At 36.5% G+C, this 72,089-nt stretch overlaps 4 protein-coding genes across 4 annotated transcripts; 1 reads left to right on the plus strand and 3 right to left on the minus strand.

Moving 5' to 3' along the window:
* Positions 1 to 604: 604 nt before the first annotated feature.
* LOC133334423 (protein I'm not dead yet-like) lies at positions 605 to 4,944 on the minus strand (the record flags this gene model as incomplete). The annotated part of the gene is made up of 8 exons (XM_061542719.1): positions 4,909 to 4,944; positions 4,696 to 4,844; positions 4,476 to 4,643; positions 2,620 to 2,751; positions 2,268 to 2,555; positions 1,233 to 1,327; positions 893 to 1,173; positions 605 to 733 (listed from the first exon to the last, which is right to left on the minus strand). Coding segments are annotated over exons 1-8 (1,278 nt in total), but the record flags the coding sequence as incomplete, so codon positions are not given.
* Positions 4,945 to 9,940: 4,996 nt separating this feature from the next.
* Positions 9,941 to 11,536, minus strand: LOC133334424 (odorant receptor 45a-like). The gene is made up of 5 exons (XM_061542720.1): positions 11,203 to 11,536; positions 10,940 to 11,120; positions 10,292 to 10,754; positions 10,060 to 10,215; positions 9,941 to 9,997 (listed from the first exon to the last, which is right to left on the minus strand). The coding sequence occupies exons 1-5, from the start codon at positions 11,534 to 11,536 to the stop codon at positions 9,941 to 9,943; spliced, it is 1,191 nt and encodes a 396-aa protein (XP_061398704.1).
* A 31,086-nt stretch (positions 11,537 to 42,622) lies between these two features.
* Positions 42,623 to 43,917, plus strand: LOC133334425 (odorant receptor 1a-like). The gene is made up of 4 exons (XM_061542721.1): positions 42,623 to 42,674; positions 43,315 to 43,562; positions 43,645 to 43,800; positions 43,861 to 43,917. Exons 1-4 carry the CDS (start codon positions 42,623 to 42,625, stop codon positions 43,915 to 43,917), a joined length of 513 nt encoding a protein of 170 aa, XP_061398705.1.
* A 9,236-nt stretch (positions 43,918 to 53,153) lies between these two features.
* LOC133334426 (centrosomal protein of 104 kDa-like) lies at positions 53,154 to 58,172 on the minus strand. Its single transcript, XM_061542722.1, has 5 exons — positions 57,975 to 58,172; positions 54,274 to 55,478; positions 54,058 to 54,203; positions 53,375 to 53,476; positions 53,154 to 53,302 (listed from the first exon to the last, which is right to left on the minus strand). Exons 1-5 carry the CDS (start codon positions 58,170 to 58,172, stop codon positions 53,154 to 53,156), a joined length of 1,800 nt encoding a protein of 599 aa, XP_061398706.1.
* Between the last annotated feature and the right edge of the window lie 13,917 nt (positions 58,173 to 72,089).

The following is a 72,089-nucleotide window of genomic DNA, read 5'->3' on the forward strand; positions in this document are numbered from 1 at the left end:
AGAGGGTTGCCAGTGCAAAGCAATTGTGGCACTAATCGATTTGTTATGTTATCGAAAAACTCATGAACAGAAATAGAGATGCCAGAAAATTAAAAAGAGGAACCAAAAAAATATTTTTTAATAAATCCACGCCTGGTGTAGAAGTCCAAAATTATTTTTTTATCCAAATTACGCCTTTACATTTAAAAAAAGCGACTGTGTCTTGCCTTTTCATCATTAATCGAATAGTTTGCCCACTAAAACTGTTATCGATAAATAATATGTTTGTAACAGGGTGATTCAGAGAAAACAAATTTAATTTAACAAAAATGAAAAACAGCAACGTTACGATTTGAATTTGCTGAATTTTTTGGTTTAATGCACTCCTTTCCCTTCTTGGGTTCCGCAAATTAAATATATTAAAAATTCGGAGGACCCACATATATTCCTTTCAATTTATTCGATTATTTTTTTTCAATTTGCTTGAAAATATTCCAGTAATTCTATAACACCAAAAGCCATTAAATAGCCGAATAATGTCGGACCCAGCCCAGCAAGGATCTGCAATTTATATTCATTCGGATTTTTTTTTAATAAATATTAAAAATTATACCCAAATATTTACCATATCTTTGGATCTCAAATTACCCCAACCGGCAGCAAAACAATTTGAAACACTGCTAATCGGCAGCACGAAGGCTAAATTGGATGCCAAACTCACTGCCAAGGCCAAATAGATATTTTCGGTATTGGGCTGTAAGGAAAATTTGGAAAAATAGGAAAACCTCAGCGGCAAATAGGAACGTGATGGAACTAGTATTCTGGTATTTGAGATCCTGTCGGGATGCAACATTTTCAATTTATTCCTTTGCACTCCGGCAAGTTACCCCCGTCGCCACCTTCTTCTACTCACCTGCCTGAGCATCACTTGCACCATCATGACCCTTGCCACCAAATGATTTGCCCCAAGCGTACTCAGAAGAATCGTTACAGCCATTAGGCCCATTAGATGTAAGGTAATATTATTATTTGTAGCCACCAAATGATCCATTAAATATCGCTGCAAACCAGATTTCTCAAGACCCATGCCATATGCCAAGCTGCTACCATATACCAAGAAATAATTCCAGGGCATTAATTTCGGTATTACCGACCAGGGTAATATGCTGGGTGACATTTTATACTGCTTGGGTTCTGTAATGGCGAAAATGGAAAATCGGATTACAAATATTCGGAAATAAAGTTTTTCTTACCACGGCAAAGGAAATAATTTAAATGCGAACAGGAGTTAGGGCAGATAAAGGCCAATAGGCATATCAGCATTACAATTGTGGAATATTTTATGAGACTGTGGAGAAGAAAAATGAGGTTAGGTTTATTTTTCCGGGAGAAAAGGTGGGTCTTTATAGATCAGCCGAACGGGAACGAAATTGTAAACCAAAAACCACCTTCATCTATAGGGGAGGACATCTTCAGCTGGCCTATGAATAGGACCACCTTCAGCTGGCCTATGAATAGGACCACCTTCAGCTGGCCTATGAATAGGACCACCTTCAGCTGGCCTATGAATAGGACCACCTTCAGCTGGCCTATGAATAGGACCACCTTCAGCTGGCTTATGTATAGGACCACCTTCAACTGGCCTATGAATAGGACCACCTTCAGCTGGCCTATGAATAGGACCACCTTCAGCTGGCCTATGAATAGGACCACCTTCAGCTGGCCTATGAATAGGACCACCTTCAGCTGGCCTATGAATAGGACCACCTTCAGCTGGCCTATGAATAGGACCACCTTCAGCTGGCCTATGAATAGGACCACCTTCAGCTGGCCTATGAATAGGACCACCTTCAGCTGGCCTATGAATAGGACCACCTTCAGCTGGCCTATGAATAGGACCACCTTCAGCTGGCTATGAATAGGACCACCTTCAGCTGGCCTATGAATAGGACCACCTTCAGCTGGCCTATGAATAGGACCACCTTCAGCTGGCCTATGAATAGGACCACCTTCAGCTGGCCTATGAATAGGACCACCTTCAGCTGGCCTATGAATAGGACCACCTTCAGCTGGCCTATGAATAGGATCACCTTCAGCTGGCCTATGAACAGGACCACCTTCAGCTGGTCTATGGAAGTGCTCTTTATGGGCCTTTAAAATTTCCTCCCAAAAAACCTGTTGAATATAGAACCTCTGTAGATTTTTTTTCAATCTAAAAAACCCGCTTTTCTGTTTACCGAGGACCTCTTGAGGATCCTCCCCTAGAAACTAAAATAAGGCCAACTCACACTCGATTCTCCATATACTGCAATTGTTCCAGAACATTGATCGCAATCAATACACAAATATAGATCAGCATCAGGAATCCCGTCATTACATTACCAGCTATTCCATCGTCCTTTTCCATTTGAATCATAACCTCCAAATCTGGCAAATGGCTAACATCGTTAAAGGTAATACGTTTTTCACGTTTCGAATGCCATAATTTCAGAAATATTACTTGCAGATAGAGGATCGTGAATATTAGCAGGAATATAGAAATCACAGCCGATACTGCTACCGATGTTAATATTTGACTAAAAAGAAAAAAGGTAACCTCAAATTCCGATTTTTTTGTGGTTTGATTTCTATTCAAATTACCTTTCTTTATATTTTTCCAGATATTCATATCCCGATTCCGAAGACCATGGAGTCAACATGCCACCAATATTGGCGGCAAAGCCAATTCCAATATAAAATGCATTTCCGACCTTGGAGGGATAGGTGGGAGCGCTGTGAGGAAAAGAATGAGGATGGATGGGTGTCTTGGAAATTAATTATAATAGAGGAGGTCAAGGAGATCGATTTGGAGGGCAGTAGGTTGGCGTCTCTTGATCAGCTGAAGGTGGTCCTGTACATAGGCCAGCTGAAGGTGGTCCTGTTCATAGGCGAGCTGAAGGTGGTTCTGTTCATAGGCCAGCTGAGGGAGGTTTTGTTCAAGACCAGCTGAAGGTGTTTCTGTTCATAGGCCAGCTGAAGGTGGTCTTGCTGATAGATCAGCTGAAGGTGGTCTTGTTCAAGACAAGCTGAAGGTGGTCCTATTCATAGGCCAGCTTGAGGTGATCGTATTCTTAGGCCAGCTAAAGGTGGTCCTATTCATAGGCCAGCTAAAGGTGGTCCCATTCATAGGCCAGCTAAAGGTGGTTCTATTCATAGGCCAGCTAAAGGTGGTTCTATTCATAGGCCACCTGAATGTGGTCCTATTCATAGGCCAGCTGAATGTGGTCTTGTACAGCTGGAGGTGGTCCTGGTCAGACGCCAGCTGAAGCTGGTCTTGTTCATATGCCAGCTAAAGGTGGTCCTATTCATAGGCCAGCTAAAGCTGGTCCTATTCAGCTAAAGGTGGTCCTATTCATAAGCCAGCTGAAGGTGGTCCTATTCATAGGCCAGCTGATGGTGGTCCTATTCATAGGCCAGCTGAAGGTGGTCCTATTCATAGGCCAGCTGAAGGTGGTCCTATTCATAGGCCAGCTGAAGGTGGTCCTATTCATAGGCCAGCTGAAGGTGGTCCTATTCATAGGCCAGCTGAAGGTGGTCCTATTCATAGGCCAACTGAAGGTGGTCCTATTCATAGGCCAGCTGAAGGTGGTCCTATTCATAGGCCAGCTGAAGGTGGTACTATTTATAGGCCAGCTGAAGGTGGTCCTGTTCATAGGCCAGCTGAAGGTGGTCCTGTTCATAGGCCAGCTGAAGGTGGTCCTATTCATAGGCCAGCTAAAGGTGGTCCTATTCATAGGCCAGCTAAAGGTGGTCCTATTCATAGGCCAGCTAAAGGTGGTCCTATTCACAGGCCAGCTGAAGGTGGTCCTATTCATAGGCCAGCTGAAGGTGGTCCTATTCATAGGCCAGCTGAAGGTGGTCCTATTCATAGGCCAGCTGAAGGTGGTCCTATTCATAGGCCAGCTGAAGGTGGTCCTATTCATAGGCCAGCTGAAGGTGGTCCTATTTATAGGCCAGCTGAAGGTGGTCCTATTCATAGGCCAGCTGAAGGTGGTCCTATTCATAGGCCAGCTGAAGGTGGTCCTATTCATAGGCCAGCTGAAGGTGGTCCTATTCATAGGCCAGCTGAAGGTGGTCCTATTCATAGGCCAGCTGAAGGTGGTCCTATTCATAGGTCAGCTGAAGGTGGTCCTATTCATAGGCCAGCTGAAGGTGGTCCTATTCATAGGCCAGCTGAAGGTGGTCCTATTCATAGGCCAGCTGAAGGTGGTCCTATTTATAGGCCAGCTGAAGGTGGTCCTATTCATAGGCCAGCTGAAGATGGTCTCTATTTTAGGCCAACTGAAGATGGTCTCTCTTTTAGCTTAGTTGAAGGTGGTCTCTGAAGTTGGACCAGGAACCACCTTCATATTGCAATAAACCACCTCCACCTAGCTAATAAACGAAACCACCTTCAGCTGGTGTTATAGGGCCTCATTCACCTAACGAAATCTCCCAGAGATTTTCGACATACTTACCCTTCATCCATTTCCTCCACATTGCTGTCCTCCACTACCTTACACACTCCCAGTTCATCGAAGATTGCTAATGAAGCTCGACCAATTGGTATCATTAGCGAGCAGGCACAAGCATTCGGTATCAGGGCGGACAAAATAAATGTAAGAATCATCAACAGGGTTAGAATCCTAAAAAGGGACACTTTTAGTCCGTGCGAAATTATATTTGAGAAGTTCATACCTCGCCGGATTCACCCCAAAAATTTTCAACAACCTTAGGGCAATACAACGATCCAATTTATTTGTGACCATTGCAATGGCCAGGAAGCAGGAGAGTACAAAAACCATTTGACTATCCTGGGTATAGGACATGCAGACCTCTGTGGAAGACTGCGGAGGAGGAGAGACATTTATGAAATTGAAATCCCAAGATACAAAATATCGATATTCCTACCATTACACCAAACAGTGGATACAAAATAAGCGGCATTACGGCTGTGACACCTGGCGGAATTATATCGACAGCATACCAGAGAATTGATAACAGCATAATATAGATGGTTCGATGTACCTAACCGAGGATACACTATGTTGTTTATGGGTCTCACAAGATGTTCGTAGATATATTCTTACCACTAACGGTTCCCTAAACACCAATGGAAGCAATACCAAGGGGGATAGGATATTGAAAAGGCCATTTTGATGAATCCGCCCACAGGCGTAAAGACGCTGTCCCAATTTTGGATTTCTAAAGAGGATGGTTTTTGTGAAGGACGTTCGGAAAAAACCTGCGAATACTTACTCCTCCATTTGGAAAGAAAAATAATTTCAAATGTTGATGGTACGGATATATTTTTTTTTTGAGGTTAGGGGGAACAAATATGACTTATTTTGGGAGACATATTTTTCAATGGGGACTGATTTGGGAAAAAAATATATGTTTTGTTCTGTTATGTCCGATATGTATTCCGCTTCAGTACTGCCCAACGCTGTCGTTGTTTGTTTCTTTGATTCCCACGATATTACGGATCTACCAAGATAAAACACAAATCCGTAGTAAGATTTCCGATCCGTAGCACATCCACCCCATCTGCATCTGCATATCCCATACTTTTTCCATTGCCAGTTCCAACATCTTTCTCTCAAACACCCCAAGAGCTGCCTCATCTGCTTGCGTAAGTACCCATGCTTCTGATCCATATAATAGCACGGGTAGTATCAGTGTCTTGTAAAGTGTGAGTTTGGTCTGGCGGGAGGTGGCCTTGTTTCTAAACTGCTTACTTAGACCATAGTAGCATCTGTTGGCCATCACAATCCTTCTCCGAATTTCAAAACTGATGTCATTCGTTTTATTTATGGCGGTACCAAGGTATATAAAATCTTTGACTACCTCGAAGCTGTAGTTCTCAAGTTCCACCGTTGGTCCGAGTCTACTGGACGTCTTGCGCGTTGATACCATCAGCTTGGTCTTCTCGCCGTTTACTGCCAAACCCACTTTGTCAGGCTCCTTTTCAATTTGTTCAAAGGTGGCTGTTACCGCTCTCAATGTTCGACCCATTATGTCGATGTGATCGGCTTAGGCGAGTAACTGGTGTTGTTTGGTATACAGAGTGCATTTTTCTGTTCACTTTTGCCTCTCGTATGACCTTTTCCAGCAGGATGTTAAAAAGGTCACACGACAAACTATCACCTTGTCTGAATCCTCGTTCGGTATTAAAGGTATCCGAAAGGTCCTTTCCGACTTTTAATGCTGATCTTATGCCTGTTAAAGCTATCCTGCATAGTCGAATTAGTTTTTCAAGAATGCCAAACGCAGACGTGGCTTTATACACCTCTGAACGGATAGGGCTGTCGAATGTGGCTTTATAGTCGACGAATAGGTGGAATGTGTCCATGTGTTTTTCGTGGGGGTTTTCCAGGATTTGGCGCAGAGCGAAAATCTGGTCAATAGTGGATTTGTCAGGTCTGAAGCCGCATTGGTATGGTACAATGATGTCAGTGACCATTGGCTTCAGTCGTTCACACAGTACGCTGGATATGCGATGGGAAGGAGACTTATTCCTCTATAGTTGGTACATATCGTCTTGTCCAATCATTGGGCATGCATTCTTCAAGTCAAATTGTACTAATCAGCTGGTGCATGCTCCTTACCAGCATCTGACCACCAGTCTTGAATAGTTCGGCTTGTAATCCATCGGCACCTGCTGCTTAATTATTCTTCAGTCGATTGATTGCTATTCCGACTTCATCTTGGCTAGGTGGTAAACATTCTATACCGTCATCTATTATTGGTTCTGGGGTATCCTCTTCAGCATCCTCAGCAAGCTGTCTGTATCTGTCACCAGGTTTCCTTCTTCATCTCTACAGGTGGATGTGCCTGTTTCCTTCTTCATCTCTACAGGAGGATGTGCCTGCACCAAAGCCTTCGGTTTGGTGTTTTACCCGTTGGTAAAATTTCCGGACTTCATTCTGACTCCTGTACGTCTCGATTTGCTCACGCTCACGTTTTTTCCTGTTCTTTCTTCTTTTTTCTGAAAACACGTTTCTCCTCTCCCCTTTTCTCCCGATAATTCTCCACCACGTTACGTGTTGCTACTGTCTGCAGGGTTGTCCTATATGCTGCGTTTTCCACGTCAGTAGCATTACGACACTCCTGATCGTACCACGGATTTCTTGATGGTGGTCTTTGGTACCCAAGTGTTGATTTTGCTGCAGTTTGTAGGGAGTGGGCAATTCTTTGCCATTGTGCTTCTATGCTATTATCGGAACAAGAAGTGCTTTCTTCAAGCAAGTGGGTAAGTTGAGTGGAGTAGGCCTCGGCTACCTGTTGTTTGCAGATTTTCGACGTCGAGTTTCCATGTTATGTTAGATCGCACCTTTGCTTGCTACATTAAGACGGGTACGTACCTCGGCTGCCACAAGGTAATGGTCTGAATCGATATTCGCATCTCGGTTCAATCGGACGTCTAAAACACTAGATGAATGCCTTCCGTCTATCACAACATGATCAATTTGATTTCTCGTTGCTTGATCAGGAGAGATCCAGGTGGCCTTGTGTATATCGAGATGCTTGAATCTGGTGCTGCTAACTACCATGCTTTTTGCTGCCGCGAAGTTAATCAACTTCATGCCGTTGTCGGATGTTTCTTCATGAAGGCTGAATTTTCCGACGGTGGGGTCAAATATATTTTCCCTTTCGATTTTTGCATTAAAATCTCCTAGCAGAATTTTAATGTCATGGCCAGGGCAACGGTCATACGCTGTTTCTAGACGCTCGTAAAATATGTCTTTGGTCTGTTCATCTTTATCTTCGATCGGAGCATGGGCACAAATGAGACTGATGTAGAAGAACTTCGCTTTTATACGGATTATAGCAATTCAGCAATATTCATCTACTGGAGTGAATCTGGAGACGAGGTCTTTTATTCTCCTGTTAATCATAAATCCGCAGCCAAATTCATGTCTCGTTTCATGGCAGCTATAATACAGTGTGTAATCATCTGATTTACTTACGCCAGTCCCTTTCCACCGCATTTCCTGTAAGGCATTAATATCAGCTTTGTACTACTTGAGTACATCCGCCAAAGCGAACACTGCGCCTGTTCTGTACAACGTGCCCACATTCCAAGTGCAAATTCGCAGATCGTGGTCCTTTATACGTTTGCGGGTGTCGTCAACATTAGGGAATTTTGGTTTTCTTTTTCTATGCTTTTTCGCAGGTGGTTGGGTTTTCCGAGAGTGGGTAACTAACCCGACGCCTCAACCCATTTTTTTATAGTTCTTATGGGTGAACTCGCGGCACATATTAGCTCACTATTTCATCGGGTGATGAAAATATCTCCCCATGTGGCACCGCGGGGAGGTCAGTGTCCACAATTGAGATGAAAGAGGGACCAAGATAGGCCTGGACTTCGCCATGTTAAAGCCAATCAGAGCCGTTGCTTGGTATCTATCATCCTCTACGCCACCCGTGCACAAAAAAGGAGACATGACGATATGTGCCAACTATAGAGGAATAAGTCTCCTTCCCATCGCATATAAAGTGCTATCCAGTGTGTTGTGTGAACGATTGAATCCAATGGTCAATGACATCATTGGACCATACCAATGCGGCTTCAGACCTGGCAAATCCACCATTGATCATATTTTCACTCTGCGCCAAATCCTGGAAAATACCCACGAAAAACACATCGATACATTCCACCTATTTGTCGACTATAAAGCCGCATTCGACAGCCTTATCCGTTCAGAGGTGCTTAAAGCCATGTCTACGTTCGGCATTCCTGCAAAATTAATACGGCTATGCAGTTTAACTTTAACAGGCACAAGATCAGCAGTTAAAGTCGGAAAGGACCTCTCGAAGCCCTTTAATACCGAACGAGGAATCAGACAAGGCGACAGTTTGTCTTGTGATCTTTTTAACATCCTGCTGGAAAAGGTCATAGGAGAGGCAAAAGTGAACAGAAATGACACTCTGTACACCAAACAATACATGTTACTCGCCTACGCCGATGACATCGATATAATGGGTCGAACATTGAGAGCGGTAACAGCCACCTTTTAACAAATTGAGAAGGAGTCTGCTAAAGTGGGTCTGGCAGTAAACGGCGAGAAGACCATGTTGATGGTATCATCGCGCAAGACGTCCAGTAGACTCGGACCAACTGTGGAACTACAACATCGAGGTAGTTAAAGATTTCATATACCTTGGTACCGCCATAAATAAAACGAATGACATCAGTTTTGAAATTCGGAGAAGAATAGTGATGGCCAACCGATGCTACTATGGTCTGAGCAAACAACTCAAATGCATGGCCACCTCCCGCCAGACCAAACTCACACTGTACAAGACGCTAATACTATCCCTGCTGTTATATGGATCTGAAGCATGGGTACTTACGCAAGCAGATGAGGCAGCTCTTGGTGTGTTTGAGAGAAAAAACCTCTGACATATCTATGGGCCGATCTGCGTGGACGGTGAACATCGCCATCGAAAGAACCATGAGTTGTACCAGCTATTCTCGCACATCGACATTGTTAGACGTATTGAGCTGCAGCGAATACGTTGGCAGGTCATGTTGTGAGAATGGATGAAGATGCCCCAGCCCAGAAGGCATATAAAAGCGAACCAGCTGATGGTTCATGCAGAAGGGAAAGGCCACGAATAAGATGGAAAAACCAACATTGCCGAATATGGTCTTTCAAATTGGAAAAACTGCGCAAACGACCGACGCGCCTGAAAATCTTCTCTATGCTCGGCTTATGGAACGAAAGTTCTGTCACAAGCCAGCTAAGCAAGTAAGTATGTTTACAAGACATTTTTTAAAGGTCCTTCCTTAGGTGCGGATTTTTTAAAAAATATTTCTGAAATAAAACACATTTGTATCCTGTGATCTATGGTGCATTCTATTATTTAAACCTCTACATCTACAAAGGTGCCCTAAGGTGGTGAATTCAAAATTGAAGGCTGCAGGTTAAGAATATCCTTATATTTCCTTGATGGCTCCAAGTAGCGTTATAAAAGAAAAGGCTGTCTTGAAAATCTGCAAGAGAATCAAAATAAAATTTTAGATACTTATTTTAAGGTGCTGATAAATGGACCCACAAAAACCAACAAATTTCGATTGATAATAAAATACAAGCCCGTCAACGAAGTCTCCTTTTGGGTCCTTAACAGTGGTAGCAGCATCAGCTTCTTTTCCGATGGATACATTTTCTCCCAGGGCATTGCCATATAGATGTCATCGCAAAGCATGTCGTTCTGCGGAATCGAATTAAACAGAAATTAAACTCAAAATTAATTTTCAGAACTTCGATTTTTGATCCTCCCTCCTCACCTCATTTTTCAATTTCTCCCCCCCAAAACAATAGATCATCAGCTGCATTGTTATGGCCGCCGAGGCAACAAAATGAAATGGTATATTGGCGAAGTTCTCATCATTCGCCAGCGAATAGAGTAGAAAACATATCTGCAGACAGCTCATCGATATTTCACCCCAAAGAATTTCACCATAGAGGCGATTTAAATCTTCAACAAATTTCAATGTACGATTGTGATAGCTAACGAAGGCGGCAACGTCTCGCACAAAATCCCTATGATTATCGTGGATATCGATTTTGGCAGCAGCCTCTTTGATTTTATTTCGCAATATACGAAAATGTCCCGATATGGCAAAAATATACCAACCGAATAGGGTATCAATGCCGACGGACATATTTAGCCAGGCATGGACCAGCAGTAGGGTACACATGTAATTTAGTATGGACATGAGCAAACCACCACCATGATCGAAGGGGAATCTGAAAAGGGGAGAGGGAAAAAATTAAAAAAAAATCGAACTGATTTTTTTAAACCCCCCACCTTAGGGTGGACCTAAAAAAATATTTTTAAAAAATCCTTACCATGCACCAAAAAAAAAAATATTTCTAAAAAATCCCAACCTGGGATGGTCCCAGGGTGGGATTTAAAAAAATTCCCAACTTACTCCACCTGAAATGGCAATCTTAGATTAACACCCATCCCCTGAAAATATTCATAGAGTAGAAAAATCCAGGGTATAACAGCAACACAGGTCACGGCAGCCCAACAGGCATAGAAATAGCCCAAGGCAATTAATCTACCATTCCGATTTTCCGATAGCCATTTTTCATATTCCATGGCATTGGCTGGAAGAAAACAGAAAACAACCACAAAATTTTTGGAAATAAAATATCCTCCGCCTCCCTCCCTTCATTCCGTCATACTCACCACCCCGGCTTAGAATATTCATATCCCATATTAATTTCAACATCTCTTCACCCTTTAGGATAATAAGCGAAACTTTAAAGGTCAACAAGATACCCTGATTAAACATGGACAACGAGGCTGTGATCGCATCAATATCCGTAATGCTATTTATGACGAAATTTCCGAATCCATATTGCATATAAAATGTACACAACATATTGAAGGCGAATTTCCAAACGGACTTCAGTAATCCCCGGCGTCGTCCCGTTGTTACACCAATATCCAAACCTAAGGCCATAAAGGCCCCATACTGCACACTTAAATATTCCAAATTTTGTCTATCCGCCATGGACATTTTTAGGTCACTTCAGTTGGGAATTTAAAATACAACTCAAATGCCTGCTTGGCATTCGTACGCATATTTATTTTCAGGATAATTTCGATTATTTAAGAATTCATATTCAAATTATTTGGATAATTGGTTTGTTGTTGTTGTTGCATTACCGATGTTACCTAATTTGCACCTGCAAAATTAATTGCTTTTCGCACATGGCGAAAATTATCGAGAAAATGGACAATTAAATTTTAAAAAAATTAAGGGTTGTTTAAAAATATTTATTCAGGGTCCATCAAATTTCAGGGTTTCCAGATTGAAGTTCTGAAAATGAATTTGAGTAGAGTAGATGACCCAAGGGTCCTTAACTGAGAAGTAAATTACCTCAGAGACCTCTACTGTAGAGTTACTAGATACGGAGGCCTCTAGTGTAGAGTAGCTGAAACCTACTTTACAGTAGTAAAAGGCTTCTACTCCAGAACAGCTAATGTCAGAGGCCCTCTAGTTTCCTGTAGCTGGCATCAGCGGCTTCTACGGTTGAGTAAATGGCACCAGAGTCCTTAATTGAGAAAATAAATTACCTCAGAGACCTCTACTGTAGAGTTACTAGATACGGAGGCCTCTAGTGTTGAGATGATGGCGTCTACTTTACCGTAGGCCCTCTACTTTCCTGTAGCTGGCATCAGAGGCTTCTACGGTTGAGTAAATGGCACCAGAGTCCTTAATTGAGAAAATAAATTACCTCAAAGACCTCTACTGTAGAGTTACTAGATACGGAGGCCTCTAGTGTTGAGATGATGGCGTCTACTTTACCGTAGGCCCTCTACTTTCCTGTAGCTGGCATCAGAAGCTTCTACGGTTGAGTAAATGGCACCAGAGGCATTAATTGAGAAAATAAATTACCTCAGAGACCTCTACTGTAGAGTTACTAGATACGGAGGCTTCTAGTGCAGAGTAGCTCAACCCTACTTTACAGTGGTCAAAGGCCTCTACTCTAGAACAGCTAATCTCAAAGGCCATCTAGTATCCTGTAGCTGGCATCAGAGGCTTCTACGGTTGAGTAAATTGCACCAGAGTCCTTAATTGAGAAGTAAATTACCTCAGGGACCTCTACTGTAGAGTTACTAGATACGGAGGTCTCCAGTGTAGAGTAGCTGAACCCTACTTTACAGTAGTCAAAGGTCGCTACTCTAGAACAGCTAATCTCAGAGGCCCTCTAGTTTCCTGTAGCTGACATCAGAGGCTTCTACGGTTGAGTAAATGGCACCAGAGTCCTTTATTGAGAAGTAAATTACCTCATAGGCCTTTACTGTAGAGTTACCAGATACGAAGACCTCTAGTGTAGAGTAGCTGAACCATACTTTACAGTAGTCAAAGGCCTCTACTCTGGAACAGCTAATCTCAGAGGCCCTCTACTTTCCTGTAGCTGACATCAGAGGCTTCTACGGTTGAGTAAATGGCACCAGAGGCATTAATTGAGAAAATAAATTACCTCAAAGACCTCTACTGTAGAGTTACTAGATACGGAGGCCTCTAGTGTTGAGATGATGGCGTCTATTTTACCGTAGGCCCTCTAGTTTCCTGTAGCTGGCATCAGCGGCTTCTACGGTTGAGTAAATGCCAGCAGAGTCCTTAATTGAGAAGTAAATTACCTCAAAGACCTCTACTGAAAAGGGGAGAGGAAAAAAACTTAAACAAAATCGAACTGATTTTTTTAAACTTCCCACCTTAGGGTGGACCTTAAAAAAATATTTTTAAAAAATCCTTACCATGGACCAAAAAAATATTTCTAAAAAAAGGTCTCTAGTGTTGAAATGATGGCGTCTACTTTACCGTAGTTGTCATCAGAGTCATGTACTGTAGAGTAGCTGGCCTCAAAGGTCTCTGCATAAGAGTAGCTGATCTTAGAGAGCAAATCATTTGATTTCTTGCCCTCTACATTACGGCAGCTTGAGGACTCTGTCTAAAGACCCGATTCTATGCCTGGCGACTCTGTGTCAAAGCCCGATTCTATGCCTAGCGACCTTCACCCAAGAAGACGATGACTTCAGGTCTGGCTGACCCATCTACCTCATATGCGGCTATCGCTGGACAACAAACGATGGAGAAAAAACCTAGTACAGAGATGGCATCAACCTCCTCTGGAAAAGCAAACTCCTAGGTTCGTAGCCAGAGACAGCGTAAGCAGACCGACCAAGGTAGCTGCTGACGAGTACCTTCAAGTGGCAATCATTGACCAATCTGATCCTCATGGCAGGATTGGTGATAGTCATTGGTTGCTCTTTGATGGAGCCCTTTGGTCGGCTATCGTCTGTGGGTCCAGGACCAGGGGAATCGTCTGTTTGGCAGTGCCTTCATGCAGAAGGGTGCCAAAATCATCAACTGATTGAACAGTAAATATAAAGTTTTCCTCGTGACAGCTGTTGGCGGCTTTGGTGCACTCTGGGAAGGAGCCAACCTTGCTGCGGTCTCCCTATACGAGATCCCAAACACACGGGTCCCCTCCTTCAGTGGACAAGGAACTGCTGCTGAAAATGTTGGCGCTGCAAAATCCCAGCCTCACTACATCGAGCTGGACTGTTGTCAGTCTAGCTCCTTGTAACGAGGATGGAGGGAGGGATGGTCGCAAGGGTAGCAGTTGAGCCACCGGGGGAGGCATATCTCAGGGAGCGTGAGGGAATATTGAACTTCGGTTCAGGATGGGTTCGGTTTCGACTGAACACATCCACCAAAACGCAATAGGAGTAGGAATGCGGCAAGGCTGCGCATTCTGCAGATTAATCTGCATTATTGCAAGGCCGCAGGCGCCGAACTTCTCCTGTCCCTCACTAACTCTGAAGTGGATATCGCCTTGGTTCAGGAACCATATATTTATAAAAAAATGTTTTTGGATTAAGGAATCCCAACTTCGACATATTCGCCGCGTCCATGGGGGACAAAGTAAGGACCTGTATAGTAGAGACCACAGATGTCGATAATGTAAACTAGTTGATCTCAGTAGCCGCGACTGTGGATAACATGGCCTTAGGGGTACTTATTGAAGTATACTTGAACTCAGAGCAGTAGATAACTTTGCTTTTACTTGACAGTAGATATCCACAAAGTCTTTTATTCGGGTGGTGCTTGTTTCAGGAGCCTTAGCATTACTGTAGATTGCATTAAAGGCTTCAGCGTTAGAGCACCATAGTCCATAATTGTAGACTAAATAAACTCAGAGGCCTCTAGTGTTGAGTTGTTGGCCTCTACTTTACAGTAATAGACTTCAAAGTCGCCTACTGTAAGGTAGCTGGCCTCTGCTCTTAGCTTCGCTGTTCTCAGAGCTCCCTTTTGTTGAATTGTAAAGTAAATTCACCTCAGAGGTCATGACTGTAGAGTAGATAGCCGTAGGAACAACTATTGAAGTGTCTAGTTCAGATGTAGATATTCCGGCTTTTACTCTGCAATAACTGGTCTGTACTCACCATGTCTCTACTGAAGCGTAGATGACCTTAGAGATCCCTATTCGAGTGTATTCGCGTGTATTCCCAATTGCATATTAACTATGCTCTACATTACAGTAATTATCTCCAGATGCAGCTACTCTAGAGTAGTTGGCCACAGATATTCTACTGTTGAGTTACTTGCCCTTACAGTAGAATAGCTAATCTGAAGGCTACTATTGGAGTGTATGTGCCCTCAACTATAGAATTGCTGGACTATACTTTACAGTAGCCAAGCTCAGAGGCCCCAGTTATAGTGTAGTTATCTTGAACACATGGTTCCTTTTGAGAATATGCATAGAATCACTTTCTAAGTCGATCTATGCATGTCCGTCCGACCGTACAAAGTACAGGTCTCATTTATAATCCAAATTGGATGAAATTTGGCACAGGTCACTTATTCGGCCCAAGGATGAACCCTATTGAAATTGGGAAAAAATCGTTTCAGATTTAGATATAGCTCCCATATATAGTTTCGTCCGATTTAAGGTAAAGGTGCACCAAAGTACCTAAATATCTTTCAATTTGCCCGAAATTTGGCATAGCGAACTGAATAAGGTCTAGAATGATGTGAGTTAAGTTTCGTGAAAATCGGTCCAGATTTCGATATAGCTCCCATATATATTTTCATCCGATTTAATGTAAATGGTGTACCAAAGTCCCTATATATCTTCCGATTTGCACGATATTTGGCATAGCGAACTGAATTAGGTCTAGAATGATGGGTGATAAGTTTCGGGAAAATCGGTTCAGATTTAGATATAGCTCCCATATATATTTTCGTCCGATTTTAGGTAAATAGTGCACCAAAGTCCCTATATATCGTTCGATTTGCACGAAATTTGGCATAGCGTACTGAATTGAGTCTAGAATGGTTTGTATTAAGTTTCGTGAAAATCGGTCCAGATTTCGATATAGCTCCCATATATATTTTCGTCCGACTTTAGGTAAATAGTGTACCAAAGTTCCTATATATCCATCGATTTGCACGAAACTTGGTGTAGCGTAATAAATTGAGTCTAGAATGATGTGTGCAAAGTTTCGTGGAAATCGGTTCAGATTTAGACATAGCTCCCATATATAGATTCGTCCGATTCGAGGTAAATGGTGCACCAAAGCCCCTATATATCCTTCGATTTACACGAAATTTGGCATATCGTACTGAATAAAGTCTAGAATGATGAGTGATAAGTTTCGTGGAAATCGGTTCAGATTTAGATATAGCTGTCATATATATTTTTGTCCGATTTTAGGTAAATAGTGCACCAAAGTCCCTATAAATCTCCCCTTAGCACGAAATTTGGCTTAGCGTACTGAATAAAGTCTAGAATGATGCTTGGTAAGTTTCGTGAAAAGCAGTTCAGATTTATATATAGTTTCGTCCGATTTGAGGTAAACAGTTCACCAAAGTCCCTATATATCCTTCGATTTGCACAAAATTTGGCATAGCGTACTGAATAAAGTCTAGAATGACGAGTGATAAGTTTCGTGGAAATCGGTTCAGATTTAGATATAGCTCCCATATATATTTTCGTCCGACTTTAGGTAAATAGTGTACCAAAGTCCCTATATGGATTTTTTAAATTATCTTTTCGAGGGCCTATATAAGGCGTGGATTTTTTTTAAACAAATTTTTTTGCGAATATTTTTTCTTATGAAACCAATATATTTTTATTTTTCAAATAAGATATCTCAAATTACATACAAACAAAACATTTAGATATTATATGCATTGGTTGGCGGAGCAGTGAATGTATTTAAAATAGCGCCAGTTAGAACACCTTCCAAGACGTTGGTCTAAATTAAAAAAAAAAAAAACAAAGTGAAAATATTGAAAAAATTGGCAAATTAAATTGAGAGCGGTAGTTCACTTACACCTCGAGTCAACACTTCACCCGGAATCTTTCGATGTCGAGAGCCACCAGAAGATCTGGCTTCAGTTCCAGCGAATACCAGGGCCAAAATAATGGCAATGTACAGGAAAATATTTGCAAATTTCATTATGAAGTCGGAAAAATGTTTTTCTACGATATTACTAGGTTGTGGGTTTGAGATGACTGGCTACTGTTTGATATCTCTTCCTCTATGGATGGAGGCTTTATATACTCTTTAGCGGATGGGGAATTCTAAAAATATCTTAAAACCCCAACAATCTGAATGTGGTGAATCGTTTATTCTTGTCGCTTAAAATCTGATGATTTCATGCTGGTAAAAATATATATCTTGCCGAATGACTATTGCGGGATATGACTAAGAGGGTTTGTGATAAAAAAAACATTTTTTATACCCTTCGCCACACTGTGGTACAGGGTATTATGTCTTTGTGCATATGTTTGTAACAGGCAAAAGGAAACGAAATAGACACATGGTTCCTTTTGGGAATATGCATAGAATCACTTTCTGAGTCGATTTACGAATGTCCGTCCGTCCGTCCTCGTATTTTTATGAACAAAGTACAGGTCGCATTTATTATCCGATTTCAATGAAATTTGGCATAGGTCACTTATTTGGCCCCAGGACGAACCCTATTGAAATTGAGAAAAATCGGTACAGATTTAGGTATAGCTTCCATATATATTTTCGTCCGATATAATGTAAATGGTGCACCAAAGTCCCTATATATCTTTCGATTAGCACGAAATTTAGCACATCGTAATGAATTAGGTCTAGAATGATGTGTGTTAAGTTTCCTGAAATCGGTTCAGATTTAGATAGCCCGCAAAAAAAACAAATGTACAAAATTGCATCTGGCAATGCCATACCAAGAAATTACAAAATTTGTAGCATACTTTTAGGCACGCGAATTTTTTTTCGCGGGTTTGGTGTTGCCAGACCAAGATTCTTTTCCAAATTCATTGGGAGCCATTATTGTGACATTGGGCGTTATTGTTACTAAGAAACTAATATTGTGAACCCCAACTAAGAGATTTGTTAGACGTCCATAAATAGACACACATTTTTATACCCTCCATCATAGTATGGAGGGTATATTAATTTTGTCATTCCGTTTGTAACTTATCGAAATATTAATTTCCGTTCTTATTGCAAATTCCTATCGAATGAGACCCCTAGAACCATGGAGAAATTGGTGGTCGGAATTGTAGACCATTCAACTTGCTCATCCAAAGGTATCCGCATTTCCGTCCACGATATAGTTGCTTAGCCTCTCGCATATATTTGGACCTGATGCCATACTCGTACACTCCTTCTCGAGGTGTTCCTGGTCTTCTTAACGGCTGAGTTTCACTGTTATTTGTATGTTGAACATTTTCCGCTGGATCACTTTGTTCCGGAGTAAATTCTTATTCCTCCACCTGAGATTCTTCATCTACCGTATTATCTTCTCCTTCTTGAGAATTATTTACTGGACCTTATTGCAGATTGCTATCGAATGTGACCCCTAGAACTTTGGGGTATTTGGTGGTCGGAATTGTGGACCAATCAACATGCAAATTCAAAGGAATCCGCATTTCTCGCCACGAGACAGTTGTTTAGCCTGTCGCATATATCATCAATTTTGGACCTGATGCCATACTCGTACAATCATTCACGCACCTAACGATCGTTATGCCATCCGGTAGGCTTGGAATTTCAGAAAGGTGGTTGAGGTTAAAAAGTTCCGGAGATATCAACCCTTCCTTGGAGAACTCCCTGATTAACTCTTCGGACCTTCGACTTTTTATTTCGGAATTTCACGTACAACTGATGTTCACACATATAATTTACGATCCATCGTTTCAAACTTGTCAAAGCTGTTCGTCGTCGTCCTCGAACAACTTGGCTTGACCGACTGTATAAAATGCCTTTGATAAGTCCAGTGTCACCTTAACTGGCCTGTTTGGGTTGAGTTCTTCGGTTTGATGATCAGCAACTGAGAAGAATTCAAGAATGCTAGGGCGTAGCAATGCCTGAAGAGTCCTAGGTACTGGCGACAAAAGTGAGATCGACCTGTATGATTCACCTTTGCTGGCATCCTTGCCCGGCTTCAGCAGTCGTACCGCCCTGTCCATTTTCCAGCCATCGGGTACTGTTAGGATAACTCACAACAAATTGAGGACTTTGCTTAAATACTCTAATACTGGCTCATCGAGTTTTTTCAACGTCACAATAGAGATTCCATCCATACCAAGCGCCTTGGATGATTTTGATCTTTCGATGACACACGATGGCTGGAAAATGGACAGGGCGGTACGACTGCTGAAGCCGGGCAAGGATGCCAGCAAAGGTGAATCATACAGGTCGATCTCACTTTTGTCGCCAGTACCTAGGACTCTTCAGGCATTGCTACGCCCTAGCATTCTTGAATTCTTCTCAGTTCCTGATCATCAACACCGAAGAACTCAACCCAAACAGGCCAGTTAAGGTGACACTGGACTTATCAAAGGCATTTTATACAGTCGGTCAAGCCAAGTTGTTCGAGGACGACAACGAACAGCTTTGACAAGTTTGAAACGATGGATCGTAAATTATATGTGTGAACATCAGTTGTACGTGAAATTCCGAAATAAAAAGTCGAAGGTCCGAAGAGTTAATCAGGGAGTTCTCCAAGGAAGGGTTGATATCTCCTGAACTTTTTAACCTCAACCACCTTTCTGAAATTCCAAGCCTACCGGATGGCATAACGATCGTTAGGTACGTGAATGATTGTACGAGTATGGCATCAGGTCCAAAATTGATGATATATGCGACAGGCTAAACAACTGTCTCGTGGCGAGAAATGCGGATTCCTTTGAATGTGCATGTTGATTGGTCCACAATTCCGACCACCAAATACCCCAAAGTTCTAGGGGTCACATTCGATAGCAATCTGCAATAAGGTCCAGTAAATAATTCTCAAGAAGGAGAAGATAATACGGTAGATGAAGAATCTCAGGTGGAGGAATAAGAATTTACTCCGGAACAAAGTGATCCAGCGGAAAATGTTCAACATACAAATAACAGTGAAACTCAGCCGTTAAGAAGACCAGGAACACCTCTAGAAGGAGTGTACGAGTATGGCATCAGGTCCAAATATATGCGAGAGGCTAAGCAACTATATCGTGGACGGAAATGCGGATACCTTTGGATGAGCAAGTTGATTGGTCTACAATTCCGACCACCAATTTCTCCATGGTTCTAGGGGTCTAATTCGATAGGAATTTGCAATAAGGACGGAGTTTTTTCAACGTCAGTTTTTTCAACGTCACAATAGAGATTCCATCCGTACCAAGCGCCTTGGATGATTTTGATCTTTCGATGACACTTTCAACTTCCTCCAAAGTAAATTGTGGTGGTTCCTTCTCCAATTGAAGATATCGTATACCGCACTGTCGCTGCAACTCTCGCACCTTTTCGGCCACTACAACGCTGTTAAACGAGACAGATCTGATTGTCCTTTCTTTCTGGGTTCGAGAGCGGCTTAACCGTTGCCCACAAGTTACTCAGTGCGGTACTGATGTTATAACCACTTTCTAGCCACTTTTTCCGCTTGTGCTCGCCGTTTAAACTGTTCACTTCCATTGCCAGTTCTCTTTTCCTAGGGTTAGTACGACGTACGAAGTCCTTCGCGCTCATTTGTTAGTCCCGCTGCTTTTGCTGGGAAGTTAGATTTAAATTCGGTTATACGACTCGTAGATATATAGTGAGTGATTGCAGTAGTGATGATGTACTGGAAATTCCTTTCTACTACCCGAGAATTAGAGATTGACAGTTCTCTGAAAATTTGTGAACTCTTGCCAATTGGTTTTCCCATGGTTAAAGGAAAGTATGGCGTTCACAAGTTACGAAATTGGACGGTCTATTGATGCATATGATAATAGAGAGTTAATCAGGCACCCAATAAAATGTCGGGTTGCCAAGCCACGGCATTTGTCAGGCCTGCAGACACAATGGATATGTCCGGGTAGCTTTGACAGTCTCCTCTTATCCTGTTGGGTATGTCCTCACTCACCGTCCAAAACCTCGGTCAGTGCCATGCCTCTTGGTCATCGTTACCTAGGACGGAATGTCATAATTAATGATGAGAATTGAAATCTCCTATCACCGGACGGTTGATTTCCAAAATACAATGTCTGGCAAGTAACGCGGGTCAAAGCGCTTCAACCTTGGCGGTAACACACTTGACCCCTACCCTCATACATGGAATGTATGGTCCACTAGAGTCATGCTCAAGCGATATATGTCTGTACTGAACAGAATGGAGCAATAACAATGCAAAAACTTCACCTCTCGCACGATTCCGCCCTATAACGTTGCTTTCTTACAGCTCTAAAGATTGTAGCTGATATTCAGCTTCGTTTCCTAGATCGCTGCGACCATTACACATTTGCCATTCATAATATCCAAGATTTCGTTAACTTTCCGTCGAAGTCTATCGCTGTTGAGTTGGTGAAATGAGACATTATAAAGAGTTGTGACAGCAATGTGTGGTGTTAGTGGCTGCAGCACAGCTTGTGGGGATGACGATGACGCTCTGTTGTGTCTCCATTGGACTATCTGAATTCAGAATATATCGCATGCCCGTGTTGTTTGGAGTGCACTGAAAAATGAAAACGACATTATTAGTACGGGTGTGCAAAGGTGGTCATTATAAGTATGTACTTAGGGAATATGAATTTTAGAAGCAACCTGATCCCAGCAATCCCAGCCAGACAAGTGTGATTAATTGAGCCAGTGCATCCATCTATCGGGGCAAGTAAATAACTACTTAAAGCAGTATGTGGATTAATCGGCAATACAATAGCATCCATCCATCCTAAAAGCAAATCATATGTGCTGTAGGCGTAAGAAAAAAATTCGTAGAGTTCCAAAAGGTAAAAGGAGTCAACCTAAAATAAATGTCTAATAGGAGAGAAAATAGTATTTAGTTTAGGATAAGTCAGTATTTGGCCTGTTCCCGTACTACGATAACACGTTTTTAAAAACAAAAATATTTGGCAATTTATATCTGGGTCCAAATAAGGTTATTAACTTTGAATGAGTGTCGTAGAATATTGCGGATTTTCTGACAGGATGACATCAGTCGGACTATGTGCTGGAGGTCTTCCTTCGGAGGTAAAATTGCTAATATACAAGCAAGAAATCCGGCTTGTCATCAGCTAGCTCAAATGAAAAGAACTAGAGCAGGTGAAAGAAGACTATTGGCATCGTGCGTTAGAATGAAGCCAACAAAAGACAACAACGGAATCTATAGACGCACGCCAAATCAAAACGTCTACAATGCCATCGATAGACATTAAAATACCACAGCTAGATTATCCTACTCAAATGGGGATCAACTTATCAAATGCTTTTACGATTTTCGTCTTATACTACAAATTTATTTATTTCTATTCCGATTTATATATAAAAACTATACTTACATTTTATTTCCGCACGGATTTTTTTTTTTTTTTTTTTTTTGAGGATTGGGCTGAATATTTCATATGGTTGGCAACGCACTTTAAGTGTAACAAACATTGTTCTCGCTATATATTGTTTTCTCTGTCGTTCATCGTTGGTAAGATAGGTGGAAGCAATCGCGTTGTGCCATTTTTTTTTCCTATTTTTTGCAGTGTCCATTTTTTAGTGCCTGAGTAGTTTTTTTCCTCTACATGTCAGTATAAAACAACTGTTGTTGTTATAAAGTCACCGATCGAGTTTCGAGCGGTTTCCGTTATTCGTTTTCATAACATTCACCAAATATCAACCAATACGAGGGACCAAACATGTCACAATTTTTGAAATTTACCTATGTAGTGTCGGCAAATGAAAAACTCCATGGATGGATAAAAATTTCTTCGACAAATTTAAAAGCCGCTCGCACAATACTCGAAACTTCTATATTTGAAGAATATAAACAAGAACGTTGTAAATTACGTTATTATTGGACGGGTAAGTGGTGTAATTTGTATAAGTGATCATATTTAATTTTATTTCTGTTTATTGCGTATAATATTCAAAAGATTTTAAAAACCAATCTTTGGAAAAATCACAAAAAAAAAAACCTAGAGAAATTCAATTTAATGTTAGGCGGTAAAATTATTATGATACTACGTCATTAATATGATCGTATTGAGATAGCCGACATTTTGTCTCTGAAATTATTCGCCAAAACCGTGACCAGTGCCCTCGGTGATCGCGTACATACTTATGGGACTGGCTGGCTCGAGACAGAACATTTGTTCCATAAACCGAAAGTAAAAAAAAACAGACTCGTCTTGCGTGCGTACCGATGTTTCAGAGCCATACACCACCCTCTGCAAGACGCGAGAGTTGAGTATAGGGAGATCGACAACAACTGCACAATGTTTCTATCCGGGACCAAACGATTAGGCGAGGGACAACAATAGCTCCCAAGCAGTTTATGGTGTAAATGGAGATACGCGCGTGTTGGTGTAAATATAGAAAGAGAAGAAATATAAGCAGAGGATCGTTGGGATCTCAATGATCTTCGTTATATACAGCTACAACTACATACAAATATTCCAGTGAGAAAGTGTCAAGCAAGGGAAGCAAACCAACAACGACCGTTGCCCTTTGGTATATACGCTCTGCGGATTGAAAGGATCCTATATTATATCATTGACCATTGGTTTCAGTTGTGCGCACAGCACGCTGGATAGCGCAATATATGCGATGTTAAGAATACTAATTCATCTACACTTTGGTACATATCTTCTCTTGTCTCCTTAACTGTGGTGATTCTCTGGCTAGTAGTCTTCTGGTGTATGGTCCCTGTGCCGGTTCATCGTTTGCTGGCAGTTGTGCGCCATTGGTGTGTGACTCCCTTCTGTGGAAGTCTTCGCATGGTGGCAAGTTTTCTGAAGGATCGAGTATTTCGTGTGAGAGTGGAAGATAAGATGTTTGAACAGCGGACCACAGGGATCACTGCTAGGACCAGTTATATACCTGTTCGTATGCGACATACCGGAGCCGCCTGAAAGAGGACTGCTATTGACGTACGCTGATAATGTGCTACTTGCGCTACGAGGCCGTTTTGGAAGCACTGTAGAAAGGAGATTGAATGTGTACATGGAAACACTTCACAACTACTTCAACAAATGGGGACTCAAACTCAATGCTGGGGAAGTGTGTAACTGTGGTTTTCAAGGGCAAACCCAAGTCCACGGCAAAGAGTTTCAGAAAATATATTCCAACTATAAAGGTTGGTAATGAATTCATTGGAGTGTCAGACAGGATGAAATATCTTGGATTCATCCTGCACGAAAGGTTCGACTTCTGTCGCCATGTGGATTATGTGCTTTCAAAGGCCAAAAAGATGAACTTTGCCTATCAAAGACTCTTTCGAATGAGAGGAGGACTTTCTTCGGAGGTAAAGTTGCTAATATACAAGCAAATGATTCGTCCCATCATCACCTACTCCTTTGCAGCATGGGCAGATATATCGTCTGCCCAGATGGAAAGGATTAGAATGTGGGAGAGAAATATATTGGCATCATGCGACCAACACTGGATAACAATGGGATATATAGACGTCCGGCTAATAGGAACATCTACAATGCAATCGACTTCAACCGAATCGATGTCTGCATGATGAAATATGCCCTCAACTTCTTGGAAAGGAGTCAGCTTGTGGAAAATGAAATAGTGGAGCGATACCTGGAGTGCAACGAGGAACTCCACTCCATACTTAGAAGGAAACACCTCCCTTCTGCAGCTTTGCTGATGCTGCGAGACGGAGGAATCCTCTACGACGAAGAAGGTCGTCTGATGTACTATCATCGGAGGTACCATAGATTTGACGCCGATATTGAGCCTGTATATAGCACAGCTCAATAAAAATAAATTATATAAAATTTTAGTTTTAAGTTAATTTAAGTTTGTTCATTTTTTGCTTTTTATCCCCTTTCAGCGATTGTTCCATTGTAGAGAGCATGCAAATATTAGTTATATTGGTAGTTGCTTTGGCTATGAAGCTGGGTAGAGGCTATAGTCTGTGGGTGACCAGACTTGAACTGTTTGGGGTTGTAATGTACCTGACTGAAGGTTTCAGTAGCACGGGTATCAGAGGGCCCCTAGGCCAGCGGATCTAGCCTTGCCTTGTATTGGCCGTTTGGGGAGCATCGTGCTGGAGGTGGTATCTGACCACTAGAAAAGGAGAACTTTTAGGTGGGCTCCGCTTATCATCCAAAGAGGTGGTCACGTCCAAATGTGTGTGATTGATTGGTTCCTGCACATTGGTGGACTATTTACATGAAATCGGACGAAACTATATATGGGAGCTATATAGAAATCTGGACCGATTTTCTCGAAACTTGGCAGACATCTCTCTAGTCTCATTTCAGTACGTTGTGTCAAATTTCGTGCAAATCGAAGGATATATAGGGACTTTGGTGCACCATTTACATGAAATCGGACGAAACTATATATGGGAGCTATATCTAAATCTTGGCCGATTTTCACTAAACTTGGCAGACATCATTCTAGACTCAATTCAGTACGTTATGCCAAATATCGTGCAAATCGCAAGATATATGTGGACTTTTGTGCACCATTTACATGAAATCGAACGAAACTATATATGGGAGCTCTATCTAAATCTGTACCGATTTTCACGAAACAAGGCAGACATCACTCTACGCTCAACTCAGTACGTTATGCCAAATTTCGTGCAAATCGAAAGATATATAGCGACTTTGGTGCACCATTTACATGAAATCGGACGAAACTATATATGGGAGCTATATCTAAATCTGGACCGATTTTCTCCAAACTTGGCAGACATCATTCTAGGCTAAATTCAGTACGTTATGCCAAATTTCGTGCAAATCGCAAGATATATGTGGACTTTTGTGCACCATTTACATGAAATCGGACGAAACTATATTTGGGAGGTATATCTAAATCTGAACCGATTTTCTCAAAACTTGGCAGACATCACTCTAGACTGAATTCAGTACGTTATGCCAAATTTCGTGCAAATCGAAGGATATATAATGAAATCGGACGAAACTATATATGGTAGCTATATCCAAATCTGGACCGATTTTCACGAAACTTGGCAGACATAATTCTAGACCTAAATGATTAGGCTGTACCAAATTTCGTGCAAATCGAAAGATATATAGGGACCGTTTACATTAAATCGGTTAAATATATATGGGAGCCGATTTTTCCCAATTTTTTGATCATATGGTGGTTGAGTTGCCAGATTGATCTCAAAAATGTTACGCGCTGTTTTTGACAAAAGGTGCCCTTTTTTATTTTCTTTAATTTTACTATAAAAACTAATGTAAATACTGTATTTTTTAAATAAATATTGTAAAACCACGTTAAATATTACTTCAGCGTTCTTTTTCAACTTGTACGTGCTAAGAAAAACACGTACGATCTCATTTCGTTTTCAATCTACAAGGCTATAAGTGCTCGAATTATATTCCCAATATTTTTTTGGGAATTCAAAATGGAGCTCAACAAATTTGGGAAAATGTTCCACATTCGAGCAAACTCGAAATGCAGCACATGGACGAATATCTGAAAAAGTCCTTAAACTACTAGAGGATCCAATGCTACCAAAAAATGCCACCTCTGTAAAAATCAGCTGGTGCATACTCCTGTTCAGCATTTGACCTTTGAATAGTTCGGTTGTTAGCCCATCGACACATGCTGCTTTACTATTCTTCAGCCGAATAATAGCTTTCTGCCGATGCCTAGGCAGCCAGTGAAAGTAGCTGTGGAGTAATCTGTGTAGACAAATGGGGTTGAAAAAATGTGCCCTAAGCTGGCAGCGAAATGAGTTATTCATCGCCGCAGTCAGGTTCAATTGGGCTTAAAAAAACAAGCCCTTGACTTTAATACGACAAATCGCGCTACGCTGTGTCTGCCGCGAATATCCGAGTGCCGTCACCGTACATCGGGTTTTCGTTGTGCCGTCACCAGTCATAGGGATGCCTCTGTACCATACTAACGTCACCGTTCCTCGAACTGGCTCAAACCTACGAGCTATCCACCTACATTTTATCTCCAATCTATTTCAAACATTTTTTCAAGAAGTGAGTTTTTTAAAAATATTTTTTTAAAGGTCCATCACGAGCGTTTATTTTATATTTTTTTCTATGTCCGCTAATTTTAATTATTTATTTTTCAAGATAATTATGGTGATAAAATCGAGATTGTCAATCAAAATCATTACGACATTTTTTTGGAAATATGTGCAGATCGTCATTTATTTGTGACCCCAAAATATCCAACATCGCAAGTTATAATTTCTAAGGATAAGCATGAACTTGATGTGGATACGTGTATGCAATGTCCCGACAATGATTCGTGTCACCATTGTGAAGCCAATAACGTTCATGATAATGATCTGGATGTTGATTCCGGTATCGATATGGATGTCGATTAGAAAACTTACGATCCTACGTTTTAATTGTAAAGCTACCAGTAAACTTTTCCAAAATCAAATTGTAAAATATACTAAATTTTTTCTAAATTTTAAAAATATATTGTTTTTAATGATTTTTGTTGTGGTTTCAATTTTTTATGATATGGAATGACGCCATCCTAATTGCCTTTACCATGGCGCATGAAGTCCTGACGGATGTGTCATGTAGTCAAATTGACCAGCCATCACTGTGTGATGGCGTAGACAACACATTAGGCTGACAGAATCCCGATCTCTCCATTGAGGTGATCGGCATTCGTCATGTGGACACACACGGTTGCAATTCCGAGTGCATTATTTTGTGTAGTTTGCAAGAATCTGTTTCGCTAAGTGAAAATATATATGGAACAAAATGAGAGATATGATACCGCTTTGCGGTACTTCCATTTTGATTTTACGATATTTGGATTTCTTGCTACGGAACTTCTCGAAATGATCGAACGCTTTGGACAAATCTAACACTGCTTCAATGGATCATTCAGGTGACAGTCGGTGATTTGGACAAATGAAAGACTGCTACAGGTGGACAGACCGACCACGGTAGGTAGAAGTCGGAAATTTAGACCAATCGCAATCTTGGAATTATTTTCTTGCAAAGCCGTTGGTGTGCTATATGGTTTCCTGAAACCATATTGGTGGTTTCGGAAGCGGAAGCAATAGGGACTCTAAAACTTTGACTATTGGTGAATGAAAATAGTCAAGGTTTCAGCGTTCAGGCCCGATATGGAAAGTTTGGTCATTAGAGGAATTCTTCCCGCAGGAACGAATCGTTTTGCCGAATTAGGAAAATTTCACAGAATATTTTCTCATCCTTTCTGGCACATACGGGTGGCGGAATAAGACTTAAGGAGTCAACATTGCATTTTGTAAAGTCGTGCCAGTTGGCTTTATTATAATCATCGTGACCGTTGTGACGATTTTTCATTTTGATACAATATGTGCCACCTTTTTAATTTTTGTGCAACTTGTTGTTGTTTTTAAAAAATAACATAAGCGATTTTTAATTAGGTTGCTTTTTTTAGCAGACGGAGCGATTTTTAATTAGGTTGCTTTTTTAACAGACGGAGCGTTTTTTAATTAGGTTTCATTTTGTTGTAGACGGAGCTATTTTTATTTGGTTGCATTCGCATCTGTGTGTGTGTTTTTCTATTTCTAGAATTTCGATTGCTAATTGTGAACATGAAGCCGGTATAAACAAATAATAAAACAATAAGAAGTTGCTAAATTACAGTTTTATGGATAGGTAAGTACAAAATAATGCAAACGATTGATTTTATGATAATTTGTAGTAAAAATTGGAAATAAGGATGATCATGAACAATCAGTCATATCGATCAATTGAAAGAATTGCCAAATTTAATTTCTCCATTTATCCAGATTCATCTATAGCAAAATCGGTTGGTATAAATTATATGAAAGCAAAGCAAATTGTTAAGTTCCTAGGAAACGAAGGTTTCAACAAATGATGACTAAAATGCAGCAACATTTTACAATTACTTTTAAAAGCGCAAAGATACGATCGGATTTTAAGGTAGAGCTGTAAAAACATCGATATTCCAAACATTAGATAGTTCCTATATTTCATTTCAAACTATCGATATTATCGGTTATGGCAAATATTTCAGACTTAAAAGCGCGCAAATTATATTGGCGTATTGACAAAACATAAGCTATGTAATTTTGTCCGATAATATCGATAGCCAAAACTATTAATCGTTATTCAAATTTAAAAAAAAGAATCGATACAATCGATATAGCCATCGATTTTTTTACAGCTCTAGTTTAGGGATCTGCAGAGCATTTTCGATGTGCCTGAGCTGTAAAAACATCGATATTCCAAACATTAGATAGTTCCTATATTTCATTTCAAACTATCGATATTATCGGTTATGGCAAATATTTCAGACTTAAAAGCGCGCAAATTATATTGGCGTATTGACAAAACATAAGCTATGTAATTTTGTCCGATAATATCGATAGCCAAAACTATTAATCGTTATTCAAATTTAAAAAAAAGAATCGATACAATCGATATAGCCATCGATTTTTTTACAGCTCTAGTTTAGGGATCTGCAGAGCATTTTCGATGTGCCTGAGTGACACCAGATGGGTTTCTTTTGAATCAGTATTGGAGCAGTGGTCTGTATTGCAACACTATTTTATAAGGGAACAGTTTGAAACAAAATGTACAAAATAAATTGAAGGAATATATTCTATTCAACCTGAATTATCAATAACTATATGCTAGTAAGATATATTTGTAGTTTCCATTCCCAACTAACAGCCAGTTGAACACCACATACAAAAAGATTGATGGGGGTTTTATAAAGTAGAAATGAACAGTGTCTTCTTGAAATTTCGTCACGATTTGTAAATCCACTTTTTTGTTATTAATTCATAGTCTTGAATTTTTAGCATTGACAGTATCCCTAAATGGAAACCATTGAAGAGGAGTGTGGGCTGGATCTATCCGCATCTGTCGATACATTTGGGTAATGTCACAATTAAAGTCGATTTTATAAAATCTCGATCGCAATATGAGGATGTTCCAGACGAGTTGTAAAGTCGGATCGAGGCTTTTTCCCGTTAGAGGTTTGGTGGATTATTTATCCCAGTTAATGTGGTGAGCGATGAGGCAGATAACAAACTGTAGAGTTTGTAGAGGAACTGTAGAATTTGTAGGAAACTTCTTGGAGATTTGAGTAGCTCGTCATAATTCCCAGTAGGGCATGATAGATATCAAGCAACGGCTCTGATTGGGTTTAACATAGCGAAGTCCAGGCTTATCTTGGTCCCTCTTTCATCTCAATTGTGGACACTGACCTTCCCGAGGTGTCACTTGGGGTAACTATTTTCATCATCCATTGAAATAGTGATCTTATATGTGCTGCGAGTTCACTCATAAAAACTATAAAAAAATGGGTTGAAGCGTCGGGTTAGTTGGCCACACTCAGCCCCTCTTACTATGAAAAAATAACGAAAAAGAAAAACAACCTACTACAAGTAAAGCTGATGGTTACGCCCTGTATTATAGCAGCCATGAAACGAGACGTGAATTTTGCTGCGGAATTTGAGACGTGAATTTTGATGTGGAGCACAAACACACGGCCAACTGGATTTTTCCTGATCAAGCAACGAAAAATCAAATTGATCATGTTGTGATAGACGGAAGGTACTCGCAGCAAGGTTCGATCTATTGTAACACGGAAACTCGACGTTGAAAAGCTGCAAACACAACAGATAGCAGAAGCATACTTCGCTCAACTTACCCACTTGCATGACGAAAACACTCCTTGTCCCGATAATAGTATAGAAACACAATGGCAAATAATTGCCCACTCCGTACAAACTGCAGCAAAAGCAACACTTGGTTACCAAAAACCACCATCAAGAAATCCATGGTACGATCAGGAATGTCGTAATGCTACTAATGTAAAAAAAAAAAAAACAGCATATAGGGCAACCATACAGACAGTAGCAACACGTAATGCGATGGAGAATTTTTGGGAGAAAAGGAGAGAGGAGAAATGTATTTTCAGAAAAATACGAAATATTCAAGACCGGTGGGCAGATGCTGGTCAGGAGCATACACCAGCTTGTTTGTAAAATTTGGCTAGAGGAATGCATGTCCAATGATTGGAACCTCAGCATCCTGTGTCCCGTGCTATAGAGGAATTAGTCTTGTTCCCATCGCACATAAAATGCTATCCAGTGTGTTGTGTGAATGATTGAAGCCCAAGGTCAATGACATTATTGGACCATACCAATGCGACTTCGGACCTGGCAAATCCACCATTGACCAGATTTTCACTCTACCCCAAATCCTGGAAAAGACCCACGAAAAACACATCGACACATTCCACCTATTCGTCGACTATAAAGTCGCATTCGACAGCCCTATCCGTTCAGAGGTGTTTAAAGCCATGTCTACGGTCAGCAGTTAAAGTCGGAAAGGACCTATCGGAGCCCTTCAATACCGAACGAGGATTCAGACAGGGTGACAGTTTGTCGTGTGACCTGCTCAACATCGTGCTGGAAAAGGTCATACGAGAAAATAATCCAGCTGTTGCTGATAAAGCAAAGGACCAGAATTTCTAAAATTATTGTTAAGGATCAGGATAATCAGGAACGTCCAAACGTTTTAGATGCCAATGGAATTTATAGCGATATTTATGTTAATCACAAGGTGGGTATGATTCTTGATTCTGATGATTTTTTGTGTGTTCAAAATCCAAGTTCTGGACTATTATTTTCACGTAATTTTGTCTTTCCGCGATCAACGATTTTTTGACGTTTCAGTTGGGAATTGAAAAAAACTACTGAAAGGCCTTTACATGTGTCAATTTCATTTCAGTATAATTTCGTTTTTTTTTATTATTATATCTGATGATTCGTTAACGTTACAGCTGAATTATAAATGTTGAAAAATGTCCACCTAGATAATGAAATAAATAAATAGACGAAATCAATACATAATATAAGTGCCACCTACTTCAATACAAAACAAATAAACAATTTTTTATATGGAAATCTTGAGTACTGTATAATTAGTTGTACTATCATTCCACCTGTATTCCTGCATCTTATATCAAGTTTATAAGTACTCTTCACACACATAAGTACTAATATCGGAAATACCTTTTTATACCCTCCACCATAGTATGGAGGGTATATTAATTTTGTCATTCCGTTTGTAACTCATCGAAATATTCATTTCCGACCCTATAAAGTATATATATATTTTTGATCAGGGTAAAATTCTAAGACGATCTAGTCATGCCCGTACAACAGCATCGGATGTTCCACAACCTGTTCGAAAACCAAACTGAAATTTATACTGGTTGTTTTCTAAAAAATGTTTGCAGCTTATTAAAGAAAAATTTTTCTATGATATTGTCGATTACCTTTTAAGTGATTATCTATACTCTTTCGAGTCGAGCTTGATGATCTAAATTTTGCAATGAAAAGGAAAGCCAGGAGAAGAACCTACGTACCCACCATCATGCGACGCGTTTCGCCGTTGGTTAAGCGGCTCATCAGGCATATTGGGCTATGTGGCTTTACAAAGGTCGTACGTTGATAACTTATATTTATTCCGCCCTGTTGCGAAACTTGCATATGCGAATTAAATTCAATTTTGTCAAAGTTCGACATTTTGTCTTCATTCTAGGAACAGTCCTTTTCAAAGCAGATTTTTGTTGTAGCGATGGATAATTAATCCACACACCTACAATTGCTTCCATGGTATACACATGTTTTTGCGCAACCGTTTTGGAAGTGTGTTGATGGCTCAGAACATTAAGTGGTCTTGACAACATTTGTGTTGCTCCGAGGACCTAGGTTCGAGCCCTAGTCGTGCTCGGCTGAAATTAATTTTTGTTATTTGAATTTTTGTGATCAATTTAAAGTGATTTTAAGTGATTATTTATACTCTTTCGAGTCGAAAGAGTATAAATGAAAAGGAAAGCCAGGAGAAGAACCTACGTACCCACCATTATGCGACGCGTTTCGCCGTTGGTTAAGCGGCTCATCAGGCATATTGGTAAAACTGCGACCGGTCAAAATGTTCCCCCAATGTGACACTTTTTATACCCTTCACCACACTGTGGTACAGGGTATTATGTCTTTGTGCATATGCTTGTAACAGGCAAAAGGAAACGAGAATCACTTTCTGAGTCGATTTATGCATGTATGTCCATCCGTCCGTCTGTAGATGTTAAATTGTAAATAAAGTACAGGTCGCATTTATGATCCGATTTGGATGAAACTTGGCTCAAGAACGAACCCTATTGAAATTGGGAAAAATCGGTTCAGATTTAAGGTAGATGGGGCACCAAAGACCTTCTATATTTTTCGATTTGCACGAAATTTGGCACAGAGTACTGAATAAGGTCCAGAATGATGTGTGCCATGTTTTGCTAAAATCGATGAAGATATAGCTCCCATATATATGTTCGTCCGATTTTATGTAAATGGTGCACCAATGCCCCTATATAATATTCAATTTGCACGAAATTTGACATAGAGTACTGAATTAGGTTCAGAATGATGTGTGCTAAGTTTCGTGAAAATCGGGTCAGATTTATATATAGCTCCCATATATATTTTCGTCCGATTTAATGTAAATTGGAAATTGGTTCAGATTTACATATAGCTCTTATATATACTTTCGTCCGATTTTAAGTAAATATGTATCTGTAAAGATACATATGTGCCCATGATTTTGAAAGTGGTATAAGTCAACAATTTTAGAAATCTACTTTATCAGTTTTTACTTGTCAAATCTTAATAAAATAATATAACCTGAAGATAGTGGCAGCATGCCATGCAAATTAAGTCATTAAAATGCATTTATTTTTTAGTTGTTAACTGAAATACAAATATTGTTGGTTTTGATAGTGGTATAAGTCAGTGTGTTCACAAAGTATTTTTGCCATGTCTTCAGATAGTGGTTCAGGTAGGATGAAGTAAAACTTTTAATGTGAAAACCTACTATTTAAAGTTAATTGTAGACATTTTACGGCGAATAAATGGATGTAGTGCTCCCAAGAAATGGAATCGAATAAGAATGATATTGTCTTCTGATGAATCAGATGCAGAACCCATACAAATGGAAGAGCGCAAAATTAAATCTAGAAAGAGGACACGCAATCCACAGAATTATGCACAAAATATAAGAAAAATGAAGAGAAATAGTGGAGAGGAATATGAAACAAAAAACTCTAAGCACGTGAGTGCTAAACTATTCGAAAACAAAGATTGTCTTTGTTCCAAAAAGTGTTTAAATGGAATCGGATACGAAGACAGGAAATCTAATTTTGACTATTTTTTGGAAATTAGCAAATTTCGAAAAACAGAATCTGTTTCTGTGTGGTTTGATTACAAAACAATCAATAAAACAAAAACGCTCCAGAAATCACAAAGGATATATGAGAAAATGGAGTCTTAAGTTTCATCTATATCTAAGTTTAAGTTCGGAAGTTTCTGTTTGCAAAACATTTTTTTTTTTGATACTTTCAAAATATCTAACGGAAGATTAAGCTAGTTCATCTAGAAAAACAGATGAAGAAAAACTTAAAGTAGTACGATATCATATTCGGAGTTTTCCAGCATGTGAGAGCCATTACACGAGATTATGCCACACTTCAGGTCGAAAGTATCTAAGTGCTGACTTAGATATTCGAAAAATGTATGATGGGCTATATGTGGAAACATGTGATGAAAATAATACATCATATGTGAAGGAGTGGACTTATAGAAAAATATTTAATACTGAGTTCAACCTAAATTTTCATACTCCTCGTAAAGACTCGTGCCAAAAGTGTGATTCGATAACACTAAAAATTGAATCATCCAGTTATGAGGACGAAAAGTTGCATCTTATGGAAATTCATGATTCACATCTTAAAAGTGCCGAACAGGCTAGAAAAAGTTTAAAAGATGACATACAAAAAACAAAAGATAACCCGAATGAAATTTACGGATTTACATTTGACCTACAAAAAGCTCTTTCTTATCCAAAACTTTCTGTTTCGGTAGCTTACTATAAGCACAACATGTATGTATACATAAATTTAGGGTTTCATAATTTCCACAATGGAAATGCTAAAATGTATGTATGGGATGAAACAATCGCCTCCAGAGGATCACAGGAAGTTGCGTCCTGCATCTTAAAGCATATTCGGGACATTACCACTCAAATGCATATAATAGCTTACAGTGATGCCTGCTCGGGACAAAATCGAAACATTAACACAGCTTTAATATGGTTAAAAATTGTTCAGTCATCTGATAATAATGTTGGTTTGATAGAAACTAAAATTAAAAAAAAACTAATTACTTATACGTCCCTGAGAATTATTATAATTTATTAGAATCATGTAAGATGAGAAACCCATTTTCGGTAGTACAAATGGATCAAAAAACGATTTTATTTCTACAAAACAACTAAAAGAATCAACGAATAATAGAAAGAAAAACATCAATGGAGAAGCTGTGCCTTGGTGAAAAATAATAGATGTTTTATAAAACTTCAAAGTACTAGACCTCTCACCTAAAAAAGGAAGACCTAGAATATACGGAAATATTGATTTACTTCCATTATACACTACCATTAGACCAATAACAAAAGAAAAACGTAAACATATGATGGATCTGCTACCTTTCTTTATGATTAGTTATATAATTTCTATGCTCATCCTTCAAAACAATATCATTATTAACAATATCTCTCTACATATCGTACTGAGAACTTTTGTAATTCGACTTAAGGGCTTTAGAGTGTTTTCAAACTTATCATTTTTATTTTTTGACCTTCGCCGTCTTTTAAAACAAGCTCTTCTATAGTAGTAAAAGTTTTTGAAGATTTATATTTATGGAAGGAAAAGTATAAAATGACGACTTACACATCAATTGCATCGGCTTGCCAAAAATACACAAAGAAGGAATACCCCTCAGGCCCATATGTTCATCTATTAATTCCCCAACGTATGAACTTTTTACAGACTAATGTTCGAATCTCCAAGTAATATTATTGGATTGTGAGCTTGTGAGCATTTAAAATATTTTCCAAAATATTAATAAAACTTTAAATATAACATTTTTGTGTACGATAAAAAGATGCCAATTTCATAGATTTATTTCTTATTTTAAAATTGATAAAATGTTAACTTTTGCAAACATCTGCAGTGAATTCAAAACGAATATGGAGATATATTGTCGTACCTCCATAGATATCATCCCTGCAGGCATGCACACTTTTATATATTAAGTGAATAATATTTTTTTGCAACCATGTTTCTTGAATTGCTATAATATCAGGCAATTTGTTGAATGACGATAGCAAGCAATTAAACTTATTAAATTTATCAATTGAGGAAACTCTTCTGATGTTAATCTATATATATATAAAAGAGTTGCGTTACTACTAAAAACGGTATTACGGGGGAACGGTTAGGTTTAGAACATTCAAATTTGGTATGCAACTTTGCTTACTATAAGCGAAGTGGTATGTGTGAAAAAATTGGAATTTAGTACTAGAAGGTACTAAAAAGTACAAAATAAAAGTACTAAATGGAACCGGTGGAGATAGATATCTGAAATTTGGTATGTAGCTTAAGCTATTAAAAATAGAAGAATGTGCAAAAATATTTTCTTTTGGAAAATAGTACTAAAACTGTATTACGCCGGAATAGTTGGAAGTAGAACTCTTAAATTTGGTATGCAGCTTTGTCAATGATAAGCAAATCAGAATGTGTGAACAAATTTTGGAAATTAGTACAGAAGGTACTAAAAGTACTAAATATTATACTACGATGGAACCGGTGGAAATAGTATGTAGCTTAACTATTACAAAAGAAGCGATATGCATATTTTTGGAAAATTGCTAAATAATACTAAATATTGTACCGCAGTGAATGTTAAAAATATAAATGTAAATTTAGAGTACAAAAATGTCCAACTATTAATACAAATAATAGGCTTGGTTTATAGAAAATGTGTACTAAATGGCACCAGGGATATAGAATTTGGGTACAAGGCTTTTTCTATGAAAAACAATGCTTTTGGCAATTTTGTTTGACATTTTTACTTAAAGTACTAAATTTTGTATACGACAGAACGAGTAGAGGTAGAATCCTGAAATTTTGTATGTATATTTAGTTATAACAAATTAAAAAGTTTTTTTTTTTAATTTGTAGTAAAAAGTACTAAATAGAAAAGGCTAGAGACATTTATCCGAATTTTAGTATTTGTCTTTGACTATGGCAAATAAAATGTTTTATGGAAATATTTTTCGAACATTTTTACTAAAAGTTACTAATGGTTATGAATAAAGGATTTTTACGTCGAGGATGTACTAAAAATTCCGACATTTTTTTTTTCATTGAGGATTTTGTAATACGTAACGCAATAGAAATTTTAATTCGTACTAAAAGGGCTACCGCTAGCTCTACCGGTTCAACAAATACAAATGGTATCACATCTAGTACATTTCGTATCGTTCTAGTACGAATTTCCAAAAATTCAGCCTTATCTGTCACCTTTGGTGACTGATATGAATCGTGAAGTCAGTCAATCACTTTACTCCATCTATTTTCTTATCTTCTATCGAATCAATTGCATGAAACACTACAGCTACAGTATTTACCTCGTATAAAACGATATAGTTGAGTTGGAATATAGATATCGCTCATGTGACAAGCAAACATTGTCTCGTTGAAATCGTTTAACGACAAGGCATGGATTTTTTAAAAATATTTTTTTCAATGACCTATGATCAATGATCATTAAGAAACATCAGACAACGGCATGAGGTTGAATGACTTCGCCGCGGCAAAAAAAACGGTATTTAGCAGCACCAGATTCAAGCATCTCGATTGGATTTCTCCCGATCGAACAACGAGAAATCAAATTGATCATGTTGTGATAGACGAAAGGCATTCATCCAGTGTTTTAGACGTCCGATTGATCCGGGGAGCGAATGTCGATTCGGACCATTACCTTGTGCCAGCCAAGGTACGCACCGTCTTAATGTAACACGGAAATTTGACGTCGAAAAGCTGCAAACACAACAGATAGCAGAAGCCTACCCGGCTCAACTTACCCAACTGATTGACGAAAGCACCCCTTGTCCCGATAATAATATAGAAGCACAATGGCAGAGAATTGTCCACTCCCTACAAACTGCAGCAAATGTAACACTTGGGTACCAAAGACCATCATCAAGAAATCCGTGGTACGATCAGGAGTGTCGTAATGCTAATGATATGAAAACAGCAGCGTATAGGGCAACCCTGCGGACAGTAGCAACACGTAATGCGATGGAGGATTATCGGGAGAAAAGGAGAGAGGAGAAACGTATTTTCAGAAAAAAATAAGAAAGAGCAAGAAAAACGTGAGCGTGAGCAAATCGAGATGTACAGGAGTCAGAATGAAGTCCGAAAATTCTACCAACGGGGAAAACACCAAACCGAAGGCTTTGGTGCAGGCACATCCTCCTGTAGAGATAAAGAAGGAAACCTGGTGACAGATACAGACCGCGTGCTGAGGATCTGGAAGGAGCATTTTGAAAAACTTCTGGTATCAAATAGTAGCAGTGAAGTGGATACCCCAGAACCAATAAGAGATGACGGTATAGAGTGTATGCCAGATAGCCAAGATGAAGTCAGAATAGCAATCAATCGGCTGAAGAATAATAAAGCAGCAGGTACCGATGGGTTACAAGCTGAACTATTCAAGACTGGTGGTCAGATTCTGGTAAGGAGCATGCACCAGCTGATTAGTACGATTTGGCTAGAAGAATACATGCCCAATGATTGGAACCTCATCATCCTGTGTCCCGTGCACAAAAAGGAGACAAGACGACGATATGTGCCAAATATAGAGGAATACGTATCCTTCCCATCGCATACAAAGTGCTATCCAGGGTATTGTGTGAACGACTGAAGTCAATGGGCAACGACATTATTGGACCATACCAATGAGGCTTCAGACCTGGCAAATCCACCATTGACCAGATTTTTACTCTGCGCCAAATCCTGGAAAAGACCCACGAAAAACACATCCACACATTCCACCTATTCGTCGACATGTTTAAAGCCATGTCTACGTTCGGTATTCCTGCAAAATTAATACGGCTATGCAGGATAACTTTAAATGGCACGAGGATTCAGACAAGGTGATAGTTTGTCGTGTGATCTTTTTAACATCCTGCATCATACGAGAGGCAAAAGTGAACAGAAATGGCACTCTGTGCACCAAACAAGACATGTTACTCGCCTACGCCGATGACATCGACATAATGGGTCGAACACTGAGAGCGGTAAAAACCACCTTTGAACAAATTGAGAAGTAGTCTGCCAAAGTGGGTCTGACAGTAAACGGCGAAAAGACCAAGCTGATGGTATCAACACGTCCAGTAGACTCGGACCAACTCTGGAATTTGAGAACTACAGCTTCGAGGTAGTCAAAGATTTTATATACCTTGGTACCGATATAAATAAAACGAATGACATCAGTTTTGAAATTCGGAGAAGTGATGGCCAACTCTACTATGGTCTGAGCAAACAACTCAAAAGCAAGGCCACTTCCCGCCAGACCAAACTCACACTCTACAAGACGCTGATACTACCGGTGTTGTTATATGGATCTGAAGCAGCTCTTGGAGTGTTTGATAGAAAAATTCTCCGAAAGATCTATGGGTCGATCTGCGTTGATGGTGAATATCGCCGTCGAATGAACCATGAGTTGTACCAGCTATTCTCGGACATCGACATTGTTAGAGGTATTGAGCTGCAGCGACTACGTTGGCTAGGTCATGTTGTGAGAATGGATGAAGATGCCCCAACCCAGAAGGCATATAAAAGCGAACCAGCTGATGGTTCAAGCAGAAGGGGAAGGCCAAGAATACGTTGGAAAGGTCAAGTCGAAGACAACATTGCAAATTGGAAAAACTGCGCAAAAGACCGACGCGCCTGGAAATCTTTTCTAAGTTTGGCTTATGGAACGAAAGTTCTGTCACAAGGCAGCCAAGTAAGTAGGGGAGACTGGGGCACCTTCGGCACTTTTTTTTTAGACCTCTATATCTCAGTACATATTCAACATATATAAAAACTTTATGGCTGATTATTGTCCTCTGACACTTAATTATAAAAAATAGTACCAAAAAGATATAAAAAAATAGTGTAAGTTAAAAAATTTTACAGTTTTATAAAAAAGTCAAATTCGCCGAATGTGCCCCAACCCGGGTTAGCTTCGGCGTTTGATGGGGCACATTCGGCGCCATAGTCATAGCCGGGTATTTGTCATCGCTATCAGTCTGGTTGAAATTCTGATCCCCTAAAGGCTCTATTTGGTTTTAATACGCCACACAATGTTTGAATTATAGGACTTTATTTTCTCGCGGCGGACGTTTACATCTCAAGGTCGCACACACCATCAGAAATAGGGGTTTTCTATCGCATTTTCGTCAATACAAAAAACGAACCATATTAAAGGATTAGTTTTAAAGACAAACTCAAAAACATTTTAAGGAAATAATATTGCACAATCTGTAAATGGCCGAATGTGCCCCACTTTAAAATGCCGAATGTACCCCGAATGTACTTTTTATAGTTTTTCTCATTTTTTTGATCAGTTTTGTAAAAAAAATATATTTTTAAATATTTATATAATAATACACATCGTAGTTAACCACTTTGTAATAATATTACCTTAAAAATTTTTATACACGAAATACTTACGAAATGGAATTGAAATATTACAGAAACATCTATAAAAATACAAAAACCCATGTATCTAAATAAGCTTATTAGCTAGAAATTTCAAACTTTGTGTCAGTTATCTATTTCGATATCCGATACTTCTGTATCGAAACTAGTGATGTACGGTGAGAGCTTCATATCGAAAACGCGATTGCCGAAGGTGCCCCGATGCCGAAGGTGCCCCAGTCTCCCCTACACAAGGAAAAATATTTTTAAAGAATCCACGCCTAAGGATGGACTTGGAAAAAATATTTTTAAAAGATCCACCCCTATGAATCTTCTTAATTTTTAAAATTTAATTGTCCTTTTTCTCGATAATTTTCGCCATGTGCGAAAAGTGTCAAGCGATTAATTTTGCAGGTGCAATTTAGCTAACATTGGTAATGCAACAACAACAAACCAACTATCCAAATAATTTGAATATGAATTCTTAAATAATCGAAATTATCCTGAAAAAAAATATGCGTACGAATGCCAAGCAGGCATTTGAGTTGTATTTTAAATTCCCAACTGAAGTGACCTGAAAATGTCCGTTGCGGATAGACAAAATTTGGAATATTTAAGTGTACAGTATGGGGCCTTTATGACCTTAGGTTTGGATATTGGTGTAACAACGGGACGACGCCGGGGATTACTGAAGTCCGTTTGGAAATTCGCCTTCAATATGTTGTGTACTTTTTATATGCAATATGGATTCGGAAATTTCGTCATACATAGTATTACGGATATTGATGCGATCACAGCCTCGTTGTCCATGTTTAATCAGTGTATCTTGTTAACCTTTAAAGTTTCGCTTATTATCCTCAAGGGTGAAGAGATGTTGAAATTAATATGGGATATGAATATTCTAAGCAGGGGTGGTGAGTATGGAGTAAGGGTGGGGGAGGATGAGATTTTATATCCAAGAAATTTGTGGGTGTATTTTTTCTTCTTCCAGTCAATGCCATGGAATATGAAAAATGGCTATCGGAAAATCGCAATGGCAAATTAATTGCCTTGGGCTATTTCTATGCCTGTTGGGCCGCCGTGACCTGTGTTGCTGTTATACCCTGGATTTTTCTACTCTATGAATATTTTCAAGGGATGGGTGTTAATCTAAGATTGCCATTTCAGGTGGAGTAAGTTGGGAATTTTATTTAAATAATTTTTTCAGGGTCCATTCCAGGGTGGGATTTTTTAGAAATATTTTTTTTTGGTCCATGGTAAGGATTTTATAAAAATATTTTTTTAAGGTTCACCCGAAGGTGGGGAGTTTAAAAAATCAATACGTACATTGAAATTTGTTGAAGATTTAAATCGCCTCTATGGTGAAATTCTTTGGGGTGAAATATCGATGAGCTGTCTGCAGATATGTTTTCTACTCTATTCGCTGGCAAATGATGAGAACTTCGCCAATATACCATTTCATTTTGTTGCCTCGGCGGCCATAACAATGCAGCTGATGATCTATTGTTTCGGGGGGAGAAGTTGAAAAATGTGGTGAGGGGGGCAGAGGGAGGATCAAAAATCGAAGTTCTGAAAATTAATTTGAGATTCATTTCTGTTTAATTCGATTCCGCAGAACGACATGCTTTCTGATGACATCTATATGGCAATGCCCTGGGAGAAAATGTATCCATCGGAAAAGAAGCTGATGCTGCTGCCGCTGTTAAGGACCCAAAAAGAGACTTCGTTGACGGGATTGTATTTCATTATCAATCGGAATTTATTGGTTTTTGTAGGTCCATTAATCAGCACCTAAAAAAGTATTTAAAATTGTATTATTATTCTCTTGCAGATTTTCAAGACGGCCTTTTCTTTTATTACCCTACTTGGGGCCATCAAGGAAGTATAAGGATATTCTTAACCTGCAGCCTTCAATTTTGAATTCAGCACCTTAGGGCACAGTTGTAGATGTAGAAGTTTTAATAATAGATACCACCATAGATCACAGGATACAATTGTGTTTTATTTCACAAATATTTTTCAAAAAATCCCCACCTGAGAATGGACCTTTACAAAAATGTCTTGTATGAAATTGAATGATTCGTTGGTTGTAGATCCCTGTAAGACATGTATGGTTGGAAAGATTCATGCAACACCGTTTCCTAAGCATATTTACTTACTTAGCTGGCTTGTGGCAGAACTTCGTTCTATAAGCCGAGCTTAGAAAAGATTTCCAGGCGCGTCGGTCTTTTGCGCAGTTTTTCCAATTTGAAAGACCATTTTCGGCGCTGTTGTCTTCGACTTGATCTTTCCAACGTATTCTTGGCCTTCCTTTGGAACCTCAGCATCCTGCGTCCCGTGCACAAAAAAGGAGACAAGACGATATGTGCCAATTATAGAGGAATAAGTTTCCTTCCCATCGCATATAAAGTGCGTACTGTGTGGACTACTGAAGCCAATGGTCAATGACATTATTGGACCATACTCATGTGGCTTCAGACCTGACAAATCCACCATTGACCAGATTTTCACTCTACGCCAATTCCTGGAAAAAAACCCACGAAAAACACATCGACACATACCACCTCTTCGTCAACTATAAAGCCGCATTCGACAGCCCTATCCGTTCAGAGGTGTATAAAGCGTTTGGCATTCCTGCAAAATTAATTCGGCTATGCAGGTTAACTTTAACAGGCACAAGCAGCAGAAGTTAATGTCGGAAGGACCTTTTGGTCCATGGTAAGGATTTTATAAAAATATTTTTTTAAGGTTCACCCGAAGGTGGGGAGTTTAAAAAATCAATACGTACATTGAAATTTGTTGAAGATTTAAATCGCCTCTATGGTGAAATTCTTTGGGGTGAAATATCGATGAGCTGTCTGCAGATATGTTTTCTACTCTATTCGCTGGCAAATGATGAGAACTTCGCCAATATACCATTTCATTTTGTTGCCTCGGCGGCCATAACAATGCAGCTGATGATCTATTGTTTCGGGGGGGAGAAGTTGAAAAATGTGGTGAGGGGGGCAGAGGGAGGATCAAAAATCGAAGTTCTGAAAATTAATTTGAGATTCATTTCTGTTTAATTCGATTCCGCAGAACGACATGCTTTCTGATGACATCTATATGGCAATGCCCTGGGAGAAAATGTATCCATCGGAAAAGAAGCTGATGCTGCTGCCGCTGTTAAGGACCCAAAAAGAGACTTCGTTGACGGGATTGTATTTCATTATCAATCGGAATTTATTGGTTTTTGTAGGTCCATTAATCAGCACCTAAAAAAGTATTTAAAATTGTATTATTATTCTCTTGCAGATTTTCAAGACGGCCTTTTCTTTTATTACCCTACTTGGGGCCATCAAGGAAGTATAAGGATATTCTTAACCTGCAGCCTTCAATTTTGAATTCAGCACCTTAGGGCACAGTTGTAGATGTAGAAGTTTTAATAATAGATACCACCATAGATCACAGGATACAATTGTGTTTTATTTCACAAATATTTTTCAAAAAATCCCCACCTGAGAATGGACCTTTACAAAAATGTCTTGTATGAAATTGAATGATTCGTTGGTTGTAGATCCCTGTAAGACATGTATGGTTGGAAAGATTCATGCAACACCGTTTCCTAAGCATATTTACTTACTTAGCTGGCTTGTGGCAGAACTTCGTTCTATAAGCCGAGCTTAGAAAAGATTTCCAGGCGCGTCGGTCTTTTGCGCAGTTTTTCCAATTTGAAAGACCATTTTCGGCGCTGTTGTCTTCGACTTGATCTTTCCAACGTATTCTTGGCCTTCCTTTGGAACCTCAGCATCCTGCGTCCCGTGCACAAAAAAGGAGACAAGACGATATGTGCCAATTATAGAGGAATAAGTTTCCTTCCCATCGCATATAAAGTGCGTACTGTGTGGACTACTGAAGCCAATGGTCAATGACATTATTGGACCATACTCATGTGGCTTCAGACCTGACAAATCCACCATTGACCAGATTTTCACTCTACGCCAATTCCTGGAAAAAAACCCACGAAAAACACATCGACACATACCACCTCTTCGTCAACTATAAAGCCGCATTCGACAGCCCTATCCGTTCAGAGGTGTATAAAGCGTTTGGCATTCCTGCAAAATTAATTCGGCTATGCAGGTTAACTTTAACAGGCACAAGCAGCAGAAGTTAATGTCGGAAGGACCTCTCGGAGCCCTTTAATACCGAACGAGGTTTCAGACAAGGTGATAGTTTGTCGTGTGAACTTTTTAACATCTTGCTGGAAAAGGTCATACGAGAGGCAAAAGTGAACAGAAATGGCACTCTGTACAACAAACAACACATGTTACTCGCCTACGCCGATGACATCGACATAATTGGTCGAACATTGCGAGAAGAAATTGAAAAGGAGTCTGCCAAAGTGGGGGTCTGGCAGTAAATGGCGAGAAGACCAAGCTGATGGTATTAACGCACAAGACGTCCAGTAGACTCGGACCCACTGTGGAACTTGAGAACTACAGTTTCGAGGTAGTCAACGATTTTATATACCTTGGTACCGCCATAAATAAAACGAATGACATCAGTTTGGAGATTCGGAGAAAGATAGTGATGGCCAACCGATGCTAATATGGTCTGAGCAAACAACTCAAAAGCAAGGCCACCTCCCGTCAGACCAAACTCACACTCTACAAGACGCTGATACTACCCGTGTTGTTATATGGATCTGAAGCATGGGTATTTACGCAAGCAGATGAGGCAGCTCATGGAGTGTTTGAGAGAAAAATTCTCCGAAAGATCTATGGGCCGATCAGCGTTGACGGTGACGAATATCGCCGTCGGATGAACCATGAGTTGTACCAGCTATTCTCGGACATCGACATTGTTAGACGTATTGAGCTGCAGCGACTACTTTGGCTAGTTATGTTGTGAGAATGGATGAAGATGCCCCAGTCCAGAAGGCCTATAAAAGTGAACCCTTCAGCTCGTCTATGAAAGACTCCCTTCAGCTCGTCTATGAAAGACTCCCTTTCAGCTCGTCTGTGAAAGACTCCCTTCAGTTCGTCTGTGAAAGAGTCCCTTCAGTTCGTCTATGAAAGACCCCCAATCAGCTCGTCTATGAAAGACTCCCTTTCAGCTCGTCTATGAAAGACTCCCTTTCAGCTCGTCTATGAAAGACTCCCTTCTTCCTCGTCTATGAAAGACTCCCTTTCAGGTCGTGTATGAAAGACTCCCTTTCAGGTCGTCTATGAAAGACTCCCTTTCAGCTCGTCTATGAAAGACTCCCTTCAGGTCGTCTATGAAAGACTCCCTTCAGCTCGTCTATGAAAGGAAAGACTCCCTACAGCTCGTCTATGAAAGGAAAGACTCCCTACATGGAAGAGACTCCCTTCAGCTCGTCTATGGAAGAGACTCCCTTCAGTTCGTCTATGGAAGAGACTCCCTTCAGCTCGTCTATGGAAGAGACTCCCTTCAGTTCGTCTATGGAAGAGAGTCCCTTCAGTTCGTCTATGGAAGAGACTCCCTTCAGCTCGTCTGTGAAAGAGACTCCCTTCAGCTCGTCTGTGAAAGAGACTCCCTTCAGCTCGTCTGTGAAAGAGACTCCCTTCAACTCGTCTATGAAGGAGACTCCCTTCAGCTCGTCTATGAAAGAGACTCCCTTCAGCTCGTCTATGAAAGAGACTCCCTTCAGCTCGTCTATGATAGACTCCCTTCAGCTCGTCTATGAAAAAGACTCCCTTCAGCTCGTCTATGAAAGAGACTCCCTACAGCTCGTCTATGAAAGACTCCCTACAGCTCGTCTATGAAAGACTCCCTACAGCTCGTCTATGAAAGACTCCCTACAGCTCGTCTATGAAAGGGAAGACTCCCTACAGCTCGTCTATGAAAGGAAAGACTCCCTACAGCTCGTCTATGAAAGGAAAGACTCCCTACAGCTCGTCAATGAAAGGAAAGACTCCCTACAGCTCGTCTATGAAAGGAAAGACTCCCTACAGCTCGTCTATGAAAGGAAAGACTCCCTACAGCTCGTCTATGAAAGGAAAGACTCCCTACAGCTCGTCTATGAAAGGAAAGACTCCCTTCAGCTATGAAAGACCCCCAATCAGCTCGTCTATGAAAGACCCCCAATCAGGTCGTCTATAAAAGACCCCCAATCAGCTCGTCTATGAAAGAGACTCCCTTCAGCTCGTCTATGAAAGAGACTCCCTTCAGCTCGTCTATGAAAGAGACTCCCTTCAGCTCGTCTATGAAAGAGGCTCCCTTCAGCTCGTCTATGAAAGAGGCTCCCTTCAGCTCGTCTATGAAAGAGACTCCCTTCAGCTCGTCTATGAAAGAGACTCCCTTCAGCTCGTCTATGAAAGAGACTCCCTTCAGCTCGTCTATGAAAGCGACTCCCCCCATCAGCTCGTCTATGAAAGCGACTCCCCCCATCAGCTCGTCTATGAAAGCGACTCCCCCCATCAGCTCGTCTATGAGAGCGACTCCCCCCATCAGCTCGTCTATGAGAGCGACTCCCCCCATCAGCTCGTCTATGAAAGCGACTCCCCCCATCAGCTCGTCTATGAAAGCGACTCCCCCCATCAGCTCGTCTATGAAAGCGACTCCCCCCATCAGCTCGTCTATGAAAGAGACTCCCTTCAGCTCGCCTATGAAAGAGACTCCCTTCAGCTCGCCTATGAAAGAGACTCCCTTCAGCTCGCCTATGAAAGAGACTCCCTTCAGCTCGTCTATGAAAGAGACTCCCTTCAGCTCGTCTATGAAAGAGACTCCCTTCAGCTCGTCTATGAAAGATGGTTCGCGCAGAAGGGGAAGGCCAGGAATACGTTAGAAAGATCAAATCGAAGACAATATCGCCGAAAATGGTCTTTCAAATTGGAACTGCTCAAAAGACCGACGCGCCTGGAAATCTTTTCTAAGCCCGGCTTATGGAATGTAAGTTCTGTCACAAGCCATCTAAGTGAGTAATATTCGTCTTTAAATTGTTCCCCAAAATAAAAACCGATTTGTTTTTAATAAATTTTCCATATCGTTCTTTATACGGAATTATTTATTTGTTGTTTTTTTTTGTTTCTTTGTCAACTACAATTTAATTGTATTTTGTTTGGTTGTTGTTGTTGTTGTTGTAATAATTAATTTACTAATAATTGTTGTTTATTTTTATTTTTTTAATTGTGGAGGGGTTAGATGTAACGGACGTTTAACTATTTTTTTCTTTGAGATGACATTTTTTTTTATTTGAGTGGATGAACTAAAGCTAAAAAGGATAACAATGAGAGTTCTCTTCTCTTTTAAATTAATTGACAATACATAATAATGATGATGATTCGAGTTGCCAACTATATAAAATTACAATTACAAATGATGGCAATTCTATTGCAAGCAATGCAGTAGTTGGTGGTGATGCCGTTGTTATGAGTGATGATACATTTATTTGGTGTTGGCAACACTAGAAAGCCATGTGCAGGTGACTTGTTGGTGTTGCCAAACAAATCAAAATGGTATTATAGTATAGTTGGCAAGCTTAGTTTGTTTAATTTAAATTGGCAAATCCGTGGTTTGTTTTTGCCATGAGAAAATGGTGGAATTTTTTTTAAAACTAATTAAAATTATTATTTTTTTTTTATTAAAAAATAAATTATTATTTAATAAAATATTATTTGCATAACCAAACTAAATAGGAACATGGTATAGTAACAAAATAGTAATATTAAAAAAATAAAAAAAAATTATTTAATATTTAAAAAAAAAATTTAACATAGGAATTTGTTTGACAAGGTATATCAATCAGTATATAAGCATATCATTTATATTATATCAAATAAATTATATAGTATGTGTGTGTGTGTTCTCTATATTATGTATATATAAATGTATAAAACTTAATTTTTATATATTAATATTATTTATTTATTCATTTTTTTTTAATTTTTAGTATCATGTTTGGTTTTGTTTGGCTGAGCTCTTTATTTTGGTTTAGTTTGGTTTGGAAAAAAATCTGACATGGCCAGAGTGAAATAAATACTGAAACTGAAGTGGAAAAAATTATTTTTAGAGGGTCTCAAGACATTTAGTAGTGAAAATAATAAAAATTAGAAAAAATCGGATATAAGAAACTAGTGATTTTTGGAGTTATGGCAGAAAAAATTATGTACAAGCACATTTCTTATATAAAAAATATGAATTTTTATAAGGTTTTTTATACCAAATTATGAAAAACGGATATAAGAAACTAGTGATTTTGGGGGAAATTTCTACATTTTTGGAATTTTTGCAGAAAAATTGTGTACAAGTATATAAATAATTGATAATTTTTTAAAAATTTGCACAACAAATTCGAGTTTCTTATAAGCGGTTTTTTTTCTAAAACTTTAAATTTTTTATAAGAAACTATGGATTTTTCAACATTTTCTTTTATTTAATGAAAACTTATAATTTTCTCTGTTAATTTTGTGACAAAAATTTTTGAAAAAGCGAAAATTTCGGATATAAGAAACAATAATTATATATATATACCCAAAGTAGAGATTATTTTCACTATAGTTTAATTTCTTATATAAAAATATGCATTTTTATAAGATTTTTTATACAAAATTATGAAAAAAAAATAAAAAACCGGATATAAGGAGCTGGTGACTTTAGGGGAAAAATTTTAATTTTTTGAGTATTTTTGTCATAAAATAATGAGACGGTACATACTATTTAATGATTTTTCAAAAATTTGCACAAAAAATCGAGTTTCTTAGTTTGTTATAAGCGTTTTTTTCATATTAACAAAATTTCGCTTATAAGAAACAACTATTTTTTTCGAAAATATTCACTTCTTATGTGTTTCTGTGATAATGTAGAACATTTTAGGTACAAAATCAAGTCAAATTTGCCAAATTTTGCAAAAATTCGGATATAAGAAACTATGAGATTTTTAAAAAATTTTCAATTTTTATGAAGTTTTGTGATTTCTTATGATATTTGCTGGTCTAAATCAAGTCCTATTTGTCAAGTATGCAAAAATTCGGATATAAGAAACAATGAGACTTTTGAAATTTTAATGGGATTTTATGATTGTGTTTGACATTTGCTGTTCGTAACAAAGGCTAAATCAAGTCTTATTTTTCAAGTATGCAAGAATTCGGTTATAAGAAACTATGCAATATTTGTCAATATTTATGAAAATTTTTCAAAAATTTTCAGTTTTTATGAAGTTTTAAGATTTCTTATGACATTTGCTGTTCGAAACAATGTCTAAATCAAGTCAAATTTGTCAAATATGCAAAAATTCGGATATGAAAAACTTTGAGATTTTTCAAAATTTTTCGAAAAATTTCAAATTTGATTAAATTTTATGACATTTGCTGTTCGAAAAAAAATCTAAATCACATGTAATTTGTCAAATATGCAAAACATCGGTTATAAGAAACTCTGAGATTATTCAAAATTTTTATGGGATTTTTCAAAAAAAAAAAAAATCTGTTCTTATGACATTTTCTGAGATTTTTCAAAATTTTTCAATTTTTATGAGATTTTAATGATTTTTTATGGCATTTGTTACTGAAAATGAAGTCAAATGTCAATATAGCAAAATTTCCTTTTTAAAAAATATGAAAAATTTCAAAAAATTTAAAAATTTCGGATATAAGAAACAATTTTTTTTTCAAGAATTTTCATTTTTATGTGTTACCATGTTTATTTAGAACATTTTGTGTACAAAATTAAGTCAAATTTGTCAAATATGCAAAAATTCGGTTATAAGAAACTATGAGATTTTTTTCGAAAATTTTCAGTTTTTATGGGATTTTATGATGTTCTATGACATATTCTGTTCGAAACAAATTCTAAATCAAGTCTAATTTGCCAAATATGCAAAAATTCGGATATAAGAAACTATGAAATTTTTCAAAATTGTTATGGAATATTTAAAAAAATTTTAGTTTTTATGATTTATGGTTCGAAACAAAGTTTAAATTAAGTGTAATTTGTCGTATATGCAAAAATTCGGATATAAGAAACTATGAAAATTTTCAAAAAATTTCAGTTTTTAATAAATTTTATGATTTTTTATGACATTTTCGGTTCGAAATGACGACGAATTTTGTTACTATTTCAAAATTTCGCTTATAAGGAACTATGAACAATTTCAAAATTTTTTTTAAAAAAAATATTTTTTTTCAAATTTTTAATAAGAAATTTAAATAATATTTAAAAAAAATAATAAAAATTCTTCCAACAATTTTTTTTTAGTTTTGGAGTTCCTTCAACAAAAAATCGGATATAAGAAACTATGAAATTTTTCAAAATTTTTAAATTTTTATGAAATTTAATGATTTCTTATGACATTTCCCGTTCGAAATGACCACGAATTTTCTTAATATAGCAAAATTTCGCTTATAAGCGAAATATATATATATATATATATATATATATTTTCAAAATTTTTTGAAAAAAAATATATATTTTTTTAAATTTTTAATAAGAAATTTAAAAAATATTTAAAAACAATAATAAAAATTCTTTCAACATTTTTTTTTTAGTTTTGGAGTTCCTTCAACAAAAATTCGGTTATAAGAAACTATGAGATTTTTCAATTTTTTTTTTCAATTTATATGGGATTATATGATGTGTTGCGACACTTTCGATTCGAAATGACGACGAATTTTGAGAATATAGCAAAAATTCACTTATAAGCAACTATGAAAAATTTCAAAAAATTAAAAAAAAAAATATTTTGTTTTCAAAATTTCAATGATAAATTTTTTAGCAAAAATTCGGATATAAGAAACAATGAATTTTTTCAAAATTTTTATGGGATTTTATGATTTTATTGCTCAAAATGAAGTCAAATTTAGTTAATATTGCAAAATTTCGCCTATAAGAAACTAAGAACAATTTCAAAATGAAAAAAAAAAAACTTTTTTAAATTTTTACTAATACATTTTAATAATTATAATAAAAAATAATAAAAATGTTTTTTAACAAAAATTGTTTTTAGTTTTGAATTTTCTTCAAACCAAAAATCCATTGATCCCAGTCTCAGTATTTTTTTTTTTTTTGCCATGTCAGATTGTGCTCTTTGATTTGAAAATTTTTAAATTATATGTCTCGAAATAACTCATAATTTTGTAATGGCTATCTCTATATTCTATCAATCAATAGAAAGTTGTGTATAAATATTTTTTATCAATTTTTTTTCCACAAAAAACCGGTTATAAAAAACTTTTGGATTTTCGCATATCGAAAAGTAGTCAAAAATTCTGTTGTAAGAAACAGAAAATTTTTTCAAAAAAAAAAAAAAAAAAAAAAGACATAAGACATAAGACATAAAAAAATCAAAAATTTTCTTTTTTAGATTTAAAAAACATTTTTAAATTAATAAAATTTCCTATAAAAATGGAATATTTATGCAAAAAAAAAAAAAAATCATTAGTTTCTTATATCCGGTTTTTGGAAATATTTGTTTATTATTTTTATTTTTTTTAAGCTCTGAAAAATTCTGCAAAAGTCTTATAACAGCTTAAGACAAGATTTTATTTTATTTCCGTGATTTTTAATTGCTATTTTTTTATTTTTAATTTTTAGTATTATTTTTAGATATTTTTTTTAATTTTTTTTATTTTTTTTTTAATAATTTTTGTATTATTTTTATATTTATTTTTCCATTTTTTAGTTTCATTTAATTTTTTATTAATTTTTGTATTATTTTAAGATTATTTTTTTAACTTTCATTCGATATTTTTATTAAAATTTTTTATTTTTTTATTAATTTTTATATATATTTTTTTTAAGTTTCGTTTGTATTTTTTATTAAAAATATTTATTTTAATTTTTTATTAATTTGTTTTTTGTATTATTTTAGATCAATTTTTTTCATTTCATTTAATTTTTTATTTTTTTTATTAATGAAAAAACTGAAAAAAAAAATAATACAAATTTTTATTTTCAGTTTTTTTCCTCATTAAATTTTTTTTTTATTTTTTTTTATTAATTTTTGTATTATTTTTAGTTCAACTTTTTTTTTAATTTTTTTATGTTTTATTTGATTTTTTATTAAAAGGTGTGCTTAAATTGTAAGATCCCTAAAAAAGAAGAGCGAGCATAAACATGTCCACTTACGAGCTCTCAAATAGTTGAATTTTTTTGATTAATTTTTTTAGTAATTTTTAATTTTTTAAATAATTTTTTCCCTTATTTTTTGTTGACCAACATTTTTTCTCTCTTTGTTGTTATGCTCTTTGTTGTTGTTGTTGTTTTTATTTTTTTTTAATTTTCCTTATTTGATTTTTTTTTCTTTGTTTTCTTATATAAGTAACACATACATGTTTTATATATCTTAAAAAGGCAGATAGTGGACAATGTGTGTGTGTGTGAGAGTGTTTGTGATTATTTCGAGGAAAAGAAACAACAAAACAAACAAAATGAGCGAGTATTTTAGGACAAGTCATTTCAAGATAGTGGTGTGCAAAAAGAGAGGAGAGTGAAGGAGAAACCGCCATATGAAATGTCTTACAAAAAGAGAACAATGTAAGCAAGGGCACCAGTTCCCATGGTTTCCCTGCATTATTTCAAGATCTCTATCACTCTCTGGTTTCTCTTTCTCGCATTCTCTCCCCCTCTCTTTTGTCCCCTTCAGAGATTTATGATGAGGATGTGGATTTTTTGGAACGTCTTCTTGTATTGCCAGGACAACCGGAGGCACTCAACAAATGTAGCTTCCAACCGCCATCCAATGGCAAATGGACATCATCGTGGCACAGTGGGCAACGGGCGGCACCGGTTTTTAATTCTGGAAATAATTTTTAATTTTTTTTTAAATTATTTTGATTTAAACATTTTTTTTTTGAGAATTCATACACACCTCTACAATAGTCCTCCATTTGATGCAGATCATAGAGCTGTTTGTGCACCGATTCCGTACATCTTTCACACATGATGTAGTTGTCCTTAACCTCACATTCCTCTGGAAAAATATAAAAAAAATTAATTTTTTTCAAAATAATTTTTTTTAATATTTTTTTTTTTTTTTGAAAAAATTTTATTTTATTTTTTCAAAAATAAATTCTAATTTGTCATGTATGCAAAAAAATTGGATATAAGAAACTATTTTTTTTTTACTTAAAAATTTTAAATTTTTTCCAAAAATTTTAATTTTTTTTTTTAATTTAAATTTTTTTTAATTTAATTTTAATTTTTTTTTCAATTTTTTTAATTGGTTTCCCAAACTTACTTGTCAAATGATAATTTAATTTTTAATTTAATTTAATTTTTTTTTCAAAATATTTTTTTTTTAATTAATTTTTTTTTTAAAATAAAAAATAATTTTTTTTTCAAAAATAAATTCCAATTTGTCATGTATGCAAAAATTTTGGATATAAGAAACTATTTTTTTTTTCTAAAAATGTTAAATTTTTTTCCAAAAATTTTTCATTTTTTTCCAAAAATTTTATTTTTTTTAATTTATTTTTTTTTAATTTACATTTTTTTTAATTTAATTTTATTTTTTTTTTTTTCAATTTTTTCAAATTGGTTTCCCAAACTTACTTGTCAAATGATAATTTAAGGCAGCCACCTCCAATACCTGACTACATTGGGGACATTTCGTCAAAAATGGGCATGATTTCCAATAGTGCCGATCCAGCTGGGCGGGATCGCCGCTCTGTGAGGACCAATCACAGAATGGACAGGATCTGGAAAAATACCCATTTTTTATTAAAATAATATTCTGTAGTTTCCAACCTCCCCCCACCCTTCACTTACATCACATCGGCCGCCTCTTCAAACGATTCAGAATTCGAATTAGAATTGGAATTTTTTCTCGAACTACTGGCGGATATCATGGACCTTTTCAGCAGCTCATTATACTGTTGCTTGCCATTACATTTCGCATTATCCCGACTACTGCTGCCGCCACTATTATAACCATTACTTGTGCCTGGTTGATTGCCCTGAGCGGCCAATGTCTGACCACTACGACTTTTCAGAATCCTCGTTTCGGAACGACGCATTGGACTGGATTGAGAATTATCAGGTGATTTACATGAAAATCCATAGGGACTGGCACGACTATCCGAGCTGCCACCACTAGCCGCTCCACCCCCTCCCCCTCCACCCAACTGCAAATGCTCCACAGCACTACGATTTGAGGGTGGTGACTGCGGATCACTCGAACTATGACCCGCCGCATATTTATTCGCCTCCAACATTTCTGTCTTCCTCTCCAAATCTAATTTATCGAACTCGGTGAATAGCTGGCGATACAGCAGATTACGCCGCGTTATATCATCATCGGGCGGTAGCTGTTTGCGCACCAGTCGTGGATTCACTTTGTACACCAGTAAAAGTATCCGTTCGGCTACCTTACGCACCGGCTCCGCAGGATGATGTATACCCGAACAGCCGCATTCCGAGAGGGCACGACATGTCAGACCGCTATGTTTATCGGTGCTAATACCCTGGCTGAGCACCAGCTGTTCCAACATTTGCATACGACTCAGGGCCAGACGGGGATGGGTACCCGAGCTAACGGTCCGTGACAGGGCTGGCGCAACCAAATGTTGTTCAGCCACTTCGGGGCACGAAGCCATACTGAGAATGGTGTGTTGGGCCAAGGTGTGTATTCGCGCCGAAGGGTCGCCTGACTTGGCCAACAATTCGGGCAAGAGGCGATCAACACAACGAGCCACCTCGCTTTGTGACACCCGTCCGGGTACATATTCCAAGAAGAGAACACGCACCGTTTCGGTGGCCTGATTAAATACCGAATAGACAGCATCACGTACGGCACGATGTAGAAGGAAGGCAGCGCTACGGGCGACCTTATTCGGGCCGGCAGTATTTTCGGTATTGGCCGTGCCGCCACCGCCAGGTGCTGGGGTTTCCGTTTCCTGACCCTTGAGGAAATTGCGTAGGCGTACCAGGCCATCTTCACGATCTTGAAATTGACGTGAATAAAATTGTTCGACCTGAAATTGGAGAGAAATAAAAAAATGAGACCCTTAACAATAATTTTTAAAAAATCCTCGCCCTGTTGTTAGACCCTTAAAAATAATTTTTAAAAAATCCTCGCCCTGTTGTTAGACCCTTAAAAATAATTTTTAAAAAATCCACGCCTTATAGTAGGCCCTTAAAAATAATTTTTAAAAAATACACGCTTTATAGTAGGCCCTTAAAAATAATTTTTAAAAAATCCACGCCTTATAGTAGGCCCTTAAAAATAATTTTTAAAAAATCCACGCCTTATAGTAGGCCCTTAAAAATAATTTTTAAAAAATCCACGCCTTATAGTAGGCCCTTAAAAATAATTTTTAAAAAATCCACGCCTTGTAGTAGGCCCATAAAAATAATTTTTAAAAAATCCACGCCTTATAGTAGGCCCATAAAAATAATTTTTAAAAAATCCACGCCTTATAGTAGGCCCTTAAAACTAATTTTTAAAAAATCCACGCCTTATAGTAGGCCCATAAAAATAATTTTTAAAAAATCCACGCCTTATAGTAGGCCCATAAAAATAATTTTTAAAAAATCCACGCCTTATAGTAGGCCCTTAAAAATAATTTTTAAAAAATCCACGCCTTATAGTAGGCCCTTAAAAATAATTTTTAAAAAATCCACGCCTTATAGTAGGCCCATAAAAATAATTTTTAAAAAATCCACGCCTTATAGTAGGCCCTTAAAAATAATTTTTAAAAAATCCACGCCTTATAGTAGGCCCTTAAAAATAATTTTTAAAAAATCCACGCCTTATAGTAGGCCCATAAAAATAATTTTTAAAAAATCCACGCCTTATAGTAGGCCCTTAAAAATAATTTTTAAAAAATCCACGCCTTATAGTAGGCCCTTAAAAATAATTTTTAAAAAATCCACGCCTTATAGTAGGCCCATAAAAATAATTTTTAAAAAATCCACGCCTTATAGTAGGCCCATAAAAATAATTTTTAAAAAATCCACGCCTTATAGTAGGCCCTTAAAAATAATTTTTAAAAAATCCACGCCTTATAGTAGGCCCTTAAAAATAATTTTTAAAAAATCCACGCCTTATAGTAGGCCCTTAAAAATAATTTTTAAAAAATCCACGCCTTATAGTAGGCCCTTAAAAATAATTTTTAAAAAATCCACGCCTTATAGTAGGCCCTTAAAAAAAAATTTTAAAAAATCCACGCCTTATAGTAGGCCCTTTAAAATAATTTTTAAAAAATCCACGCCTTATAGTAGGCCCTTAAAAATAATTTTTAAAAAATCCACGCCTTATAGTAGGCCCTTAAAAATAATTTTTAAAAAATCCACGCCTTATAGTAGGCCCTTAAAAAAAATTTTTAAAAAATCCACGCCTTATAGTAGGCCCTTTAAAATAATTTTTAAAAAATCCACGCCTTATAGTAGGCCCTTAAACATTAAATTTAAAAAATCCACACCTTGTGTGGGAGACCCTTAAAAATAATTTTTAAAAATCCACGCCTTATAGTAGGCCCTTAAAAATAATTTTTAAAAATCCACGCCTTATAGTAGGCCCTTAAAAATAATTTTTAAAAAATCCACGCCTTATAGTAGGCCCTTAAAAATAATTTTTAAAAAATCCACGCCTTATAGTAGGCCCTTAAAAATAATTTTTAAAAAATCCACGCCTTATAGTAGGCCCTTAAAAATAATTTTTAAAAAATCCACGCCTTATAGTAGGCCCTTAAAAATAATTTTTAAAAAATCCACGCCTTATAGTAGGCCCTTAAAAATAATTTTTAAAAAATCCACGCCTTATAGTAGGCCCTTAAAAATAATTTTTAAAAAATCCACGCCTTATAGTAGGCCCTTAAAAATAATTTTTAAAAAATCCACGCCTTATAGTAGGCCCATAAAAATAATTTTTAAAAAATCCACGCCTTATAGTAGGCCCATAAAAATAATTTTTAAAAAATCCACGCCTTATAGTAGGCCCATAAAAATAATTTTTAAAAAATCCACGCCTTATAGTAGGCCCATAAAAATAATTTTTAAAAAAACCACGCCTTATAGTAGGCCCTTAAAAATAATTTTTAAAAAATCCACGCCTTATAGTGTTATAGAAAAATTCCGATGATTCAGTTCAGTTAGAAAAATTTTTAAAACATTTATTTGAAAGAAAAATAATTTGAACTCAATGGTATGAATGACTGAAACAGAATGAAAAAATTTCTTCTTGAAAATATTAATATGACATAAAATATTTTCAAGGCCTACTATGCTATAATATAATGATATAAAACATAGTAAAAAGTAGTTGAGTTGTTTCATATTCAATTTATACAACAAACTCTACCTCAACTCAAATACTTTAAAGATAATTAAAATTCAATATTTAATTTTAAAAGTTTACATGCTGCTATATGCTTTTCTTTAGTGAGTGGTTTGGTTAAAATATCTGCTACGTTTTCAGAGCTTGCTACATATTGAACGTCCACTTCATTTGATTGATATTTCTCCCTCACGTAGTGATAGCGTATGTCAATGTGCTTACTGCGTTTTTGTACACTGGGATTCTTGACTAGAAATTGAGCACCTTGATTGTCACAGAAAATGATGGTAGCTTTCTTTGTATTTTCATTTAGTCCAATTTCATTAAGAAGGCTTCTTTGGAATGAAACTTCTTTAGTTCCTTGGCACAAAGCGACGTATTCTGCTTCCATTGAACTCAAAGATACAGAATGCTGCTTTTTTGATTCCCACGATATAGGTCCACCGGCCAGAAATATAATAAATCCACTGTACGATTTTCGATCCGCTGTATCTGCTGCCCAATCTGAATCTGTGAAGCATATTAATTCGTCATAACATTTTGAATACTTTATTGATGTTGTTTATGGCAATGCCATGAACGGCGTTCGCATAAACATGAACGGCGTAAATAATAAAATTAACAACGGCGGCAAAAAATGGTGGTTGGCGGTGGGGTTTTCTTTTATTTAAGTACCCACACATACACAAAACTAACGGACCCTACATTCAGCTGACCAAAACAAAAACAAAACAAAATGATATTTTGCCGGTTCTGTTGCCCTTTGATTTTGGAAAGGGCAGTTCAATTTTGGCAACCGAAAAGGAAAAATAAGTTTTCGTGATCCCCCCTCTTGTGAAACCAAACATACATACATACATAAAACAAATAAAACAGAAAATTACAAAATACATAAATTATTAAACAAACAAAAGAAAAATATTACAAAGTGTCATACACATACGAATTTTACAAACAAAAATTGTTAAAATTACGAATTAAGTTTTACAAAAACAAAAAAAATTGATTGTACATAAAAGTAAACTACACACACACACATGAAATTACAGATATTAATAAATAACACAAAACAACTGAATTATACCACAAAACAATATTAAAACTTAGCCTAAAAATAAATAAAATAAAACAAAGATTAGAATAAAAACTAAATTAAAACCTACATATTGCACCTTCCCAGAAATTGTAAAACTATATATTGCACTTTCCCTATAAAAATATTGGAAATAAATTACCTAACCTAAATCTTAAACTATCATTGGAATTGAATTACTTAACCTAAATATAAATAAAAATCTTTGGAACTTAAATCTACCTAACATAAAAAAGTGTATATATATGAAATAAATAAAGTTAATTTGTGTATAGTTTTCTAAAAATTAAAAGATAACAAATTAAAGTTTTTAATTGGCATCAACAGAGGTAAAACCCCAAACATTAAATGATCCTGTCGAGCCAGATAGTGATTTTTTAAATTAATAAAAAGTGCTAAAAAATTGAAAAGTGGTTTAATTATAAAAGTGAAAACGAACAACAAAGGATATACAAAAAGTAATACAAAAAGAAACAAAATAAGGAAATTTAAAAAAGAAATAAGAAAAAATAATTTATACAAAAAAAAAAAAAAAAAAGAACTGTGAGAAAAACATTAAACAATCACAACAACAACAATCAGCAACATCACAAAACAGAAGAATACAATAGTGGACAAACCAAGAAGAAACAACAAGACACACACACAAGCACATCAGAGATTCCAGCGTACAAAGTGAGTACCAATGAGATTCTGGTTTTGAAGAGTGAATTCGAAAGAAAGGAATACAGGGTGCGGCGAAAATTGACACCGACACTGTACCTTTGAAGAATAATCTCTAATTTTGATACAATTTGACACCCTTTGAAAAAGACCCACATTTTTACAAAATTTGTTGGATCAAGGACTGAAGTTGACCCTACCCTAGCGATTTTTGGGAATACACAAATACGTCCGCATTTACACACACAGACACACCTAGAATTTTTTTACTGGAAAATTTGGAAATATTGGAGTGACTAAAACATATTTGGAAAGACCCTGTGCTTTTTCAAATACAAAGATAACCTAAATAATTTTTTGGAAAAATTGGAAAATTTGGAATTTTTTTTTGTATTCTTTTGGAACGCTAAACCCTTGCTTGTGTGCATATTTTTCCAACAAATAATATATCCCCCGCCATTTTTTTGAAAAAAAAATCGCGCCTGGAAACAAAATCTTTAATTACACAAACATACAAAACACATACAATTGAACATTTTGGAAAAATACAAAAAAAATTATTTGCAATCTTTACATAAGCGCCATATTATATTTTCCATATACAACAATTGGAAATTTTCGGAAAGAATAATATTGATTTACATTTTGAAAAAAATTTACATTGATCCCGTTGGTGGAAAAAACTCTAATTTATAACCTCAAAAAAGTTTAAATTTTTGTTTTTGCCCATAACACATTTATAAATGGGTTACCTTTATTAACAAACATTATATATGAATTTTGAACATTTATGGTATTCGCAAAACTCATCAAAAAATATTTGAACATACATCGCAGCGTCCAGAGATTTTGTTGACTCAGACAAAATTTTCAAGACCCAAAGTTTAAATTTAAATTAATTTTCTTTTCGCAATAAATAATCATATACGAGGATAACCCATCACAATTTAATTAGAAAACAGATTAAAACATTTTTATTTTATTCTGTTTATTAAAAACTGTGGAAAAATCACCACATTGTTTGGTGGACAAGCAATTTTAATTGGCAATTTTTTAAATAATCCTAAACTTTGTTGACCCTGATATTAAAAGAAAATTGTTTATAATTTTTTTCTTTCAAATTAATTTTGGAAATTTGGATACGCTGATACAAAAAGTTTTTGTTGATTTGAAAAAAAGGCCCTTCACAAAAACCGAAGTGACTTCTTACATTATTATTTTGCTGCTACAATTTAAAACATTTAAGCTGTTTCCTCTCATGGCAACCCAGCAAACATTTCTATTTTGATTCAAAATACAAAAAAGTTGTTCTTCCTGATTTAAGGATTCTTCAATTTTCTTAGCCCAATTGGTCTGGTTACAAAAAAAATAATTATTTTTGAAAAAAAAAAAAACATTTTTGTTTATTTCAAAAGCTTCGCTACTTTAAATTTTTCTTAGAAAAAAATATTTTTCTACGTCTTTCATTCGGAAAACTGTCGATAAAAATAATTTTTCTTCTCTTCTACCAATCTCGATTGTAATTACAACAAATATTTTCAACTTACACATATTAACTGTCGTTGATCAACTCAGTTGGAGTATAACGTCAAAATTTTGAGAAGTCAAAATTTTTTGAATTTGTTATAACCCCACAAAAAAAAGTTTGTCCTCGTCATTGGGCAACTTTATAACATTTTTGAGAAATAAAAAATTACCATAAAGTAAGACCCTCTCGACTACAAGATGGATAAAACCAAACGCGAAAAATTTTTAAACTGCGTCAATGATATGCAGGATTATGCATCAATTTTATGTATCGCTAAAGCTGATGACGACATAAATGCGTTGGAAGTATCACGAGATGAATTAAAATCATTCTATGAACAGGTAAAAATCGCATACATGGAATGCCGAGATTATGTTCCAGAAGAAGGAGAAAAACCAATCGACAAGAATAAATTAAGGACCCACTACTTGGAGGCGATCGACTCATATAAAAAGGCGTTTGGAGCTATTAATGGACAAATAAAGTCACTAAAGGAAGAAAAGGAGGCAAAGGAAGAAAAAACAAAAAGAGAATCCGAAATAGCGCAGAGATTGAGTACGGATGTTGAATTTGCGCCAGTTTCTAGGTTACCACCCTGCGACACCGACACTTTCTCTGGAGGTTACAATGTTTGGCCGACATTTCGAGATTTATTTACAGCAATATACATAAAGAACTCAAAACTAAGCAATGTGGAGAAACTTTTTCACTTGACCCAAAAAACAACGGGCGAAGCCAGAGAAATTATAAGTCACGTCCCACTGACAAATGATGGATTCGAGTTAGCGTGGAAAAATTTAATCGATAGGTACGAGAATCAAAGGATGCAGGTGAACGAGCAGCTGAAAATATTATTCACGTTGCCCCATGTTACCACAGACTCGAGTTCCAGCATTCAGAAGTTACAGCGAACAGTAAATAGCTGCATACAAACACTAGACACATTGAAGGTGGAAGTTTCAGGATGGGACCCAATATTAATATATCTTTGTTCCAGCAAACTTCCAAGACACTTTTTAGAAGACTTTGAAAATTCCCTTGGAGATTGTAAGATCCTCCCATCATGGGAGGAATTTGACAAATTTTTGACCCACAAATTTAAGACTTTAGAGTCTGTAGGAAACATCAAACCAAATTTTTCGAAAACAAATCAAAACAAGTTCGAAAAGAAATCGAAGTTTTCAAATAGTTTTCATACAAATATCCATCAAAAATCCGAAAAACAGAATGTAGGATCTTATTATAATGCAAATGTTTCTCAACCACCTAAGACTCCAATTCAAAATAAGTGCCAGATTTGCAAAAATAACCATTTTATACGAGATTGTCCACAATTTATCGCTAAAAACGTGAATGACAGAATTCATGTTGTAAAAATATCCCATCTTTGCTACAATTGTTTATCCGCGAACCATGGAGTGAAAGAATGCAAGAGCCGTTTTGGATGTAGAACGTGTAATTTGAGACACCACAGTATGCTACATAAGGGAACGGAGACCCAAAACATAGTTAGGAATGAAGTTCATCCTAGTACTAGTGCTTCAGCGCTCACAACAACCATACAGTCCACAGAACCAACAAATATTACAACTTTGACCCTTCAGGACCACAAAACTTGCGAATATAACCCTGGAGGAACACTGCTTTTTACTGCTATCGTACAAATAGAAGCACGAGGACAATCATACGATGCCAGAGCTATCATAGACCCTGGATCACAGTCAACGTTCATAACAGAAAAAATTAAAAACAAATTGAATTTACCTACAAAGAGAAACCTTGTTCACGTTACAGGCCTTAGTCAAACAGTTTCAGAAACATCCACAAAATCTTGTTTATTTACCCTTCGTTCTAGATTTGAGCCAAAATTTGAACTCGATGTTTGGGCACCCGTACTTAAGACCCTTCCATCAAATTTACCATCACAGAATATCGAGAAGAATAAATTCATAAATATTGTAGGTCTAAACTTAGCAGATCCCAAGTTTCACATTAGCCAACCCGTCGACCTACTTATAGGGATGGATATAGGACCCTTAATTTACAAAATTAACACACCTATGAAGGCAGTAGGATCATTCCTAGCTCAAAACACGGTATTTGGTTGGATCCTTGGAGGGCCAATACCAGAAAGTACACTCAGTCGCAACAACATAACTCTTTTAAACACTACTTCGATAGAAAAAATTATTACACGTTTTTGGGAGGTGGAAGAGCCCCCAAAAGGAATTTTGCGGTCAGAGGAAGACAACTTTTGCGAGAAAAATTACATTGAAACAACAAAGCGAAACAAAGAAGGAAGATATGTTGTGACCCTGCCATTTAAAAATTGCGAGGAGCTTGGAAACTCAAGGAACATAGCACTTGCACAATTTTTCAGAATGGAGAAAAAACTTACAAAATCTCCTGAAATCAAAGCCTCATATGATGAAACCATACTCGAGTATTTACAGTTGGGACATATGAGAAAACTTTTAACGGAAGAGATAAATCAGACCCCACACTACTACTTACCCCACCATGCGGTTATCAAACCAGACAGGCTGACTACAAAACTTAGAGTCGTATTTAACGCATCATGCCCGACGTCTAATAAACGAAGTCTTAACGACAATTTATATGCTGGGCCAATGCTTCAACAAGATCTGGTAATTCAAATATTAAAATGGCGATTTTACAAATATGTTTACAACGCAGATGTTACACAAATGTATAGACAAATTCTTTTGAATAAAAATCAGACAAGATTTCAAAGAATATTGTTCAGAAAATCACCCTTGGACCCAATCGAAGATTACGAACTTCTTACAGTCACTTTTGGAATCAATTGCGCGCCATTTTTAGCTCTTCGAACTCTCGTACAACTTGCAGAAGATATTAAAGACACGTACCCACAAGCTGCAAGAATAATACATCAAAATTTGTATGTCGATGATGTTCTTGCTGGTGGTCATTCGATTAAGGAAGCGGTTGACTCGAAAAATGAACTAATTGCTGCTATGGGATCAGCAGGATTTCAGTTACGAAAGTGGACATCTAATGAACCACAAATAATCAAGGATTTACCAACAGATCAACTATTACCACTTAATTGGTTAAATTTATCAGAAAATGATTCCACAAAGACCCTTGGGATAAAATGGAATATCTCAGGAGATTGTTTCTCAGTTACACCGCCGTCAATTGAAATCAGAACAAATTATTCAAAAAGAGAAGTCTTATCTACCATAGCAAAGTTGTTTGACCCTTGTGGGTGGCTGGCACCAATAATTATCGTAGCCAAAATTATAATGCAACAAATATGGTTAGATAAAATAGATTGGGACGATAATCTTAAACCCATAACATTGATGAACTGGCAAAACTTCGTAAGAAATTCGGCCGGTATAGACTCGCTTTTTATTCCAAGGTGGATTAATTATACTCCAAGGACACCCATTGAAATTCACGGATTTTTTGACGCGTCAGAAAGTGCTTATGGAGCCGCCTTATACCTCCGAGTAGAAAATGATGATAATACTGTTGACACATTTCTTTTGACAGCCAAAACCAGGGTGGCACCCATTAAAAAGATTTCGCTGCCACGCCTTGAGCTGTGTGGAGCTGTACTCTTAGCGAAACTAGCTGCTTCTATAACAAAACATATTCAAATTTCAAATATTGATGTACATTTTTGGACGGACTCGACAATCGTATTAGCCTGGCTGAAAAAACCGCCCTGCATATGGAGTACATTTGTAGGAAATCGAGTTTCGGAAATAATTCACAACGTAGGTAATGATAAATGGAAACACGTCGAATCAGAATCCAACCCAGCAGACATTGCAAGTAGAGGATGTTCACCGTCGGAATTAAAAACACATTCATTATGGTGGCATGGTCCAAATTGGCTAAAACTTCCAAGAACCAGCTGGCCATCGCATAACATACCCAATGATACGACTCTCGAAATTAAAACAAGTAAGGTTTTAACAACTACAACTACCCATCGATTTGGAACTCGGAGCCGACGTGTATTCTGCGATCAGGAAGGACGGCTGCACGGCTGCTGGTGTCGGGGATGTGAAGGCCTACAACACTCATCTCGGCTATGTGTTCTCAGGGCCAATCAGAAATATGCCTACAAATTAAGCCTGCAATCTTACACAGTTTCATGGAGGGGGAGAATGTTTATGGCAATGCCATGAACGGCGTTCGCATAAACATGAACGGCGTAAATAATAAAATTAACAACGGCGGCAAAAAATGGTGGTTGGCGGTGGGGTTTTCTTTTATTTAAGTACCCACACATACACAAAACTAACGGACCCTACATTCAGCTGACCAAAACAAAAACAAAACAAAATGATATTTTGCCGGTTCTGTTGCCCTTTGATTTTGGAAAGGGCAGTTCAATTTTGGCAACCGAAAAGGAAAAATAAGTTTTCGTGATCCCCCCTCTTGTGAAACCAAACAAACATACATACATACATAAAACAAATAAAACAGAAAATTACAAAATACATAAATTATTAAACAAACAAAAGAAAAATATTACAAAGTGTCATACACATACGAATTTTACAAACAAAAATTGTTAAAATTACGAATTAAGTTTTACAAAAACAAAAAAAATTGATTGTACATAAAAGTAAACTACACACACACACATGAAATTACAGATATTAATAAATAACACAAAACAACTGAATTATACCACAAAACAATATTAAAACTTAGCCTAAAAATAAATAAAATAAAACAAATATTAGAATAAAAACTAAATTAAAACCTACATATTGCACCTTCCCAGAAATTGTAAAACTATATATTGCACTTTCCCTATAAAAATATTGGAAATAAATTACCTAACCTAAATCTTAAACTATCATTGGAATTGAATTACTTAACCTAAAATGTGCGTGAAGATAAATTCGTTTTTAACTAGCAAAGACACAAACCAGTATGTGTGGTTGTGTTCAGTATAACAGTTTTGTAATACGGTATAACAGAATTCACGGAAAATAAATTCTGATTTATTACGAAATTATATATATTTAAATTATATTCAGAATATATTTTCATTTTGTGAATATGAGTTATGATGTATTATGATAAAAAAATGTGTAAAAAAACAAATAATATTGTCAAAAATAAAGAGAAAAAAACAATATATGTTTTAACCCACTGTGCGGGATCTATAAAAGATACGCCTGATCTGAAGGTACCGTATGAAAGCTTGTCTCCTCTATTTTTAGAAAATATTTTTTTCAGAATTTTCTGACACAGAAATTTTGAGAAAAAATTTTTTGAAAAAAAAAATAAATTTTAAGGGACATTATATTCAGAGAACCACTGTGCGGGATCTATAAAAGATACGCCTGATTTGAAGGTACCTTATGAAAGCTGGTCTCCTCTACTTTTAGAAAATATTTTTTTCAAAATTTTCTGACACAGAAATTTTGAGAAAAAATTTTTTGAAAAAAAAATATAATTTTAAGGGGCATTATATTCAGAGAACCACTGTGCGGGAACTATGAAAGATACGCCTTATCCGAAGGTACCTTATGAAAGCTGGTCTCCTCTACTTTTAGAAAATGTTTTTTTCAGAAATTTCTGACACAGAAATTTTGAGAAAAAAAAATTTGAAAAAAATATATAATTTTAAGGGACATTATATTCAGAGAACCACTGTGCGGGAACTATGAAAGATACGCCTGATTTGAAGGTACCTTATGAAAGCTGGTCTCCTCTACTTTTAGAAAATATTTTTTTCAGAATTTTCTGACACAGAAATTTTGAGAAAAAATTTTTTGAAAAAAAAAATATAATTTTAAGGGACATTATATTCAGAGAACCACTGTGCGGGAACTATGAAAGATACGCCTTATCCGAAGGTACCTTATGAAAGCTGGTCTCCTCTACTTTTAGAAAATATTTTTTTCAGAATTTTCTCACACAGAAATTTTGAGAAAAAATTATTTGAAAAAAAAAAATATAATTTTAAGGGACATTATATTCAGAGAACCACTGTGCGGGATCTATAAAAGATACGCCTTATCCGAAGGTACCTTATGAAAGCTGGTCTCCTCTACTTTTAGAAAATATTTTTTTCAGAATTTTCTGACACAGAAATTTTGAGAAAAAATTTTTTGAAAAAAAAATATAATTTTAAGGGGCATTATATTCAGAGAACCACTGTGCGGGATCTATAAAAGATACGCCTTATCCGAAGGTACCTTATGAAAGCTGGTCTCCTCTACTTTTAGAAAATATTTTTTTCAGAATTTTCTCACACAGAAATTTTGAGAAAAAATTTTTTGAAAAAAATATATAATTTTAAGGGACATTATATTTAGAGAACCACTGTGCGGGATCTATAAAAGATACGCCTGATTTGAAGGTACCTTATGAAAGCTGGTCTCCTCTACTTTTAGAAAATATTTTTTTCAGAATTTTCTGACACAGAAATTTTGAATTTTTTTTAAACGTATCGTTAAGGGCTACAAAACGAATTTAACTAGCAAAGACACACAGCAGTATGTGGCTTGTGCTAAGTATGTACAGTAAGTACTGTATGCAGTATAACAAAGTCAGAGGAGAAAATGAATTCGGTATTTTTTTTTTTTTTTTTTTTTTTTTTTTGAAATAATATATTTATTTTATATTCATAATATATTTTCATTTTGCTATTAGAAAATATTTTATTTATAAATTTCTGAAACAGAAACTTTTAGAAAAAAAGTTAATATATATATATATATATATATATAATTTTGAAGGACATTATATTCAGAGAACCACTGTGCGGGAACTATGAAAGATACGCCTGATTTGAAGGTACCTTATGAAAGCTGGTCTCCTCTACTTTTAGAAAATGTATTTTTCAGAATTTTCTGACACAGAAATTTTGAGAAAAAATGAAAAAAAATTTTTTCAGAATTTTCTGACGTATGAAACAGAAATTTTCAGAATTTTCTGACAAGAAATTTTTTTTTGAAAAAAAATATAATTTTAAGGGGCATTATATTCAGAGAACCACTGTGCGGGATCTATAAAAGATACGCCTGATCTGAAGGTACCGTATGAAAGCTTGTCTCCTCTACTTTTAGAAAATATTTTTTTCAGAATTTTCTGACACAGAAATTTTGAGAAAAAATTTTTTGAAAAAAAATATAATTTTAAGGGGCATTATATTCAGAGAACCACTGTGCGGGATCTATAAAAGATACGCCTGATCTGAAGGTACCGTATGAAAGCTTGTCTCCTCTACTTTTAGAAAATGTTTTTTTTTCAGAATTTTCTGACACAGAAATTTTGAGAAAAAAATTTTTTGAAAAAAAATATAATTTTAAGGGGCATTATATTCAGAGAACCACTGTGCGGGATCTATAAAAGATACGCCTGATCTGAAGGTACCGTATGAAAGCTTGTCTCCTCTATTTTTAGAAAATATTTTTTTCAGAATTTTCTGACACAGAAATTTTGAGAAAAAATTTTTTGAAAAAAAATATAATTTTAAGGGGCATTATATTCAGAGAACCACTGTGCGGGATCTATAAAAGATACGCCTGATCTGAAGGTACCGTATGAAAGCTTGTTTCCTGTACTTTTAGAAAATATTTTTTCAGAATTTTCTGACACAGAAATTTTGAGAAAAAATTTTTTGAAAAAAAATATAATTTTAAGGGGCATTATATTCAGAGAACCACTGTGCGGGATCTATAAAAGATACGCCTGATCTGAAGGTACCGTATGAAAGCTTGTCTCCTCTACTTTTAGAAAATGTTTTTTTCAGAATTTTCTGACACAGAAATTTTGAGAAAAAATTTTTTGAAAAAAAATATAATTTTAAGGGGCATTATATTCAGAGAACCACTGTGCGGGATCTATAAAAGATACGCCTGATCTGAAGGTACCGTATGAAAGCTTGTCTCCTCTATTTTTAGAAAATATTTTTTTCAGAATTTTCTGACACAGAAATTTTGAGAAAAAAATTTTTGAAAAAAAAAATATAATTTTAAGGGGCATTATATTCAGAGAACCACTGTGCGGGAACTATAAAAGATACGCCTGATCTGAAGGTACCGTATGAAAGCTTGTCTCCTCTACTTTTAGAAAATATTTTTTTCAGAATTTTCTGACACAGAAATTTTGAGAAAAAATTTTTTGAAAAATTATTTTAAAGGTCTTTATATTCAGAGAACCACTGTGCGGGATTTAAAAGATACGCCTGATCTGAAGGTACAGAAATTTTGTACTTTTAGAAAAAAGAATTTTCTGAAACAGAAATTTTGAGAAAAAATTTTTTGAAAAAAAATATAATTTTAAGGAGCATTATATTCAGAGAACCACTGTGCGGGATCTATAAAAGATACGCCTGATCTGAAGGTACCGTATGAAAGCTTGTCTCCTCTACTTTTAGAAAATATTTTTTTCAGAATTTTCTGAAACAGAAATTTAAATTTTTTTTAAACGAATCGTTAAGGGCTACAAAACGAATTTAACTAGCAAAGACACAAAGTCAGAGGAGAAAATGAATTCGTGTTTTTTTTTTGAAATTATATATTTAAATTATATTCATAATATATTTTTATTTTGCGAATACGAGTTGAAATGGAAATTATAATATAATATAAAAGTATATATATGTATAGAATTTTAATGAAAAATGTTCCAAATAATAATTAATTTTAATATATATTTTAAGGACAATATATGCGAGAACTAAAAAAATCCGATAATATTTATTTTAAATTAAAAAAAATGTTTTTATAATTTATATTATAAAAAATGAAACTCCAGACACTCGGCCGGATTTGAACTCAGAGCCGAAGTCCTAAAACAATGCGTGTGTACCCCTGTGCTATATCCAATATTGTAACCATTGTTATATTTGGTGGGTTTCATTATGCTATTAGTGCCTCAATTTCTATGTTTTAGGCACTTTTGCTGAAAAAGTGCTTCGCAAAATTGTAAAGAACATTCCAAATTACAAAACACGTGACATATAAGCATATGAATCTGTTGTAAATTACACAGAAAGCATTTGAACTTGTTTTATTATGTCATTATTATTTATGACCATTGCAAGGTTTTTATGTACATCTAATACACAATTTTATTTAATATCTATTGAAGGCATATACTATTGAAACATAAATGATCCGTTGTTTTTCCCTAGAAGTACAAGTTTCCCATATTGCATTCTTAGATGTCACATATTTTCCAATAATCTATTTATAGCTCTTTATACTAGTGCGTGTGCGTGTGTGGATTCAACACACAAAATATGCGCTGACTGAGAGTCCACTTTAAGGGTTGTTTATTACCAAGAACAAAAATGTAACGTTTGATATTTTTTGTTGTTGTTGCATAACAACGAAAAGCTTAATGATCTCATCAGAACGAAAACAAAACAAGCATCGTATTTCTGCAAACGGAGAATGTTAAAGAAAATATACATTTTCAAAAAAAAAAATACGGAATTGTCGTCATTCGGATTTTTTAGAAATACACGCTTTTTGTGTATTCCAAAAAATATTTGTTGTGTGATTACATTGATTACAAACATCCATGTTTTGTGGTTATTCAGAAAATTTCTAATATAATGAAATATTTGGTAGTTTAATATTTTTTTAATACACGCCTTGTTTTTATTTGAATGCGCTTTTTTGTACAAATATACGCTTGTCGTTTATTCAATAAAAATGTTTTAAAACCCTTGTAATATAACATTGTCGTTATTCGAAAAATAATTTTCAAATACACGATATATTTTTTAAAAAAATCACGCCATGTGGACATTTTTAAAAACTTATGGCTTGTGGCTTTTCGAAAAATACTTTTTAAACAAATCCAAGCCTTGTGATTATGTTTTGATTAACGACAATGTTATATCACAATGTTTTGCAGTGTTTAAAACTTTTTTATTGAATAACACAAGGGTTGGTTTTTTATACCCTTCACCACACCGTGGTACAGGGTAATATGTCTTTGTGCATATGTTTGTAACAAGCAAAAGGAAACGAAATATACACATGGTTCCTTTTGAGAATATGCATAGAATCACTTTCTGAGACGATTTATGCTTGTCATGTCTGTCCATGTTAAATTGTAAACAAAGTACAGGTCGCATTTATGATCCGATTTGGATGAAATTTGGCATAGGTCACGTATTTGGCCCAAGGACGAACCCTATTGATATTTGGAAAATATAGCTCCCATATATATTTTCGTCGTGATTCATAAATGTAAATGTTGTACCATTATATAGTCCCTATATATGTTTTCGATTTAAAAACGAAATCCAAAAGTTACAGCGTACAAAATTAAGTGTAGAATTGTGTGTTTTCTGAAAATCGGTCCAGATTTAGATATAGCTCCCATATATATTTTCCTCCGATTTAATGTAAATGGTGTACCAAAGTCCCTAAATATTTTTCGATTTTGAACGAAATTTGGTAAATGTACTGAATTTGGTCTAGAATGATGTTTTTTAAAATTTGTGTCCCATATATATTTTCCTCCGATTTAATGTAAATTGTGCAATAAATACTCAAAATTTTTTATTGCAACGTACACAAGGTGGGTTGGCACAAAATTGCTGGCATCTAGCGTTTCCATAAAGTTACTATAACATTACATGTGGCAAGTTTAGTTGAAATCGACTTAGAGTAGACAGGGGAGAGGGGGCTCCTTTGAACACTTTTTTTTTCAAACCTTATAAATTTTTTATTTTATAATTTTTATATATATTTTGAATTTTAACTAATAGGAACATATGTAACCTTTAAAATGAATATACATATGACATACTTTCTTGATATATATATTTTATTACTGTTTTAATGGACGAAGTCAAAGTGTTCAAAACTACCACCTATATAGGGGGTGTTCAAGCATTTTTGAACGAACTTGGTTTTTGATATATCGAAGCCAAAAGTTAAAAATTAGGTTTTATTCATTATATGTGAGTTTATTGGGCATGTTCAAAAATGCCTCACCTTTGTCATTTTACGGAAATTTATAATAAACATTTTATA

This window comes from Musca vetustissima, unplaced genomic scaffold, assembly GCF_032173495.1.
Source record: "Musca vetustissima isolate MV318-11 ecotype Yass unplaced genomic scaffold, APGP_CSIRO_Mvet_v1 utg2404, whole genome shotgun sequence".
Classification (NCBI taxonomy): Eukaryota; Metazoa; Arthropoda; class Insecta; order Diptera; family Muscidae; genus Musca; species Musca vetustissima.

Excerpts from the sequence above, each read along its gene's own strand:
- LOC133334424 (XM_061542720.1), bottom strand. The coding sequence starts at position 11,536 with ATGTCCATGGCGGATAGACAAAATTTGGAATATTTAAGTGTGCAGTAT. Across the intron at positions 11,121-11,202 it reads GAATATTCTAAGCCGGGGTG|CCAATGCCATGGAATATGAA; the intron begins GTGAGTATGACG and ends GTTTTCTTCCAG. Across the intron at positions 10,755-10,939 it reads AGATTGCCATTTCAGGTGGA|ATTCCCCTTCGATCATGGTG; the intron begins GTAAGTTGGGAA and ends TCCCCTTTTCAG.
- LOC133334426 (XM_061542722.1), bottom strand. The coding sequence starts at position 58,172 with ATGGAAGCAGAATACGTCGCTTTGTGCCAAGGAACTAAAGAAGTTTCA. Across the intron at positions 55,479-57,974 it reads TTGACATACGCTATCACTAC|GTCGAACAATTTTATTCACG; the intron begins GTGAGGGAGAAA and ends CTCCAATTTCAG. Across the intron at positions 54,204-54,273 it reads GAAGAGGCGGCCGATGTGAT|ATCCTGTCCATTCTGTGATT; the intron begins GTAAGTGAAGGG and ends GTATTTTTCCAG.
- LOC133334425 (XM_061542721.1), top strand. The coding sequence starts at position 42,623 with ATGTCTTGTATGAAATTGAATGATTCGTTGGTTGTAGATCCCTGTAAG. Across the intron at positions 42,675-43,314 it reads TGTAGATCCCTGTAAGACAT|GTTCACCCGAAGGTGGGGAG; the intron begins GTATGGTTGGAA and ends TATTTTTTTAAG. Across the intron at positions 43,563-43,644 it reads GGGAGAAGTTGAAAAATGTG|AACGACATGCTTTCTGATGA; the intron begins GTGAGGGGGGCA and ends TCGATTCCGCAG.